The sequence below is a fragment of the Magnolia sinica genome, chromosome 14 (genome assembly GCF_029962835.1).
Source record: "Magnolia sinica isolate HGM2019 chromosome 14, MsV1, whole genome shotgun sequence".
Taxonomy (NCBI): Eukaryota; Viridiplantae; Streptophyta; class Magnoliopsida; order Magnoliales; family Magnoliaceae; genus Magnolia; species Magnolia sinica.
The window spans coordinates 20,071,930-20,144,018 of NC_080586.1; positions in this window are offsets into that span (position 1 = coordinate 20,071,930).

The window sequence follows — 72,089 nt, forward strand, 5'->3', positions numbered from 1 at the left end:
GTCTGTTCTTCGACTAGTCGTAGGCCTTCTTCGACTAGTCCTAGAGTTGCTTCGACTAGTTTAAGAAATTCCTCGATCAGTCGTGAGTTTGTTACAAATTTCGGATGAAATCTGTTAGGCTTCGACTAATCCAGGAATCTGTTCGACCAGTCGTAGGAATAGTGTCGGCTGCATCTACGACCAGTCGAAAATCTTCGACTCAAAATACAACGATGTTTTATAGGTTCTTCGACCAGTCGAAGGAAACCTACGACCAGTCGTAGGTGACCTACGACCAGTCGAAGGTGACCTTCGATCAGTCGTAGAACGGTCAGAGCTTATCCCGCCGGATCTTTCAAATATCTGTTATTGCTTCGACTAGTCGAAGAGCTCCCTAGACCAGTCGAAGACACGATCTGCTCACCTATAAATAGTGCACGAATCTCAGAAGAAATCATCGAATTAATTAATCTATTTAAGCCAATCTTCGTCAAACTTCTGAGAGATAATTCTGTGCTCCATCTAAGCTAAGTGTGCTTATTTAATATTCTCTTTTCTTAGCTTTATTTTAATTGATTTTGTTTCTACTATTCCAATCTGATTTGATAAGAGGAATTATTATTCCCTTTCTTTGGAATCAAAATCAATTAAGGCCAGCCCTATTCGGTTTAATTTAAAATCTATTAGAATTAGAACCATTGTAATTGAGTACTGGACATTGAACTTGGACATTCAATCATCTACTCTGATTTGGTTCTATCGGGCTGCTACAACGAAGGAGATAATCAGGTATTTTACATTTAATTGTAAATTTCTTTTTGTTTTGGTTTCTTTTAAGATTTGCCAGAAAAATCTTGTTATATTGGTTATCTGAGGAGAGCCAGGAAAACTCAGAAGTGGGGTTTTTTTTAATTGTGTAAGCCCACAGACAAAGACACAATTGTAAAGGTTTTGGGTGAACCTGAGAAAACCTATTTTGTTAGTGAACGCTAATATCCCCTGTGTGAGGATATTAGGAGTGGAGTAGCATTTTGTGTGGCTGTTGTTTAACAGTTGGTGAACACATAGGCGAACCACTATAATCCCTTGTGTTGTGGTTGAATGATTTATTCTTCTGATCTTTAATTATTCTTTTGTGGGATGTATGTATGGTGGTGAATGTTGTAATCATTTAATTCAAGCTTTGTGAGAATGTTGTAATAGTTTAAAATTTATTTTCTGCTATTCCTTTATCAGCTTGATATTTAATTTCTTTTAAAAGTTGTTCCAGCAAGGTTGCCCTGCCATTTTTATGGTGTATGGCTGTCCCTAGAACAATACATTTGTGATTCAATTTATTTTAATTTAGTTTGTATTTATTTTTGTATTCCTCTTCGATTTGAGATTTGATACAAAGATCTTTCTAGAAATAAGGTTGTCCTACCATAAACTCTGGTTTTTGGTGTAAGGTTGTCCTTAGAATAACATTTGTATCAACCTCTCAAGATCTGAATTTTGAGGTTATTTTACTTTCCTGCATTGTGATTTACTTTGGCTATCATATTCTTTTTAATTCCGCTGTTATAAGTTTTATTTGGCATTGTCCTATTCACCCCCCCTCTAGGACATATAGCTTGGCCTTTTCACCTTACTCCCATCTCTACCATCCAATCACCATCATCCTCCATCAAAGAGGTAGCCGAGGAGCTTAGCTTGTCATTGATCCAAGAAGAAGCAAGAAAGGTGGGTGTTTCTCTCTCTCTCTCTCTCTCTCTCTCTCTCTCTCTCTCCTTCCTTTATTCATTTTGTGGCCCACATGATGAATGTATGTGGTGTCCAAACCGTCCATCAAGTGGACCCCATGGCCATCCAAGCGCCCTACCTTTGATGTTGGGAAAACACAAATATCATATTGATACAAATCAGGTGAGCCACGTCCCCGTGAGACCCACCCGGATGAATCATCTTCACACCGTCCAGCATCCTGGACGCTGGACGTGTGAACTGATAGGGTGTACAAAAAAAAATAAAAATAAATTTTAAGCTATTTGAGTGGGCCACTCATATAGGCCCCACCTTGAAGTATGGGTTCAATCCAAGCCGTCCATCCTATTCCCCAACTCACTTTAGGCGTTTAGTCGAAAAATGAAGCTGATCTGACTTTCTGGCGGGCCACAACATAGAAAACTGTGATTTTTACCATTGAAAAACCACCTGATGTTTCTACACACCGAAATATGTCAAATATTGGCCTTATTTAGCCTGTCATGAGCCGTAGGATCCAATGGCTGGAGCGGATCCTCTTGATGTGGGCCCCACCTGTGAAAAACCACAGGAAAATATTTTTCCAAAATAAATAAATAAACAAACAAAGCAGCAGCTGACACTGTTGCTGCCAGAGCATGCGCAGGGGTTGCTGCACTGACGGACTGACGGACGGTCAGGCAGGGACACGGTCTCAGCAGTGGGCCCCACCATGATGTGGTTTGGAAATCCACACTGTACATTTGGTAGGCCCTTTTAGAGCAGTGGGCCACCCCAAAAATCAGCCTCATCCGGAACTCAAGTGGCCCACACGGTAGGAAACAGTGGGATTGAGCAGCTGCCATTGAAACCCTTTTTGGGTTCTCACAGAAGCCTTGGATTAAGTTGAAATTTTTTTTTTCTTTTCATCTAGGTTCGTGTACCGTTGTCAATAGATTGGGCGGCAGATAAACGTTATGGTGAGCCCCACGTGGGACCCACCTATTGAATGAAAACAGATTGGCTGGCGTATGCTGGCCAGCAGCCTGCTTTGTTGCTGCTATAGGTGGAAGAATCCACACTGCCCATCCATATACACGGATGTGGGGCCCACCTTGATGGATGCCTTACACCCACACGTGTGGGGCCCCACCTTGAGTTACATGTCTAGCCGTCCATCTGGACGATTCATGTGGTGGACCCACCTTTAATGTGTTTTGATCCAGGCCGTCCACCTATTTTGCTAGCATGGGATCCCACTTATATGGCTGCTAGTGGACGTCAGTAGTTCTGTGGGTATGGTCATGAGGTTTGTGTTAGAGTCCAACCGGCCATCCTTTTTACTGGTGGGCCACACATGTGGACCCCACCATGAGGTATGAGTTTTATCTAATCGTCCATCCGTGGACTGATTATAAGGTATGTGTTACATCTCGTCGTCTATTTATCTGGACCCCACATTAATGGATGTGTTGTATCCTCACCATCTAATCCATGGATGGTGGGAGCAGATTAACTGGAGTGCCTCACACTAACAATATTGCTGATGTATTGACGTCAACAAGTTTGGTGGGACCCACTCCTGTGATGTTGTAGCAAGTTCTGTGGGTCTCACTAATGCATGTGTTGCATCCAAACCGTCCATCCATTTTGAAGCTCATTTTATGGCATGAGCTAAAGAATGAGGCAGATTTATCAGGTGGACCACATCATAGGAATCAGTGGAGAGATGAACGCCTACCATTGAAGTCCTTTGTGACCTTTCTAACAGAGTAGATGGAAAATGAACTTGATGGTGGGCCCTGGGATTTTTATGACAGTGAAAATCATTATTTCCACTGCTATCTGTGATATGCTCCAGTTGATCTTTTGATATAATTCATTTCTTATATATATATATATATATTTTTTTTTTTTTGATTTTCTAAAATAGATGAGTTGGGCTTGGCCCATTCGTCTTGGCCCATTCGACTTGGCCCATTTGATTCGCCCCATGTGATTAGGCCCACCTTGATGTATTTGTGGCCCCTTGTTGAGGCCCATTTTGATATATATAAGGCCCATTTAAGGAGGCCCATCTTGATGTAGTTATGGCCATCCGTTGAGGCCCATCTTGATATATATGAGGCCCATGTGTTACAACTCATTTGATGTAGTTGAAGCCCATGGGCCAAGGCCTAGTGGGATGTACATAAGGCCCATTGCAATGTGTGATTCCACCATGGTTTGTGTGATGATATTAATGGCGGGCCGTGCCTTGGGAGCAATGATGGTTTGACGTCCACATTGTAAGATTAATGTTGGTTAAATGTCTGCATTGTCACTCTCCCTAGGGCCCATTGATAGGCTTAAATCGTTGTGTATGAGGCCCATGTGTAGGGCCCACCTGTGATGTATATTAGGTCCATGTGTAGGGCCAACCCATTGAGTATTAGGGCCCATGGGTTGTGGTCCATTGTGATATATTTCCAGCCCAGATGGCAAGGCCCGATATTATGTATGAGAGGCCCATGGGATGCGGCCTATTACGATGTGTTCGGGGCCCATGGGATATGGTCCATTACAATGTACATGCGGACCATATTTGGGGACCATTATGATGTTACATATAGCCTTGTGTGAGGACTAATGTGATGCATGTGAGGCTTATGTGATGAGGCCCACTTTGATATACTTGTGGCCCATTAGTGCGGCCCATTGATAAGACGCACTTGATGTGTATGAGGCCCATTAGTGCGACCCATTGATGCAGCCCACCTGTTGTTTATGAAGCCCATGAGCGAGGCCCATCGTGATGTATTCGAGGCCCATGTGATGCAGACCATAGTGATGTGTATGTAACCCTTATATGAGACCCATGATATTGTATATTAGATCCTTGTGTGAGGCCATGGGCCCACTATATGTTTGGCTCTATGCAGGCCACTCCTTGGGAACAATGTTAGTTAGATGTCCACATTGATGGGTAATGATGGTGGGATGTCCACATTGTGACCTTCCCTTAGGCCTTGTTAGGCCCATTTTTATAATCCTCTTGTAGGTTAACCCAGATAAGTGGGCCTCATTCGCCATAAATGGATGGTTTCACACTATCGGATGTGATATAATCACGGCCGAGGGCCGATCTTTATATTATGCGTGATCGGCTATTCATCTATAGATCCCGCCTTGTTTATAGGCTGATTATTGGTGACGATTGTCGATGCTAATCATTGGTGCCGATTGTTGAGGCTGATTCCGATTGTCGAGGCCGAGTATCGAGGCCAATTCCGACTTGTCGAATCCGATTGTATAGGCCGATTTCAATTGTCGAGTCCGATTCCGAGTGTCGAATCGGATTGTTGAGGCCGATTTCAATTGTTGAGGCCAATTTCGATTGCCGAAGCCAATTTCGATTACGAAGGCCGATTGTCGAGACCTATATGATGTATATGCGACCCCTAGTTGAGGCCCATGGGTAAGGCCCATTGTGATGTATTCGTGGCCTATGGGCAAGGCCCATTGTGATACGTATTACGCCCATGATGCATGACCCATTTGATGTATCTGAGACCCACGTGTAGGGCCCACATGTCATGTATTTGAGGCCCATGAGCAGGGCCTACCTTCTGTGTACATTTGGCCCTTGAGTAAGGCCCATGGTGTTGTATATTAGGTCTTTGTGTGAGGCCATGGGTCTACTATATGTTAGGCTCTATGTGGGCCATTCCTTGGGGGTAAGGTTGGTAAAATGTCCACATTGTGAGGCCGATTGTTGATGCCGGTTATTGATACTAATTATGAGTATGTGACAGCATAACATCATGATACATGCCCATACGCATCATTTGCATGTTTGTTATGAGATGTGATTGATCATTGCATATGTCATTGGGAAGATTGTTATGAGACTCTCTGATAGGCGGAGGTTATCTCACATGAGTGCACGGTATGCGCAGGATTGATGCATGACTGGATTGTATGACTCATGCATCCTACATTGTGTGTTGTGATTACTATACGCCCTAGTGACATAGGGACGTAGCCTCCACAGACATATCGTGGATGGCTAGATGGGACACCGAAAATTTGTTCTAGCATCGGGCTGCCATAGATGGCCCTGGGTGAAAATTCTTAAACCCTCTTGGTATCAGAGGACGCCCCAAAGTCGAGACCAAGTGGATACATGAGCGCCTGAGTGCTGAATACCAGGAGGCCGCGTCTCCTATTGTGTCGTGGTCGGTTGGGAGGGGGTGTGGCCTTACCCGCCAGAGAGCAGGGGGCATTGCTAGGCTGAGTTTGACCAGCTCGTGAATGGGTCCGCTATCGATGTGCCGAATAGGTATTAACAGACTATTGGCCAGGCGGATAGTGAAGTTTCTTATGCTCACTTGGACTGTGTAGCTGGGAGTGCGGCAGTGCCATTTGGAGTGTACTAAACTTTGGTGATGATCCCAAAGATGAACTGTACTGATACGTGGACTTATTGAGCAGGAGTTGTATACTCATTCATTCATTCATTCACTATCCACTCGGGCTGGTGGTGCGTAACTATTTGTTACGTGTACATTCGCAATGGCCAGGATTTCGATTGGGGCGCGCGACTAACCTGAGATCAGGAGTTTACCACATTGAGACTGACTATCCAAATTAAGTATAAGACTAGTTTGGATAAAAGTTCCTTATGATGGGCCCCATAGCCTGCGAAACTACGTACTATCATCCCAACTTCACACTCTAGCATGGTCACTCCATTCATACCGCATATTGCATTATATCTGCGGCATATGTCAATTTAGGTTATTGTGTTTCTACATTTATATGATCTAGGTACAGCTGACGCTATTTGTGTTACTCATCAGGAATGTATATTGCATTGCATCCTCTGCATCTGATATTTGACGCTTTATGACTCCTCATTTGCATAGTTGATTCATATAGCGTATTCTAATATTGTATGACTTATGGACTTATCAGTATTTTCGCTTACTCTGTTATCTTATGATTTGTGATCTTGTCAATATTTCTGCTTACTCTGATAATTCATAATCTTGTCAGTATTTCTGCTTATTCCGACATTGTATGATTTATGAATTACCAGTATTTTTGGTATCATATGACTATGGCATTGTATTGAATACTTGACACTTACCTTGTACACATACTTACACCACCCTCAAAGCTTTCTATAAGCTTATGCACAATAGATGCGTGCAGGTGATGTTAGGTTGCAGCAGTGTTGAGCTTGGAGCGTATAGTGGTCTTCTGGAGCTTGATTTTTGATTTATTTATTTCCTTTTTAGCATTGTACTGAAATGATTATATTAGTGGATATATGATGATGATGTTGCCTTTATGAATTGGGTAATCTTACGGTTATGCTTATTATGAGTTAAATGTATAAAAGAAAATCCTCCTTGTAGGATCCCAGAATCGGAATCTAGCATGTGGACACTAGGAACCAATAATGGGGTACTACGGAGGTTGTTGGCACCGGATTCGGCGATCGGGATTCCTGTGAATCCGATTTTCGGGTTTGGGGCGTGACATATCAACATCATCATTGATGGTTATTCATGCATATCAACTTCATTCATTGATGGTTCATGGCACGTGGGAGATCTTATTCTGCAAGTAAATCATTTTAAAGAATGAAGAAAATATGGATATAATAATTTAACAAACAAAATTAAAGAATCAATCAAATATAAATGAATAGAATGAAGTAAATAATTACAGTTTTTTCCATATTGGATAATTACGTTTGTCATTGTCACGCCCCGAACTTGGAAACCGGGCTCACAAAATTCCCGATTGCCGAATCCGGCGCCGACGGCCTCCGTAGTACCTTATTCTCAGCTCCCGGCATCTATGCACCAAGTTTCGATCCTGGGATCTTACAAGGAGGATTTCAAATATGATTTTGATTCAGTATAAGCATAACCCACGAACAATAACCACAAGAACACCATCACAAAATCCACTATGATAAAAAAACTTTTAAGTACAATGCGTCTGAAGGAAAATACAAGATAATGTAAATAATGGAAACTCTAAAAGCTCGACTGCACACTCCTGCTGCTCCTATGCTACGGCTGTGTCCTGGCGTCACCTGCACGCATCGATCGTGCATAAGCTTATAGAAAGTTTAGAGGGTGGTGTAAGTATATGCGCAATATGAGCGTGCTCAGAATGCAAGGTCAGAGTAATATGGAATCATGCTAATGAGTACATGAATGCAATCAACCGTACCAAGGCTATGCGGTGCAAGATATGAATGTTATCGGCCATATCAAGACCATGTAATGCGAGATGCAACTCAAGCATGCCAATCCTCATCCACAATATCAAATATCAATATAGTTCTCATTCTGGATAATCACCGGGGTCTAGTACACTCTAGGCCAGCTTGCCGTCCCCATCCGAACGCATAAATGGGAGAGTGGAAGAGACCTCACTATCCGCTTGCCAATATTGGGCTCAACTCGTCGATAGGGGACCCATTCCTCAAGCCGGTCAAAATCAACTTAGCAATTGCCCCCTCACTCAGGTGGGTAGATGCTAGAAACAGTATTTTCGGTATCCAATCCAACCACCCACGATGTGTCTGTGGAGGCTATGGCCTTAATGTCGTTAGGACATACAATAATCACAATCACACAAAAGTCAGTGCATGAATCACCTTACCAGACATGCAATAATCATGCGCGTACCATGCGCTCATGTAGGGCAACTCTGCCTATTAGGGAGCCCATAAACAATTCGCCCGTAGGCATATGCTATGATCAGTCACTCCTCATATCAGGCATATATATGATGCATATGATCATGAATCATGGATCTATACTAAACATGTTATATAGTGATGGGTTCTATTTGTCACGCCCCAAACTCGGAAACCGGGCTCACAAAATTTTCAATCGCCGAATCTGGCGCCGACAGCCTCCGTAGAACCCCATTCTCGGCTCCCAGCGCCCATTCGCCAGGTTCCGATCCTGGGATGCTACAAGGAGGATTTTCAACATCAGTTTGATTCGTAATAAGCATAACCAAAGGCATAACCCACAAACAACAACCAAAAACTCCATCACATTTCCACTATAATAAAAAACTTTACAAGTACAATGAGCATAAGGGAAATACAATGATGATGAACAAAAACTCCAAAATGATCAGCAACGCGTCCAAGCCTCAGCGCTGCTGCGATCCAACGTCACCTGCACGCAACAGTCGTGCATAAGCTTATAGAAAGCTTAGAGGGTGGTGAAAGTGTATGCTTAAGGTGATAATACAGTTATGCAGTATCAGAGTAATGCGGAACATGCTGATGAATGCCAAGAATACCATTAGCCGTACCAAGGCCATGCGGTGCAAAGAATGATGTCGGCCATACCAAGGCCATGCAATGCGAAATGCAACTCAAGCATACAAATCCTCATCTAAGTCCACATGTCAATACAGCTCAAAATCTGGAATATCACCGGGGTCTAGTACACTCCAAGCCAGATTGCCGCCCCATCGCGCGCAATAAGGTGAGTGGAAAAGACCTCACTATCCGCCTGCCAATATCGGGCTCGGCTCGTCAATAGCGGACCCATTCCTCGAGCTGGTCAGACTCAGCCTAACATTGCCTCTTACTCTCGGGCGGGTAAGGCCGCACCCCCTTCCAACCGACCACGACACAGTGGAAAGCGCAACCGTCTGGTAATCGGCACTCAGCGCTCATGCACCCACTCGATCTAGATGTTGGAGCAACCTCCTGGTACCATAAGGGTTTACGGACTTTCACCCAGGGATATCTATCGCACCCCATGTAGAACAGTATTTCCAGTATCTAATCCTGCAAACCACGATACGTCTGTGGAGGCTACGACCCTGATGTCGCTAGGGCGTATAGTAACCATATCACACAATGCGAATGCATGAATCACACTATCCAGTCATGCAGCAATCCTGCGCGTATCGTGCGCTCATGTAGGGCAACACCCCCTGTACGGGAGCCCCTAAACCATCTGCCCGAAGGCATATGCTATGATCAGTCATTTCTCATATCAAGCATACGTATGATGCATATGATGATGAATCATGGAATTAAACATGTTATATGGGATAGATGATATTCATAATGAAGATGGACCTAGACGGCCTACACATTACACGCATGGGCCCAAGGGAAAGTCATAATGCGGACATTTAACCAACACTATACTTGTAATGGGGACGTCAAACCACCATTGCTCCCAAGGTGTGGCCCGACGTAAACATCATTACATAACCCATGTGGGATCACACATTGCAATGGACCTTAGGTACATCCCATTGGGCCGTAAATACATCAAATGGGCCAAATCACATGGGCCCCTTATATTCATTAAGTGGGCCACATCAATGGGCCGCACCAATGGGCCTTATGTACATTGCAATGGGCTATAACCCGTGGGCCTTAGAGTGCGTCAAATGGGCCTACTCACATGGGCCTTATGTGTATCAAATGGGCCTCGCCAATTGGGCCCCATATGCACATCAAATGGGCCTTAACTCGTAGGTCCTAATACATCTTAACGGGCCTTAATCCATGGGCCCCTAACACATTAAATGGGCCTCGACCCATGGGCCCATAACACATCAAAGTGGGCCTCAATCATGGGCCAACAATAACTGAGATGGGCCTCCCACCAATATTATATATGATATAATATATAATATATATATAATACATATGATATTATATATAATATAATATTATATATATATATATATAAATATACACACACGCACACACCACACACGCACGCACGCACACACAGACGCACGCACCCACCCACACACGCACGCACACACATCACAGTGGACTCCACCGTCCAGGCGGACGGTGGAATAAAATACTTACATCACTGTGGGCTCCATGTGGGGCCCACCACAATGTTTCTATGCCATCCAACCCGTTGATAAGGCCACATGGGCCTAGATGAAGGGTGAAAATAAATTTCACCCTGATCCAAAACTTCTGTGGACCCCAAAAGGATTTCAAAGGTAGAAATCCAATCCCACTGTTTCCTACGGTGTGGGCCACCTGAGTCTTGGATCAAGCTGATTTTTGGGGTGGGCCCACGTCAGGGAGTGGCCCACCCAATGGACGGGTTAGATGTCAGATAAGCATCAAGGTGGGGCCCACGGCTACAGCCGTGCTTGGCTGTACGTGCGTCCGTCCGGGCACTGGCGTGCGCAGGCAGCGCTGCTGCGTCTGACACAGCAGCAGCAGCTGTTGTGTTATATATATATATATATTTGATTTCTGGAATTTCCATGGATTTTACAGGTGGGGTCCATATCTAGTGAATCCACTCCGTCCAGTAGCCCTCTATGGCTCAAGACAAGCAAACCAAGCCCAATATTGGGCATATTTCAACGTATAAAAGATTTAGGGAAGGTTTCAATGGTGCAAACCACCATTTGCTACGGTATGGCCCACCAGGACCTCGAGTTGGCACCATATCTTGGTTCAACGCCTGAAATGGGGTCAAGAAAGGAATGGACGGCGTGGATTGAATACATGCATCAAGATGGAGCCTACACAAGTGGACCACCTCATTGGCTTGAAACCAAGCTAATTTTTTTGCATTTTCCAACAGAAACGTCCAGCATTCGTGGACGCTGGACTTTGTAAATACATTAGAGGTGGGCCACCTCATTGAGGATGGTGTGGATACTAAGCACAAAGTGGGCCCCACTTGTAGATGGCTTGAGTAGGATGTATGCTTCAGGGTGGGATCCATCCAAGTGGGCCATACAAGCATGATATAATCACACAAAAAAAATGAAATAGAGAGGGAGAGAGAGATAGAGAGAGAGAGTGGTGGGACCCCGGCACTATGGGCCCTCCCTTGCACTAAATCATACATCAAGTGGGTCCCATTACATGTGGATCCATGAAATCGAAATCCAACGGTGGAGATCCCTTCTCCACTAAAATAGACGGTCTAGATGACCCTAAGCATGCAAGGAAATAAATATCATGATGGGGTCCATGGAGAATGGCCCCATCATGGAATGATCATAATGATCCAAGTGGGCCATCGGCCACATCTTAAGGTCCAAAGTGAGATCCAAACCATTGATCGGTTGGTCTCACTTGGCCCATCATAAAAATATCAAAATCTACCCTATCAAAACACCCACCCACTTGATCCTCTTGCTCCCTTGGCTTCCTTAGCTCCTTATGCTTCTCTTTGATGGAGGAAGATGAGAAATGGATAGTTGAGATGAGAGATGAAGGGGTAGGAAAGGTGGGCCTCACAAATGAAATTTTCTCACCATGGGAGGACTCATACGTATGGGATTTCTTGCTTATGGGAGAGTTGAAAATGAGAGAGACTTGTAAGGGAGAGAGTGTAAGCCCCGTATCCTACACCGTACTGCTCCATAGGCTTCCGCGGTCTTCTGGTCGGATTTCGGTAACCTTCGACCCTTATCCGGTATTTCCGCGCGACCCTGATTCTCGTGACGTCAACCCGAGTCGACTCAACCGGGCTTGTACCTTAGCGACCGCGTCGTGCCGCGGATTCCGATGTCGCGACTCGCTACCGATGCGATACTGGTCAAGAGTTGTGGGCCGTGTTCGGTGCGAGGAAACGCCCCGCGAATTTCGATGGAATCTCTACAAGGTGTCACATCAATCAATCAATCCCATCAATCCCATCATGTCAAGTACACATCAACTTTCACCCTTTCCCAAGCAACCCCCAAAGTTAAAAAGCTCTTACACAACCCATGCTTTTCTTACACCATTAGCTAAAAAAGTTAAAAAGTTCTTACACCCCCATCCCTCTCTCCCATCCATCACTCCATCACCCATCATTCTCTCTCTCTCTCTCCCTTACAAGTCTCTCTCTCATTCAAACTCTCCCATAGCAAGAATTCATACGTATGGTCCTCCCATGGTGAGAAAATTGTATTTGTGAGGCCCACCTTTCCCACCCCTTCATCTCTCATCTCAACCATCCATTTCTCATCTTTCTCCATCAAAGAGAAGCACAAGGAGCTAAGGAAGCCAAGGGAGCAAGAAGATCAAGTGGTGGGTGTCTTGATAGGGTAGATTTTGCTATTTTTGTGATGGGCCAAGTGAGGCCAACCGATCAATGGTTTGGATCTCGCTTTGGACCCTAAGATGTGGCCGATGGCCCACTTGGATCATCATGATCATTCCATGACGAGGCCATTCTCCATGGACCCCATCATAATGTTTACTTTCTTGCATATTTAGGGTCATCTAGACCGTCTAATTTAGTGGAGAAGGGATCTCTACCGTTGAATTTTAATTTAATGGGCCCACATGTAATGGGACCCACTTGATGTATGATTTAGTGCAAGGGAGGGCCCATAGTGCCGGGGTCCCTCCATCACACGGTCTCACTCTCTATCTCTCGCTCCTTTGTTTTATTTTATTTTATTTTTGTGATGTTAATGAGATTGTGTGGCCCACTTGAATGGACCCCACCATGAAGTTAGTAGGTTATACAAACCATTTACCTGTGGGGCCCACTTTGCGTGTATTGTACCCACGCCATCCATCAGTGGTGACCCTCATGAGTAGGCCCACCTTGCTCGGCCAGAGAGTCCAGCGTCCAGGGACGCTGGACGTTTGGTGAAAACACAAATAAAAGCTTGGTTCAAGCTAATGGAGGAGGCCCATTCATGTAGGCCCCACCTTGATGCATGTCTCCAATCCACACCATCTATTCCTTTTCCAAGCCCCTTTTAGGCGTTGACCCGAAAGATGGGATCAATCAGACCTTCGGGCGGGCCATACCATAGCAAATGGTGGTTTTCACCATTGAAACCCTCCTTGATTATTTATATGCCAAAATATGTCCAATATTGGACTTATTTTGCTCGTGTTGAGCCATGGGACGCCACTGGACGGAGTGGATCCACTGAATGTGGACCCCACCTGTAAAATCCTTATAAAATAAAAAATCAAAAAAAAAAAAAAAACAAGCATACACAGCCGCTGCCAGCAGCAGGCGCTGCCTGCGCCCAGCGTCCAGCGGACGGGCTGGCGAACAGTCACCCACGGCTGTAGCCGTGGGCCCCACCTTGATGTTTATGTGTCATCCAATCCATTCATGTGGTGGACCCTGAGGTCAGTGGACCACCCTCCAAATTTGAGGTTCATCCAAGATTCGGGTGGCCCACATCAAAGGAAACAGTGTGAATTGGACTTTACCATTGAAACCCTTTTTGGGCCCACAGAAGTTTGGGATCAAGGTGAAATTTGTTTTCACCCTTCATCTGGTCCCACGTGGCCTTATCAACGGGTTGGATGACATAGAAACATTATGGTGGGCCCCACATGGAGCCCACAGTGATGTATGTATTTTTGGCCACCGTCCAGGCGGACGGTGGGGCCAGCCGTGATGTTTGTGTTTTCCCCACCGTCCAGGGATGGTGGGCGTGTGGTGTGCGTGCGTATGTGTGTGCGTGCGTGCGTGTGTGGTGTGTGCGTGTGTATATATATTTATATATATAGATATATATATATATATACATATATATATATAAATATAATATTATATTATATATAATATTATATGTATTGTGTATACATATATTATATACTATTATATATATATATATATATTATTTTATATATATTTTGCTGGTAATGGGAGGCCCACCTCAATTTTCTTGTGGCCTGTGTTGAGGCCCACCTTGGTATATATGTAAGGCCCATGGGTTGAGGCCCATTTAATGTATTAGAAGCCCATGGGTCGAGGCCCATTTAATGTATTAGAAGCCCATGGGTCGAGGCCCATTTGATGTGTGAGGGGCCCATGGGTTAAGGCCTTTAAGACGTATTGGGGCCTATGGGTTGAGGCCCACTTGATGTGCATTTGGGGCCCCATTGGTCTGGCCCATTTGATACACATAAGGCCCATTTGATGCATTCTAAGGCCCACGGGTTATGGCCCACTGCAATGCACATAAGGCCCATTGGTACGGCCCATTGATGTGGCCCACTTGATGAATATGAGGCCCATATGATACGGCCCATTTGATATATTGAAGGCCCAATGGGATATACCTAAGGTCCATTGCAATGTGTAATCCCAATATGATTTATGTAATGATATTTGTGGCAGTCGTGCCTTGGGAGCAATGTTGGTTTGACGTCCACATTGCAAGTGTAGTGTGGTTAAATGTCCGCATTATGATTATCCCTAGGGCCCATACGTGTAATGTGTAGGCCGTCTAGGCCCATCTTCATCAGGAACATTATCCATCCCATATAACATGTTTAATTCCATGATTTATGATCATATGCATCATACGTATGCTTGATATGAGAAATGACTGATCATAGCATATGCCTTTGGGCAGATTGTTTAGGGGCTCCCGTACAGGGGGTGTTGCCCTACATGAGCGCACGATACGCGCAGGATTGTTGTATGACTGGATAGTGTGATTCATACATTTGCATTGTGTGATGTGGTTACTATACGCCCTAGCGACATCAGGGTCGTAGCCTCCACAGACGCATCGTGGTTGGCAGGATTGGATACCGGAAATACTGTTCTACATGGGGTGCGATAGATATCCCTGGGTGAAAGTCCCTAAACCCTTATGGTACCAGGAGGTTGCTCCAACGTCTAGACCAAGTGGATGCATGAGCGCTGAGTGCCAATTATCAGACGGTTGCGCTTTCCACTGTGTCGTGGTCGGTTGGAAGGGGGTGCGGCCTTACCCGCCCGAGAGTAGGGGGCAATGCTAGGTTAGTTCGACCGGCTCGAGGAATGGGTCCGCTATTGACGAGCCGAGCCCGATATTGGCGGCGGATAGTGAGATCTTTTCCACTCACCTTATTGCGCACGATGGGGCGGCAATCGCTTGGAGTGTACTAGACCCGGTGATATTCAGATTTGAGCCGTATTGACATGTGGACTTAGATGAGGATTTGTATGCTTGACTTGTATTTCGCATTGCATGGCCTTGGTATGGCCGATATCATTCTTTGCACCGCATGGCCTTGTTACGGCTAATGGTATCCTTGGCATTCATCAGCATGTTCCGCATTACTCTGATACTGCATAACTACATCACCACCTTGAGCATACACTTTCACCACCCTCTAAGCTTTTTATAAGCTTATGCACGACCGGTGACGTAGGATCGCAGCAGCGCTGAGGCTTGGGCGCGTAGCTGATCTTTTGGAGCTTTTGGTCTATCATCATTGTATTTTGCTTAGTCTTATTGTACTTGTAAAGTTTTTATTATAGTGAAAATGTGATGGAGTTTTTGGTTGTTGTTTGTGAGTTATGCCTTTGGTTATGCTTATTACGAATCAAACGATGTTGAAAATCCTCCTCGTTGCATCCCAGGATCGGAACCTGGCGAATGGGCGCTGGGAGCCGAGAATGGGGTTCTAGACTTATACGTATGGGACTTGCTATGGGAGAGTTTGAAATGAGAGAGAGACTTGTAAGGGAGAGAGAGAGAGAGTGATGGGTGATGGAGTGATGGATGAGAGAGAGAGGGATGGGTGTGTAAGAACTTTTTGACTTTTTTGGCAAAAGTTGTAAGAGGAGTTATGGGTTGTAAGAAACTTTTTGACTTTTGGGGCTTGCTTGGGAAAGGGTGAAAGGTGATGAGTACTTGACATGATGGGATTGATTAATTGATGTGACACCTCGTAGAGATTCTCTCGAAATTCGCACGCGCGGCGTTTTCTCGCACCGAACGCTGGCCCACATCTCCCAACCAGAGCATCGCATCAGTGCGCGAGTCGCGGCATCGGAACTGCGGCGACGACGTGGTCGCTAGGGTACAAGCCCTGGGTTAAGTCGACTCTGGTTGACGGCACGAGAATCCAGGTCGTGCGCAAATATCGGTTAAGGGTCGAAGGTCGCCGAAATTCGACTGGAAAGACCGCGGAAGCCTATGGAACGGTACGGTCCAGGATACGGGGCTTACACTATTCATAATGAAGATGGGCCTAGACGACCTACATACTATTAGTATGGGCCTATCAATGGGCCTTAGGAAGAGTGACAATGCAGACATTTAACCAACATTATCCTTACAATGTGGACGTCAAACCATCATTGCTCCCAAGGCATAGCCCGCTATAAAGGTCAACACATAAACCATGGTAGAATCACGTTATAACGGGCCTCATGTACATCCCATTGGGCCTCGACCCATGGGCCTACAATACATTAAATGGGCCTCATGTACATGGGTCTTGTATATATCAAGATGGCCCCCAACGAATGGGCCACAAATACATCAAGATGGGCCTAATCATAGGGGCCTTATATTCGTTAAGTGGGCCGCACCAGTGGGCCTTGAATACGTCACAATGGACCCTCATATGGCAAGTGGGCCACACCACCTGGGCCACATGTATATCAAATGGGCCACACTTAAATATAAGTGGTGATAATAATTTTCACTATTAAAATTTCCAAGGTCCGCCATAACATTTATTTCTCATCCAATTTGATCATAAGGTCCCAAAGGATGTCAATGGTAGCCGTTCAATACTCACCGTACAGTGTGGTCCACTTGATTAATAAATTTGTCTTATTTTTGTCTCAAGCCTTAAAATTATTATTATTATTATTATTATTATATTTTATTTTTTTAAAAAAATAGTTGGACGGTTTGGATGAAACTCATGCATCATGGTGGGTCCCATATGGATGGATAGCATAGGTAAAGCACATACCTCATGATGGGGGCCACACTAATGGAAGGTGTGGCACCCATACAAGAGTGGGTCCCATGTGGGGCCCACCATAATGTTTATTTTCCACCCAATCTGTTGACAGGGTCACACAGACATGGGGCCCACTGTAATGTTTATTTGCACCCAACCAGTTGATGATGTCACCTAGACCCTGACCCACCATAACATTTATTTGCACCCAACCTGTTGTTAAGGTCACTCAGACCTGGGGCCCACCATAATGTCTATTTTCCACCCAAACTGTTGATAAGGTCATGTGGACCTGGGGCCCACCGTAATGTTTATTTTGCCATCCAAACTGTTGATAAGGTCACGTGGACTAGAATGAATCGGAAAAACAAATTTCATATTTGATCCGAAACTGCTGTAACCCAAAAAGGGTTCAATGGTAGGCGTCCAATCCAACTGTTCTCTGTGATGTGGGCCACCTGAGCACCACATATGGCTGATTTTTGGGAGGGGGGCCACTGCCCTAGGGGCCCACCCAATGCACGGAATGGTTGTTCCACAAACACCATGGTGGGGCCCACGACTGGGACAGTGGGTCCCTGCCAGTTCGTCCGCAAGCACACAGCAGCTGCCTGTGCTGCACGGTCAGTAGAAGCAGGCACTGCTGCTTTTTTTTTGTTAAAAACATTTTTTTGTATTGGACTCCACGGCTCAAGACCGTCCAAATAATTCTAATATGTGGCATGTTTTGGCAAGTAAGAAGATCAAGGTGGGTTTCAACAGTAAACACCACTATTTCCTATGGTATGGCCCGCCAGAAAATGGGATCAGCTTCGTTTTTTGGCTCAACGCCTAAAATGAGATGGAAAATGGAATGGACGGCGTGGATTAACTTCATACACCACGGTGAGGCCTATATGAATAGCCCACCCCAAAAAGCTCTTTTTTTTCTTTTTGGTTAGCTTGTAAGTACACACCCCTGTCAGTACACGCACTCCATGTTAGCCACGCCCGTCTAGTGTCCAGAGACGCTGGACTGCATGGATATAAAACAAGCATCATGGTGGGCTCCACACACTGCTATGGTGGGGTCCACGTGGCGGCCCACCAAGGTTTGGATCAGCTGATGTTTGTATTTTCCTTCATCCATGCTTGGACAGCAAGGTGGGCTCCACCAGTGGGTTGTAGTGTGGTCCACTAAATGGACAACATGGATACAATATATATATCATCGGGTGGACCATCAACAATGAAAGAGTGAGGGAGAGAGAGAGAGAGTAATAGAGAGAGACAGTGATGGAGGGGCCCCGCCACTATGAGCCCCACATGATACAACTCATACATCAAAATGGGTCCCACCAATAAGTGGGCCCTAAAAATAAGAGTTTAATGGTGGATCACCCACCTATCGGCCTTCTCCTTGGTCCCTTAGCCTCCTTAGCTCCTTGCCTTCACTTTTGATGGAGGTTGATGGGGTTTTGATGGTGAGGATGAGGGATGAGAGGGTGGGCCACACTTGGCTTGGGAGAGAATGTTTGGACGTATGAAGTTTTGGGGTTGCTTGGGAGATTTAAGAAATGAGAGAGAGAGAGAGAGAAGGAAGTAATGGATTAAAGGGATGGGATGATGTAAGGAAGGGTATGGGTTTATTTGAAAATTTGTAAAAGGGGTATGGTTATGGTTGAAATTTTGTAAAGGGGAGTGGTGAGGGGAGAGAGAGAGTTGACTTATGAGAAAGGAGGGATGGGTTGTTGTACTTAGGGGTATGGAGTGACTTGACTTGTCCTTGACATGAGTGATTGATTGATTGATGAGACATGTTGTAGAGATTCCTTCGAAATTCGCAACGTGCTGCGTTTTCTTCGAATTGAACGTGGGCCCACATCTTCTGACCCGGGTATCGGTTCGGTGCGCAAGTCATAGCGTTAGAACCGAGGTGACGGCGTGGTCGTTAAGGTACAAGTTTTGAATCGAGCCGACGTTGGTATGTGAGACTCGGCTTAGGATCGTGCGCAAACGTCGGATATGGATCGAGGATTGCCAGAATTCGACTAGAAGCACCGTGAAAGCCTACAAAATGGTACGGACTAGGACACAGGTCTTACAACTCTCCTCTCTAAATAAAAATTTCATCCTCAAAATTTATACAATTATCGCAACTAGACATAACTCATAATAGAAGAGAAAATAAGGCATCGTCATATAAAATCGAAGACAGCATACAAGATTCAATATATAATTAATCATCAAAGAGATGGGAATAGCGCTCTTGAATCTCGGCCTTACGCTCACAAGACACCTCATCAAAGGAATGGTGACCCCACTGAACCTTCACCAAGGGAATGACCTTGGTTCGGAGGACCTGCTCCTTCCGATCAAGGATACAAACTGGCTGCTCAATGTAAGAAGTGTCATCACGAACCTCCAACGACTGCCAATCAATAACAGGAACTATGTCTAACCCACATTTCCTCAATATAAAGACATGAAAGACGTTGTGGACGCCAGACAACTGAGATGGTAAGACAAGTCGATAGGCCACAGTGCCAATGCGCTCAGTGATCTCGAAAGGTATAAGACCCGTATCCTAGTCCGTACTGTTCCATCGAATCCTGCGATCCTTCCCGTCGAATTTCGGCAACCTGTGATCGGTAATCGACATTTGCGATCGACCCTAAATTGTATGTTGTAAATTTGAGTCAACTTAATTCGAGACTTGTACCATTGCGACCGCACCGTCGCCGCGACTCGTGCACCGATTCGATACCCTGTCAGGAAGATGTGAGCCGACATTTATTTGGAGAAAACACCGCGCATTTGCAATCCTAAGAGAATCTCTACAATATGTCAAATCAATCCCATCAATCAATCCCATCCATCACCTCATGTCAAGTACAAAGCAACCCATGCTTTCTCTCTCCAAAGTCAACCCTTTCTCACCCTCTCTCTTACACACCCATGCTAGTCAAGTACACCATCACCTCACCCATCACTCACATCCATCACTCCTCTCCTTACATCCCATCTTTCCCTCTCTTTCTCAACTAAATCCCAAGCCAATAAGAGAGCTCACGTCCAAGCTTTTCCATGTGAGAGAAATGTGATTTGGGTGGCCCACTTTTCCATCCCAAACCCTCCATCCTAGCCATTCATTTCTCATCTTCCACCATCAAAGTGAAGCTCAAGGAGACCAATATTCCAACGGACCGAGAAGATCGACCGGTGGGTGCTTTTATAGGCTAGATTTTCATGTTCTTATGATGGGCCAAATGAGGCCTACCGATCAATGGTATGGATCTCACTTTGGACCCTTGATGTGGCTAATGGCCCACCTTGATGCTTAAGATCATTCCATGATGGGGCCATTCTCCATGGACCCCATTATGATGTTTATTTTCTTGCATGAATATGGTCATCTAAACCTTCTATTTTGGTGGAGAAAGGATCTCCACTGTTGATTTTTAATTTGGTGGGCCTATATGCAATGGGACCCACTTGATGTATGATTGGATGCTTGAAACGGAGGGCCCATAGTGCCGGGGTCCCTCCATCACACGTGTATCTCTCTCTCTCCCTCTCTCTCTCTCTCTCTCTTCCTCTCTTTCTTCTTATTCTTCTTTTCATGTGATGTTGGTGTGATTGTGTGGCCCACCCGAATAGACCCCACCATAAGGCGTGTATTTTATCCCAAACCATCTATAGGTGGGACCCACCTTATATGTATTGTATCCACACCATCCACCATTTGGTGGCCCACCTAAATAGGGCCCACCTTGTGCGTGTGATAGGCCCAGACCGTCCAGTGTCAGGGACGCTGGACGTGCATGGAAAACACAAATATAAGCTTAGTTCACAAGCTTTTTTGGTGGTTAACTCATATAGGCCCCACCTTAATGTATGCTTCAAATCCTAGCCATCCATCTCATTCTCCAGATTATTTTAGCCGTTGAGCCAAAAAATGGGGCTGATCCAACTTTCTGACGGGCCACACCTTTGAAAATAGTAATTTTCACCATTGAAACTCACCTTAGTTTTTTTTACACACCGAAAAATGCCCAATATTGGGCTTGATGGATTTGTTATGCATGGTAGAATCCATTGCCGGACCCAGATTCAGCAGATGTGGGCCCTACCTCTGAAAAACCACAAAATTTTAAGTTTTTCAACAAAAAATACCAACAGCAGCATTGCTGCTGCTGCGGTGTCAGGCGTTGACAGTGCGCCAGGGGGGCTGGCGGACAACAGTGACCTATGGCTCCAGCCATGGGCCCCACCTTGATGTTTATTTGTCATCCAATCCATTCATATGGTGGGCCCTCAGGGCAGTGGACCACCCTCCAAAATCCAAGTCTATCCAAGACTCAGGTAGCCCACATTATAGGAAACAGTGTGAATTGAACTCTACCATTGAAATCTTTTTTTGGGTCCACAGAAGTTTTGGATCAAGCTGAAATTTGTTTTTCTTTTTCATTCAGGTCACTCTGACCTTATCAACAGATTGGATGGCTTATAAGCATTATGGTGAGCTCCATGTGGGACCCACAATGATGTATGTATTTTATTTGCACCATCCACAGCTGTGGACGGTGGACACCACATTTATGTGTTTTTTCAATGCCGTCCAGGCACTCGCTGGACGACCAATAGGCCCCACCATGTCTGTGTTATATCCAACCATCCTTCTATCTGATGGGCCACACATGTGGACCCTACCATGAGGTATGTGACCCACCATGATGCCTATGTTGCATCCAATCCGTCCAACCATTTTAAAGGTTCATTTTATGGTTTGAGATTAAGAATGAGACAGATCTATGGTTCAAGTGGGCCCACCTTGGTATGTGTGTGAGACCCATTTTGATTTATTTGGGGCCATTGTTGAGGCCCACCTTGACATGAATCTAAGGCCCATTAGTGCGGCCCAATTGGTGTGGCCCATTTGATACATGTAAGGTCCATGCTATAAGGCTCATTTTGATGTATTCAAAGGCCCATGGGTTATGGCCCATTGCAATGTACATGAGGCCCGTTGGTGAGGCCCATTAATGTGGCCCATCTGATGAATGTAAGGCCCATGTGATACGGCCCGTTTGATGTATCTAAGGCCCATGGGTTAAGGCCCAATGGGTTGTCCTTAGGGTCCATTGCAATGCGTGATTTCTCCATGGTTTGTGGCAGGCTATGCCTTGGGAGCAATGTTGGTTTGACGTCTACATTGCAAGTATAATGTTGGTTAAATGTCTGCATTATGACTCTCCTTAGGGCCCATTGATAGGCCATACTTGTAGTGTGTAAGCCTTCTAGGCCCATCTGCATTGTAGGGATAATTCATCACTTTATATCATGCTTAGTATAGCTCCACGATTCATGCCCATACGCATCATATGTATGCTTGATATGAGGAATGTTTGATCATTGCATAAGCTGTTGGGCTGAGACATTTATGGGACTCCTTATGCGATGGAGTGCCCCACATGAGAGCGTGGTACGCGCGAGATTGTTGTATGACTGACGGTGTGACTCATGCATTTCGCATTGTGTGTCATGATTCACTGCACGCCCTAGCGACATCAGGGCTGTGGCTCCACAGACACATCGTGAATGGCCGTATTGGATACCGAAAATACTTGGTTCTAGCACTGTGGGCACTTAGGATGTCCTTGAGTGAAAGTCCCAGAACCTTTTTGGTACCAGGAGATGCTCCAACATCTAGACCGAGTGGATACACGAGCGCCCAAGTGCCGAATACCAGTAGGCTGCGTCTCCCACTGTGTCGTGGTCGGTTGGAAGGGGGTGTGGCCTTATCCGCCCGAGTGAGGGGGCTATAAGCTAGGCTGAGTTTGACCAGCTCGTAAATGAGTCCGAGCTGGGTAGGTATTGGCAGACTACTGGTCAGGCGGATAGTGTGGTCTCTTCCACTTGCTTGACTGTGCAGCTAGGGAGGAGGCAGTTAGTGTGAGGTGTATTAGACCCCGGTGATATCCAGAGAGGAACTGTATTGATATGGGTACTTGGTGAGTACTAACACGCTTATTTTGCATCTTACATATGACATTTGGCTACATAGGCCTCGCATCGCATGGCATTGGTATGGTTGATAGCATTCATGCCTTGCATCACATAGTTTTGGTATAGTTGATAGCATTCATGGACTTTCCGCATATTTTCGCATTACTCTGTTATTGTACACTTGGCACTCACCTTACACACACTTTCACCACCCTCTAAGCTTTCTATAAGCTTATGCACGACAGATGCATGCAGGTGGCGTTAGGTTGCAGCAGCGTTAAGCTTGGAGCGTGCGGTCGAGCTTCTGGAGTTTCTTTTACTTTCATTATATTGTATTTCCCTTTCATACGCATCGTACTTAAAGTTTTTATTATAGTGGATATGTGGTATTGTTGTTTTGTGACTTGGTTATGCTTGTGATTATGCTCCATTACAAAAAAAAATTATACTGAAAATCCTCCTTGTAGGCTCCAGGATCGGAATCTGGCGTATGGGCGCTGGGAGCCGAGAATGGGATACTACGGAGGCTATTGGCGCCGGATTCGGCGATTGGGAATTTTGTGAGCCCGGTTTCTAAGTTTGGGGCGTGACAAAAGGTCCTATGAATCTCGGAGTAAGTTTGCCCTTTGCTCCAAATCGAACTACGCCCTTCATGGGCTAGACCTTGAGATACACGTGGTCCCCTACATCAAACTCTAATGGACGATGCCAACGATCAATAAAACTCTTCTGTCGGCTCTGAGCTGGTGCATCCTCTGCCTGATAATATCGATAACCTCTAACGTCTGCTACATAAGCTCGGGACTTAGGAGACGCCGCTCTCCAACCATGATTCAACAACTCGGAGATCTGCACGGTCTGCCATACAATGCCTCAAAAGGAGTCATGCCAATGGTTGCCTGATAGATGTTGTTGTATGTAAATTTAGCCAATCGCAGATGCTCATCCTAGCTACCCCCGAAGTCAATCAGGCAAGCCCAAAGCATATCCTCAAGGATCTGGTTGACCCTCTCGGTCTGGCCATCGATCTGCGGATGATACGCGGTGCTGAGCTGCAAATCAGTACTCATCGCTCTCTGAAAGCTCCTCCAAAATTGAGACGTGAACCTCGGATCTTGGTCAGAAACGATCGAGACTGGAACGCCATGTAGTCTCATAATCTCCTCGATGAATAACCTTGCAAGCCGGTCCAGAGGCCAAGTCGCACGAATCGCAGAAAAATGTGCTGACTTCGTTAGACGATTAACGACAACTCAGATGATGTCATGACCGCGCTGAGTCCTCGGTAAGCCCATAATAAAATCTGTCGATACGTGCTCCCACTTCCACGTCAAGACGCTCAACGGCTGCAATAGACTACGGGGTCTCTGATGATCGGACTTAACACGCTTGCATGTGTCACACTCGGCTACAAAACTAGCAACCTGGCACTTCATCTCCGCCCAAAAATACTGTCGCCTCATATCACGATACATCTTCGTCGAGCTAGGGTGGATAGAAAACCGTGATTGATGTGCCTGAGTCATAAGATCTCTGCACAACTCAGGAATATCCGAGACACACAATCGGCCTTTGAAGCGAAGTCTATCATCAGAACCAATCTGCCAATCTGTTTGACTCTCAGATGCTGTCTCTGCTTGGTAATCCTGTAATAACTCATCTGTCTACTGAGCCTCGATCACCCTTGCGACAAGAGAGGGTTGAATCGACAGGCTCGGTAGCTAAATGATAGAAGACTGCGGACCAAAATCGAAGTCAAACTCTGCTATATCCTCGAGCATCTCCACTCCTGAATCATCATATGTGCCACCAGGCCTCGTGGCTGACGGCTGAGGGCATCCGCCATCACATTCGCCTTGCCTTGGTGGTGCTGGAGGTCAAAATCATAGTCCTTTAGAAGCTCCATCTAGTGTCTTTGTCTCATGTTTAGCTCGGACTGAGAAAATAGATACTTCAAGCTCTTATGGTCAGAGAAGAGCTCGAATCTGACCCCATAGAGATAGTGTCTCCACACCTTCAGTGCGAAGACGACTATTGCCAGCTCTAAATCATGAGTAGGGTAGTTCAGCTCATGGACCTTGAGCTGACAAGACGCGAAGGATACAAGCCTGCCGTGCTGCATCAAGACAACACCTAAACCAATACGTGAGGCATCGGTAAATACAACAAATCCATCCCTCCCAAAGAGAAGAGTGAGGACAGGAGCGGATGTCAGATGGTCCTTCCATGAATGCCCGCTCACATGTGTCAGTCCAAACAAAATCTATGCCCTTTCGAGTCAACCTGGACAACGGGGCTGCAATACGGGAAAATTCCTCAATGAAACGCCAATAGTATCCCGCTAAACTAAGAAAACTACGGATCTCGGATGTAGTCGTGGGCTGATCCCATTGACGTACTGCCTCAACCTTCGAGGAGTTTACTGCGACACCCTCCCTCGTCACCACGGAACTAAGGAATCTCACCTTCTCCTGCCAGAACTCGCACTTCTCCAGCTTCACATACAGCTGGTGGGCACAAAGGGTCTGTAAAGCAATATCCAGATGCTGCATATGGTCCTCACAGGTCCTCGAATATATCAGAATGTCGTCAATAAAGACCACAACAAACTGATCGAGATATGGATGAAAGACCTCATTCATCAACTGCATGAAGACCTCGGGTGCATTGGTCAGTCCAAAGGACATGACTTGAAACTCAAAATGACCGTAACGCATCCTAAAAGCCGTCTTCGGGATGTCCTCCTCTTGGACACGAATCTGATGATAACCGGAACACAGGTCAATCTTCGAAAAGAACTGTGCACCCTGCAGCTGATCAAATAAATTGTCTATCCTCGGGAGCGGGTACTTATTCTTGATCGTGACCTGGTTGAGCTCGCGGTAATCGACGTAGAGCCTCAACAAGTCATCCTTCTTCCTGACGAAGAGTACCGACGCTCCCCATGGAGAACTGCTCGGACGAATGAATCTCAACTTACGCAACTTGTCCAACTGCCGTTGCAGCTCAAGCAACTCCATTGGTGCAATACTATATGGGGCCTTCGAGATAGGCGGGTTACTAGGCACAAGGTCAATCTGAAACTCAATATGACGGCATGGCGGCAACCCCGGAATCTCCTGGAATACGTCGGGGAAATCGCGGACCACCGGCAACTAATCGATACATAAGGTAACGGGCTCCTTAATAGCGCGGGACATTAAACAAGACAATGGCTCTCCTCAGGGCTCTGCAACGAACTGAAACTATGGCAAGCCGGGTATGCAGAATGTGACTGTCCTCGCAGAATAGTCCAAGATGGCGTGGTACTCGGCAAGCCAATCCATACCCAAGATAACGTCAAAATCTGACATCGGCAATATGAATAAGTCAGCGGGCAAAAAGATCTCCCCCACTAACACGGGGTAAGACGAACAAAAACAGCCCAATACTGCGGTCTTCCTCAAGGGCATTGATATGGTCAATCCCTCACTAGTAGACTCTGTCGGTAATCCAGTCTATCAGTAAAAACCTCAGATATAAATAAGTGCGAAGCATCGGAATCAAATAGTATTCGGGTGATGCATGAAGAGATTGAAAGTATACCCTCAACGACTCCTCCGAATGACTGTGGGTCATGCTGAGCCTCATAGAATCTAGCCTGAGCTGGCTGGGGCGGTGCCTATCCCCTCAGAGGATGCTGCTGCTACTGATGTCGTTGAGGCGCTCGAAACTGTTACCTCTGCTGCTGCAGTCTCGGAGGCTGGTGCTGATGCTGCTGCTGAGGGGGTCTCGGTGGTGGAATCTGTTGTCGCTGCTGCTGTGGAGGCTGCTGTAGTGCTCTCGGCTACTACTGTAGAGGTCAAGGACACTCCCACCTATAGTGTCCTATCCCACCACATTCATAACAGGTATTAGAAAGCTGTCTTTGAGGTGGTGCGACTGGAGGTGACAATGGTGTTGCTGGTGCTCGGGCGGATGGGTGGCTCCTGTACCTCTGCGGTCATCGATGCTGCTGGGAGCTACTGGAAGGGGCCTACCTCTTCTGATCTCCTCTGATCTCGATCACTCTGTATGCTGGCCCACTCTGTCTTATAAATCTGAGCCCTCCACACTACTACCTGAAAAGTCGGGAGCTCGTGCCTAATCACACGGCCTCGAAGACCGTAACGCAAGCCGTTCTCGAAACGGTGGGCCTTCCACCCCTCATCATCAACCAAATATGGCGCAAACCTCGATAGCGCCATAAAATAAGCCGCGTACTGTGCCACGGACATGTCCCCTTGCACAAGAGTCTCGAACTTCAGTGCTCTCTGACGACGAATGTGGTCAGGAAAGTACTGCTCCTCGAATCGGTCGATAAAGTCCTCCTATGTCTAGAAATAATCAGGTCCTGCAACGCAGGTGACAGAGGTCCACCAATGCTCTTCCTCACCCTGGAGAAGGAATATAACCAAGCGGACTCGCTGTTGGGTCGTACATGACATGGTATCACAAACCTTCTCCACATCGGAGCCCCATCTCTCAGCTGCTGTCGGATCTGGCTCGCCCTGAAAACGCGGAGGATCGAGCTGTCGAAACTCACGAAGAAGGGCACTCGCGCGCTCCTGCTCTGCCTTTGCGGGTGAAACAACTGGGTGCTTACCCTGTCCTTGAAGCGCAACCGTCACAGCCTACAACATCTGCTGTAACTGAGAGGCACTCACAGGTATGGTCAGATCCGCACTGGCTTTGGGCGGAGGAAGACATCCTCAGGCTGCGGAGCAGGGATCTTTGGGGGTGGAACGGGAGCCATAGGTGGCAAAGAGGGAGTTGATCGGGTCACTCTCCTACGCGGTATGCCCTATAGGAAGAATAAGGACACCGATCAACCTTGAGAATCGCACGTTAGGGAATTCAATCAGAAGGTTATGCACTTTGAACCTAAACTCATAGCAAACATGTGATATTATTCTCGGTTATTCTCAAGTTATGCTCTGATACCAACTTCTTTCACACCTCGAACTCGAAAACCAGGCTCACAAAATTTCTGATTGTAGAATCCGGCGCTGACAGCCTCCATAGTACCCCATTCTCGGCTCCTGGCATCTATGCACCAGGTTCCGATTCTGGGATCCTATAAGGAGGATTTCAAATATGATTTTGATTTAGTATAAGCATAACCATAAGCATAACCCACAAATAATAACCATAAGAACACCATCACAAAATCCACTATGATAAAAAACTTTTAAGTACAATCCGTCTGAAGGGAAATACAAGATAATGCAAATAACGAAAACTCCAAAAGCTCGACTGCACACTCCTACTGCTCCTATGTTACGGCTACGTCTTGGCGTCACCTGCATGCATCAATCGTGCATAATCTTATAGAAAGCTTAGAGGGTGGTGTAAGTGTTTGCACAATATAAGCATGCTCAGAATGTAAGGTCCGAGTAATATGGAATCATGCTGATGAGTAAATGAATGCAATCAGTCGTACCAAGGCTATGCGGTGCAAGATATGAATGTTATCGGCCATATCAAGACCATGTAATGCGAGATGTAACTCAAGCATGTCAATCCTCATCCACAATATCAAATATCAGTATAGTTCTCATTCTGGATAATCACCAAGGTCTAGTACACTCTACGCCAGCTTACCGTCCCTATCCGAATACACAACTGGGAGATTGGAAGAGACCTCACTATGCGCTTGCCAATATCGGGCTCGGCTCGTCGATAGTGGGCCCATTCCTCAAGCTGGTCAAACTCAACATAGAAATTGCCCCCTCACTCAGGAGGGTAAGGTCACACCCCTTTCCAACCGACCATGACATAGTGGGAGACACGGCCTACTGGTATATGGCCCTTGCATACTCATGTATCCACTCGATCTCGACGTTGGAGTCATTCTCTGGTACCATCGGGTTTAGAGATTTTCACCTAAGGACATCTATGGCGGCCCGATGCTAGAAATAGTATTTTCGATAATGTGTTTGTGGAGGCTATGGCCCTGATATCGCTAGGGCATACAATAATCACAATCACATAAAAGCTAGTGTATGAATCACCCTACCAGACATGCAACATTCATGCGCATACCACGCGCTCATGTAGGGCAACTCTGCCTATCAGGGAGCCCATAAACAATCTGCCCATAGGCATATGCTATGATCAGTCACTCCTCATATCATACGTATGATGCGTATGATCATGAATCATGGATCTATACTAAACATGTTATATGGTGATGAGTTCTGTTCATAACGAAGATGAGCTTAGACGACCTACACACTAAAAGTATGGGCCTATCAATGGGCCTTAGGAAGAGTGACAATGCGGACATTTAACCAACATTATCCTTACAATGTGGACGTCAGACCATCATTGCTCCCAAGGCATAACCCCTATAAAGGTCAGCACATAAACCATGGTGGAATCACATTATAATAGGCATCATGTACATCCCATTGGGCGTCGACCCATGGGCCTCCAATACATCAAATGGGCCTCATGTACATGGATCTTGTATATATCAAGATGGGCCCTAACGGATGGGCCACAACTACATCAAGATGGGCCTAATCACAGGGGCCTTACATTCATTAAGTGGGCCGCACCAGTGGGCCTTGAATACGTCACAATGGACCCTCATATGGCAAGTGGGCCACACGTATATCAAATGGGCCACACTCAAATATAAGTGGTGATAATAATTTCCACTATTAAAATTCCCAAGGCCCGCCATAACATTTATTTCTCATCCAATCTAATCATAAGGTCCCAAAGGATGTCAATGGTAGCCGTTTAATACTCACCGTACAGTGTGGTCCACTTGATAAATAAATCTGTCTTATTTTTGTCTCAAGCCTTAAAATTATTATTATTATTATTATCATATTTTAATTTATTTTTTTTTAAAAAAATAGTTGGACGGTTTGGATGAAACTCATGCATCATGGTGGGTCCCATATGGATGGACAACATAGGTAAAGCACATACCTCATGATGTGGGCCACACTGATGGAAGGTGTGGCACACATACATCGGTGGGTCCCACGTCGGGCCCACCATAATGTTTATTTTCCACCCAATCTGTTGATAGGGTCACACAGACATGGGGCCCACTGTAATGTTTATTTTCACCCAACCAGTTGATGAGGTCACTTAGACCCCAACCTACCATAACGTTTATTTGCACCTAACCTGTTGTTAAGGTCACTCAGACCTGGGGCCCACCGTAATGTTTATTTTGCCATCCAAACTGTTGATAAGGTCACGTGGATCAGAATGGATAGGAAAAATAAATTTCATATTTGATCTGAAACTACTGCAACCCAAAAAGGGTTTAATGGTAGGCGTCCAATCCAATTGTTCCCTGTGATGTGGGCCACCTGAGCACCACATATGGCCAATTTTTGGGAGGAGGGCCACTGCCCTAGGGGCCCACCCAATGCACGGAATGGATGTTCCACACACACCATGGTGGAGCCCACGGCTGGGACCGTGGGTCCCTGCCAGTTCGTCCACATGCACGCAGCTGCCGCCTGCGCTGCACGATCAGCAGCAGCAAGCGCTGCTGCTTTTTTTTAAATATTTTTCTGTGGTTTTTGGTAGGTGGGACCCGCATCAGAATAATCCGCTCCAGCCATTGGACTCCATAGCTCGAGACCATCCAAATAAGTCCAATATGTGGCATGTTTTGGCAAGTAAGAAGATCAAGGTGGGTTTCAACGGTAAACACCACTATTTCCTATGGTATGACGCGCCAGAAAATGGGATCAGCTTCATTTTTCACCTTAACGCCTAAAATGAGATGGAGAATGGAATGGACGGCATGGATTAACTTCATACACCAAGGTGGGGCCTGCATGAACAGCCCACCCCAAAAAGCTCTTTTTTTTCCTCTTTGGTTAGCTTGTAAGTACACACCCCTATCAGTACACGCACCCCATGTTTGCCATGCCCGTCCAGCATCCAGAGATGCTGGATTGCATGGATATAAAACAAGCATCATGGTGGGCTCCACACACTGCCATGGTGGGGTCCACGTGGCGGCCCACCAAGGTTTGGATCAGCTGATGTTTGTATTTTCCTTCATCCATGCTTGGACAGCAAGGTGGGCTCCAACAGTGGGTTGTAGTGTGGTCCACTAAATGGACAGCATGGATACAATATATATATATATCATCGGGTGGACTGTCAACAATGAAAGAGTGAGAGAGAGAGAGAGTAGTAGAGAGAGACGGTGATGGAGGGGCTCCACCACTATGGGCCCCACATGATACAACTTATACATCAAAATGGGTCCCACCAACAAGTGGGCCCTAAAAATAAGAGTTTAACGGTGGATCACCCACCTATCGGCCTTCTCCTTGGTCACTTAGCATCCTTAACTCCTTGCCTTCACTTTTGATGGAGGTTGATGGGGTTTTGATGGTGGGGATGAGGGATGAGAGGGTGGGCCACACTTAGCTTGAGAGATTTGAGAAATGAGAGAGAGAAGGAAGTAATGGATTAAAGGGATGGGATGATGTAAGGAAGGGTGTGAGTTTATTTGAAAATTTGTAAAAGAGGTATTGTTATGGTTGAAATTTTTAAAAGGAAGTGGTGAGGGGAGAGAGAGAGTTGACTTATGGGAAAGGAGGGATGGGTTGTTGTACTTAGGGGTATGGAGTGACTTGATTTATACTTAACATGAGTGATTGATTGATTGATGGGACATGTTATAAAAAATTTTTTGAAATTTATAACACGCGGCGTTTTCTTTGAATTGAACTTGGGCCCACATCTTCTGACCTGGGTATCGGTTCGGTGCGTAAGTTGCGACGTTAGAACCGCGGCGACGGCGCGGTCGCTAAGGTACAAGTTTCGAATTGAGCCGACGTTGGTATGTGAGACCCGGCTTAGGATGGCGTGCAAATGTCGGATATGGGTCGAGGATTGCTGGAATTCAACCGGAAGGACCGTGAAAGCCTATGGAACCGTACGGACTAGGACACGGGTCTTACAGTCATGGCCAGGACCCCACTTCCCACATCTGTTGCATCTTCTTGTATCTTTCTTACTAGCAACCTTTTCCCTTTCAAAAATTAATCTTTTCCTACTTTCTTTAGTTTTAACACGCACCGGGTTTTTAATGATTACTTTAGTAATTTTCTTTATTTGTTTCTTATTTTTAGGCACTAATGTCTCACCAGCATCCAACTTCTGATCTTGAATTCGTTTGAGAATATCATGCAGCCCTTCTTTACACATATGATATGTCTCTTTAAAATTAGTGCTTTCTTTGGCAAGATTTCTAGAAATATCTAACAAATCGCTATATCGAAGAGCATACATTTCATGTTTTTCTCTATTTAACTCCACACCACTCGCATCGTAAACAAAATCCAGTTTAACATCGCTTGTCAATCTTTTCAAAATATAGTGGTCTGGCAAATTGGGTATCCAAGATTGTCATAGTATACATAATATGTGCCTGCATGGTATACTCTTAAATTCAAATTTCAAGCAACTACATTTTGCTTGTTTAAATTCCATCTCGAATTGAACTAGCCATTCGGGAGTTGTTCCTTCACATACTCCAACATTGTAAATGAAAAGGCCTTTTATCTTTTATAAAAGAATTGCAGTATAAATGGTGCTTTCATACAACTCTTTTTGAAATTTATAAAAAATAGACCAAGTATAGGTCTCTCCAAGCTCTCTCTCCATTGCGAATAAAGTTTTCAAATTCGGCTTGCTACTAATCGTTTCATGATCGGCGATTAACTCATTGTGTCTCTGTCGTGTTACTCCACGATCAAAACGAATAATAAAAATTTGTTAACGAGTTATTCTTTGACACATATTTATGAAAAAACACATTCATGCTTTCACTTCATTGGCTAATAGACATCCGCAAAAAAAAAAAAATGTCTTAGATATGCTGGTACCCATTTGTGACGAATGTTGAATAAAGAGGCAAGTCAATCATTATGATCCAACTCATTTTCTTCAATAACTTTGCTCCATTTTACTTCGAAATCTTTGGGCTTCTCAGAATTTGATTTGTTATCATAAAAAAAGTTCTTTAAATTCATCTTTGAAAGCTATGTGACCTAAATTTTTGGGTACCTTTTGCAAAATATGCCAAATACAATAACGATGGAAAGCATTCGGAAATACAATAGCAATGGCTTTTGTCATTGCTGGATTTTGATCTGTTATGATCGCTTTTGGTGGGTCCCTTGGCATTGCTTTACACCATTTGTCAAACAATCAGATAAAAGATTCAGTGGTCTCATTATGGATAAAACCATAACCCATTATAATTGATTGCTCATGGTGATTAACGTCTATAAAGGGTGCTAATATTAACTCATAGTGATTTGTATTGTACGTGGTGTCAAATACTATAACATCACCAAGTGATGATAAGCCTTACGTGAAATCGGGTTAGCCCAAAAATAATGTGTTAATCTACCCCCACATCAACCTTCACATTATATGTGAATGATAGATCAAATTCCTTCATTTCAGAAAAATGTTCATACAATAGTTGAGCATCATGGTCTTTAGTTTCTTTTCTTTTATCTCTTTCATAATTTCTCATGTCTTGTTCAATGCATCCAACATTTTCATAACCACCTAATTCAATTACTAAAACATCCCTATGCCTGATTGAGTGAAAGTAATTTTCAAATTCTTCTGCGCTTCTGCGCATTACAAACCTCACGATATGATCGAAGAAGATGTTTCTTTCGAGGAGTTGCTAACTCATGACTGTGCTCCTTAACAAACTTTTACACTATATAGTTTGGTCTACTAGCCTCTTTTTTAATTATCATGCGAGCTTTACAACTTTCTTGAGTAATACTCCATCACCTCTTTACTACACCATGCTTCATTTCTACCTTGTTATTTGTCATCCCCTCCTTCGAATATACAAACATCTTCCAGATCTCTTCTTGATTCTTATTGTATTTATTTGATCCTCTACGAACACTGAAGCCTGTCTTCTTTACATAATGGTTGTAGAAGTTAAATGCTGCATCAACTGAAGAGAAAGTAGTCTTCTCAATTATTAGTTTAAACCCTTCTTCTACTTTTGGAATCCAGCGACGATTAGAAGTTATGCCAACTTGCGCCATTAAATTCTCGTGCATTTCTATAAGTATTTAGGTCTCTTTGGCTATAACGTATTTTTTATTCTACCAAAAAAAAAAAGAAGTTTTGATATAGTTTATTGTAAAATTGTATAAAAGTTAGTAAATGAACACAACTCATAACAAAAATTAATATTTCTATTTCAGATTTAAGAAAAAATTAAACAGTCCAAAGTCAACATAACAAGACAATTATAGATTAGCAATTTTTTAATTAATATGCCCAGTTAGGAACTCGGGATGCCTAGTTAACAATTGGACTAATTAGGGATTAATAATGCCATTCCAATACATTGGTGGCTATTCAATTTTGAAGACCAAATTCAATGTACGCATGGTTGTTGTTAACCACCAATCGCTTGATTAGATTTTATGCATGCTTTACACAACTTTAACTCTTTCGAATTAAAAAAAAAAAAGGTGCCCACATTAGCTTTTTTGTTTTTGGTAACTACACCAGAGGAAGGGCCCTGGATTAGGAGATGTGGTTGTTTAGATTGTTTTTAATTGCTTCCTTGTGAAGTAAAGATGGAGTCACCTTGCACAATCTGAAACAGTACTTTAGTTTTGAGCTTTAATCACCAAACACAATTGAGGATTTGGATACCTTAATTGGTGATTTGCAATCCATTGCATTCAAAATACATGCTTCTCTAAGGGTTGTTTGTGTAACTGTGACTTTTGGGTATTATTAATCACATTGGGTCCACTGATCATCATATTTAGGGAGGCAAATAAAACCATGGTATTAATACTTCCAACGTTTGTGATCAATTATGTGAAAATCCATGACGGAGTGAGGAGCTCATGAATGCTTTCATAATATATAAGAATGATTAGTGTGACTAGGTTTGGAATTCTAAGGGGAATTTGAATTAATATTTACTTTAATGTTTGTGTTATTTAAAAATGAACATAATCAACTACTCACATGAAAATCAACCACACAAATTAGGATTGAAATTTTAGAAATCCTAATTAGGGATTGAAATTGACAATCCCTAATTGAGGATTCTCAATTTCAAAAATTTTAAATTTTCTAAAATTTTAAATTTTCAAAAAGTCCCAATTGGAGTTTGTCAATTTCAAATCCCTTATTAAAAAGGGAAGAAGAAGAAAAAGAAGATAGGGAAATGAATGTGAGAATACCTTCGAATCGAAGGTAATTCACCACTCCCTCTATCACTGTGGTTGGTGGATGGGCCCCTGTAACGCCTTGGATTTCGTGGGTCGAGCAAAGCTCTACTCCTGAGATCCAGCACATCACTTATGCAACATGGATGTTCAGATTTCGTCCATATTAATGAGTTAAACATGAGTGGGATTATACTAAAATAACATATCATACTTTGGATATAATTAAATTAAGCAAGCGGAAGACTGAAACATATATGTATTTGAACAGGTAAGTGATTCACAACCTCCAGAGTATGATTATGTAACCGGGCTCAATATGTATATGTATTGTTTCAAAATGTACAAAATATGAAAATTAAAGATGTCCAAGTAAGCCAATTATCCCCGTGTTCCCTGCATATCAGCACGAGGTTTATATAAACCCACCTAAGAGCTGAAAGTAGGAGAACTCCTCCTCCTCATCCATAAAGTCCTGCTCCGTTGCATAGACTTCATCATCAACCGGAGTCTGGTTGGTGTTTTAAAACACCGTCCCAGAGTTGGAGTGAGTGATCAACTCAGTGGTACTATAAGGCAAAGGTTAACATGTTCTCAAGTCAATCAAGCAGTAATGATAAAGCAACATAACAATCACTTTCTAGCTACTCTTATTAATGCGAGAATGGAGTGTAAGTAATGATGCATGCCCTCACATCAAAGCTCCCTTAACAAGCGATGCCGACACCAATATCGTATATGACAATACTGCCTCCTGTGTGACTTCCACGCCTTTAAAGCACGTCCTAACTAATGCAGTGCAATGCATGGTCATGTTAGCCTAGTAGTTAATTAAGCTTATTCATACAACAAATTTGGAAAGCTAGGGTGCCTCCCTTTTTATCATTGACCCGAACCGAAGGATCCATCTAGGTTCGTCACTCCTAGTGAAGCACATATGATAGGCAAGTTGTGGGATCATCACTCTCAATGAAAAGTAGTCGATAGGCAAATTCAAAGTTTATACTTGCGGTCACTACGGGGTGACTAATTACCTCGGTGTAGGCCGACAGCTCGAACACAGTGTCCCATACCACCATGCCCGGCTCACGAGTCTGAGTTTGCTCACTAGTCACTACGGGATGGCTTATCACCTCTGCGTAAGCCGACATCTCGAATACAGTATCTCATACCACCATGCCCAGCTCATAAGTCTTAGCGGATCATGGTATCATGGTTAAAGTGGGCCTTTACATCGGAGAGGGATACCTTAGATTCAAGTAATAATGTCCATACATGATAAATACACAATAGACCGATCGGTTTGTTAGGCAAGCTTGATTGGTACGGGCACACGCTGACTTAATCGTCGTGGAGCGCATAAGCACCCCTCATGGCCTAACCACTGGCGACAATCATCATGTGACCCGGATTCATCAAGTATACCCAATGTGGCGAGACTAATTCGGCCACCTAAACGGGAACTGTTACCGATTGCCTGGGCTAGATTGTAGCTCCAATCTTACTCAGATATAATAGGTAGGCACATGTAATAATCATATCAACATTCAACAAACAATCCAAGTGAAATCCTCATTTAAGCATTTCATCAAACACATTGATCATATTACCTAAGACTTGATTTTATCCATAAATCGCGTAGAGACAAATAAGATTTCGTGAAGGAAACTATACATATGAATAAGGTAATTGAGAATCTTATCTCAATACCCTTAATAAATACAAATCATCAACAATTTCTCATTCAGACTATTTATCAAACACTTAAGCTACAGTTCACCAAATATATAGACTAGGTTAGTTATAACATATATTTTAGCAAATCCTTACATAGAGAGGTTAACATGCATATAACAGTGATGAATTCTAAATTAGTAGGCATGGCAAGCATAAATCATGTTTATATGTTCATTCAGACATTTCAACAAACACATGGAATGCATATTTTGTTCAACATATCTCATACATGTAAAATATATTGAAATCGGTGTGTGTAAGACAGTATGGTAACAATCAAGTCAGACATAAACCATTAGCTAACATTGAAAGTATTGAAAACCATAACCTAAACGTTTATAGTCCACACCTTTCGTCGAAATACTCGATTTGGACTCGGTTCGAATTCTACGTTCCCAAAAACAGAACGTTGGGTACCTAAATGATGAAATCGGTTAGCTAGGTTGATAAATAACCATTCTGGATCTCAACTACAGTATTAGGGTTAGGATTTCTTACCCAAATTGTAGTCGAAACCAATCGTGTAGTGAAATGGGGAGGCAAATCAGTATGTGGAGTAGTGGGAGAGAATCACTACAGCAATCACCAAAGATCTTTCTTCTCTCCTTCTTCTTTTCTCTCCTTTTCTATCTTCTCTCTCCTAGGGTTTAGAGAAATTCGTATGAGAGAGAGGTGGGGAGGTATAAGGGCTATATATAAGCCCAAAAGTGATGCAAATGGCCCCAGGGCCCTGGTATACTTAGGTTATATAAAAAGGGCGACTGTTTTTTACAAACAGGGCACATAGGGAGGTCCACAACTCACATATGTCATAGGGTAAGTCCCATGACGATGGATCTATGCTAGGATATGATTTCGGTGCGATCGGACAAGCTGATCGACCGTGAAGGACTCGTGTCAGATCAACGGTCGAACTTGCTCGATCAGGGCCACCAATATACGGATGTGCAGGGAAATTTTCTTTTCCCGTGGGTGAAGTTTGGTTAGAAATTGACAGTCCAAAATTCCTAATTTTGTGCGTGAGCGAATGACCCAATTCACTTAAGTTCCATTACATTTTCTAAAGATATTCACGTTTCTCACACACATCACTCAGGGCTCAAGTTGTGCATTTCTTAGCACTATCTGGGCTCGATTCCTGTGATGGTTGTCAAGCCCAGTAGGATAGACTTAATCCTATAGTTTCGCGGTCATCGGACTCTCGATGTGTGGTCTAGGTCCAATATGGAGTTTCAATGTACTCCCGAGAGCGATAGGCTCTTGGGATTTTTCCTAAGTCTTTGAGTGATGTTAAGTCAGTGGTATTAATGGCTTTAGGCCTTCTCATTTGTAGAAATGGTGGCCCAAGTTTAATCCACCGATTATTCAGTTTAGTACTTAACTAAATTTTGCTTAAATTATACTATAGGATGTGGTCCTCAGGTAGTTCTATGTTTTTTTGGCACTTTTAGTTAGTACATTATTTTAATTATTTTTTTAGTAGTCCATCATCAAGTCTACTTTATCTCCACCAAATTTCATTAAATTTCGTATTTTAGAAAAATTCTAAAAATTCTGGAAATAGCAGTTGTCTGAATTAATAATTTTTAGACAATTGTCATATCATCCTAGATTTAACTATATTAAAATTTTTATTTTATTATTTATTTATTTTTATATAAAATTAGACTTATCAAGCTTCAATTTGGCTTTTGAATCGCCTAAATCAGATTATATTGAGGGAGATATGACTTTTTGAAGTCGGCGTGAAAATGCAGAAAATTTCAGTGAGGCTCCACCGAAATTCGGTGCATCGGCAGTGCTGTCGTGGCTGTCTGGTGGTCCTAGTGGTGGTTCTGCCACTCAATTTTTGAAACGAGTGTATCTTGCAAACCGAAATGAGTTATTCGATGTGCAATATATGATTTTAGGGTAGGAGAAGGTAAGATATCCAAATAACCTAGCTATTTTGTGAGATTCCAAAAGTTTAATAGTCAAAAACTCATTTTATTTATATTTTATAATTTATAATAAATTTTAGTTTAATTATAGTTCTTTATCCTTTGAGCTTTATGATTTGTGTCTAATATGAAAGTACTTAGAAAAATTTGAAGAATAAGGTGGTGAAAGGTGAGATTTTTGAAGGAGATGGGTTGAAAGGGGGATTTGAACTTTGGGATTGAGTTTTGAAAGCTTGGAAAGAGAATGGAGTGATGACTTAAGAGTGAAAAGGGTATAACGGACTAGAAATGGGGTATAAGTGAAGTAGAAATGGCCCTAGGTGAAGCCCTTGGGGCTTCTATGTGATTCATGAGAGCAAAGAGGGGTCGCTTCTATAGCTAAACCCTAGGCTAAGACTTCAATGTTTAGATTAGCCGGATGGCTTGATCCTAGGGTCCTTTAACGTCACTAAGTTCGATCGCTGCCTCCCAAGTTGATAAGGTGTTATGATAGACCCATTGCCCAAGGACGTCTAACTCCAAGTTAGTAAAAATCTGGGACGTTACAGTCCCCGATGCCGCTACCGAATCTCTTCCTCTATCAATGTCATTCCCACAAGACTGGGAGAGATGCTATTGAAAGATAGAGAGAGAGAGAGTGAGAGAGAGAGAGAGAAATTGCTAAAGACATGGCAAGAGAATGAGAGAGATTTTAAAGAGTGCAAAGAAGAGAGAGGTTTTAGACCGTAAGAGGAGTGCATGTGTGAACGGTAATCCATCCAGGCAGGGATTTGTGGGGCCCATCGTGTTGTAAGTGTTACACCGTTCATCACTTTTATCAGATTATTTTAAGGTATTATCCTAAAAATGAGGCATGTCCACAGCTCTAGTGGACCACATGAAAGGAAGCTAAAGTGATAATTACACACAATTGAAACCTTTCTAAGAGCCAACGTGATTTTTTTTTTTAGTCATCCAACCTATTCATAAGGTCATGTAGAAGTGGATGAAGTGAAAACACAAATATCAGCTTGATCTAAAACTTTCCTGCTCCTAAGAAGTTTTTAAAGGTGGATGTTCAATCCCCACTTTGTGGTCCACTGCAGCTGTGGACCTACTTTGTTTTAAGGATCATACCTTAAAATGATATGACAAAAGCGATGAACGGTGTGAATAAAACACTTACATCACGGTGGGCCCCACAGAGCCCTACCTGGACGGATTACTGTCCGGGCCGGGTAGGATGCAATCCGCATCCAGGAAGGTATTGTGTGCGAGGACGCGGATTGGATACTAACAGGTTGGCTACTAAAGTGACGTCACCAACTTCTGTGGGCCCCACCATGATGTATGTGTTGTATCAACATCATCCATATATAGAGATCATTTTAGAGTATGGTCCAAAGAACGAGGCAGATCCAAGGTTGGGGTGGACCCCACCACAGAAAACAGTGATGAGAGTGACGCTCGCCGTTGAAACCTTCTGAAGGTCCACCATGATGTTTATTTGAGATCCTACCTGTTCATGTGTTAAAGCAGACATGAAAGAAGGGAAAACAGAAATATTAGCTTGATCGAAAACTTTCGTGGCCCTTAGAACTTTTTAATGGTGGGCGTCACTCTCCCCACTGTTTTTTGTGGTGGGGTCCTCTTGAGCTTTGGATCTGATTCATTTTTTGGATCATGCCCTAATATGATCTCTCCAAATGGATGGATGGTGTAGATACAAAACATACATCATGGTGTGGTCCACAGAACTTGGTGACGTCACTTCAGTAGGAGTCTCGCTACTCAATTTGTCGCTGGCTAATCTGCGTCCTTGTGGGAGATTGCGAAAATCTTGGCGCGCGAGTCATTATTTTGTGGACTCTCTCATTCTCACGGTTGCTGAATCCCAGCTGATGAGTGTAATCTAACAACTCATATATAAGCCGCATTAAAGCTCCGTGTGGCCTTGTACATAGGAGACCATTTCTGTATACATACATATATACATATATATATGGGCCCCCAAAAAGTCACACATACTGTAAGACCCGTATCTTAATCCTTACCATTTTGTAGGTTCCCGCGGTCCTCTTAATCGAATTTTGGTAACCTTTAACCTTTATACAACGTTTGCACGTAATCCTAAGCCAAGTCCTGCAAACCTGAGTCAACTCAACCTAAGACTTGTACCCTAGCGACCACGACATCGCCGCGGTTCTGATGCCGCGTCTCGCGTGGCGAGGCGATACCCTGGCAAGGAGATGTGGGCCCACGTTTAGTTTGAGGAAAACACCGTGCGTTACAAAACCAAAGAGAATCTTTACTTAATGTCACCTCAATCAATTAATCAATCCCATCAAAGGTCAAGTACACATCACCTCACACCCATCCCCAAGCAACCCCATAAGTCAACAATTTCTTACACACCCCATACCCCTCTTACACAAATTACCCCAAAAGTCAACAAATCTCTCACCTCACCCATCACTCCTCTCTCTCTCTCTTATTTCTCTATTCTTTTCCAAGCAACCCAAACCACAAGAAAAATCCCACGTCCAAGCATTTTCTAGCCTCCAAGAGAGCCTTGTGTGTCACCCACTTCCTACCCTCTCATCTCTCATCTCAACCATCAAAACTCCATCATCTTTCATTAGAATCGAAGCTAAGGAGTAAAGGAAGCCAAGGGAGCAAGAAGAAGACGGTGGGTGATCATGGATTTTCATCTTTTATTTTGTTGATTTAAGGGTCCATATATGTGGGACCCACCTTGATATACGCTTTGTAACAATAAGGGGCCCATAGTGGCGGGGCTCCTCCATCACTGCCGATACCTCTCCTTTCCTCTCTCTCCCTCTCTTTCTTTCTTTATGATTAATGGCCCACCTATGATGTGTGTATTTTATCCACGACGTCTGATAAGTGGGCCACCTTAATCCCGATTGGGGCCTACATGACCGGACGGTCACATAGGCCCGGATGATAGGGAAAGAGAAATATTAGTTTGATCCAAATCTCATGGCCCATTACGTGTGACCGCCTTGATGAATGTGCTTCATCCAGCACCGTCCAGCTTGACGGTGGATGGACACTGGATGGGCATTTTATATAACATATATATATATATATATATATATATATATATATATATATGTATTTGTATATAGTATCTATATATATTATAATATTATAATATGATATAATATTATATTATAATGTATATTATATACTTATATATCTGTACAGGTGGGCCACATCCTTGTGGGACCCACCATGATGGCTGTGTTGAATCCACACTGTCCAGCATCCAGAGACGCTGGACGTGGCCAGCAGTGGATGGGTGGACTGTCAGTGGGGTGTACTCCTAGCAAATATATATATATATATATATATATATATATATATATATATAATATTATATTGTCCATATTGTGGTGGCCCCACGTGGGACCCACCTATCCAGCAGTTTGGTTGGGTACCGCACACCATCATATAGCTGGTGTATTTGATGCCACCAAGATGTGGGTCCCACTGCTGATGACGTTAGTAGTGGTTTGGACCCCACTGTCATATATGTTTTGTATCCCACCATCCAGATGGCTGGACGGTGGGCTCTTCATGATGAACATATGCCATCCAAACTGTTTACCCCTTTTGGCGAGCATGGACCCCACCTACTGTATATGGTTCATCCAACCGTCCATCCATTTGGTGAGCCGATTCTAAGGCTTAAGACTAAAAATAAGACAGATCTAATATTAAATGGACCACACTGCAGAAAATAGTGTTGAGTGAACGTCCACCATTGAAACCCTTCTTAGGGTCACAACAGTTCTGGATCAATTTGAAATTTGTTTTTCATCTTAATTCAGGTCTGTGACCTTATGAATAGATTGGATGGAAAATAAATGTTATGGTGGGCCTTGAGAATTCTAATGGTGGGAATCATTATCACCACTTTTATTTGGAGTGCAGTCCATGCAATTAAATTTTTTTTTTAAATACTCTAAAATGATCCCTAAGAATAGATGAATGGTGTAGATGGTGTGACCCACTTGATGAAGGTTAGGCCCATGCCATGCAGCCCTTATGATGTGTATTGGGCCCATTAGTGCGGCCCGTCTAATACGGCCCATGTAATGCTGCCCACTTGATATATGAGGCCCATGGGCGAGGCCCGTGGAAATGTATTCAAGGCCCATGGGCGAGGCCCATTATGATGTATTCAAGGTCCATGGGCGTGGCCCATTGTGGTACAGTCGAGGCCCTTGTATGAGGCCCGATGCGATTTATGTGAGGCCCATGTGCGGGGCCCAATGTGATGTATGTGTGACCATTATATTGTGTATGAATTCCTTATGTAGGCCACTCCTTGGGAGCAATGCTGGTTTGACGTCTACATTGATGGGCAATGATGGTTAGATGTCTTCATTGTGACCTTCCTTTAGGTCTTATTAGGCCCATTCTCTTCGTAGGTTAACCCAATTAAGTGAGCCCCATTCGCCGTAGACGGATGGTTTCATGCTATCGGATTTGATATAACTACGGTTGAGGACCGATCTTTATATTATGGTTTGATCAGCTGTTCATATATGGAACCCGCCTTGCTTATAGGCCGATTATCGATTCTAATTTTTGATTCCATTATCAATTCCAATTATCGATTCTGATTATGAGTATGTGACAAATGACATCATGATACATGCCCATACGCATCATCTGCATGCTTGTGATGAGATGAGTGATTGATCATAGCACATGTCATTGGACAGATTATTATGGGGCTCCCTGGTAAGGGGAGTTGCCCACATGAGCGCGCAGTACGCGCATGTTTATTGTATGACTGGATTGAGTGATTTATGCATCTTGCATTGTGTGACATGTATATTGTACGCCTTAGTGACATCAAGGTCGTAGCCTTCACAGGCATATCGTGGTTGATATGATTGAACACTGAAAATCTTATTTTACATGGGGTGCTATAGATATCCCTGGGTGAAATTTTCTAAACCCTCATGGTACCAGAAGGTTGCTCCAATGTCTAGACCGAGTGGATGCATGAGCGCCAAGTATCGAATATCAGGAGGCCGCTCTTTCTACTGTATTGTGGTCGGTTGTAAGGGGGTGCGACCTTACCCGCCCGAGAGGAGAGGGCAAAGCTAGGCTGAGTTTGACCAGCTCGAGAAATGGGTTCGCTATCGACAAGCCAGGCCCAATATTGGTAAGCTGATTATGAGGTCTCTTCCACTCACCTTATTGCGCGCGATGGGGCGGCAATCTAGTTTGGAGTATATTAGACCCTGGTGATATTTCAGAGTTGAGCTATATTGATATGTGGACTTAGATAAGGATTGGTGTGCTTGGCTTACATCTCACATTGCATGGCCTTGGTATGGCCGACATTATTCATGCGTTACATCATATGACCTTGTTACGGCCAATAGTATTCATAGATTCACCATCATATGCCGCATTATTCTGATATTGCATAATTGTATCACTACATTACGCACACACATTCACCACCCTTTAAGCTTTCCATTAGCTTATGCAAGACCGTTACGTGCAGGTGACGTTGGATCGCAACAGCGCTGAGGCTTAAGCACGTGGCAGATCATCATGGAGCTTTTGTCTATCATTATTGTATTTCCTTTTATGCGTACTGTACTCATAAGTTTTTTATTATAGTGGAAAAGTGATGAAGTTTTTTATTGTTATTTGTGGGTTATGCCTTTGGTTATGCTTATTACGAATCAAACTGATGTTGAAAATCCTCCTCGTAGCATCCCAAGATCGGAACCTGGCGGATGGGCGTTGGGAGCCGAGAATGGGGTTTTACAGAGGTTGTCAGCGCCGGATTCGGCGATCGAAAATTTTGTGAGCTTGATTTCTGAGTTTGGGGCATGACACATGCCATGTATACCCGTCACAATTCTAATCAAGGACTCACTTATAGATCTATCATTCAGTGGTTTGGTCGAATAAGATCCAAGTTACTATGGGATGACTCAGATTTCATAAATTTAGGAACCACCTTGATGGGTGGTGGATCGCGAATGTGAGGCCCACCATGATGAAAGTATTTTAAAGTTGAATTATTAGGAATAGAAGATTTTTTTCTCTTTTGTTTTTGAATAGGATGTATTGTAAATTTTATAATTAACGTGAGAAGATTTTGCTACATTCTTGATTACTAGATTTAACGTTTATGTTTTATTTTTGTATATATTATTATCGATTAGCTAGTTTTGTTGGATAATTAAGACTCCTTAAGTAGTTAGGTTGGTCAATAAATGATGGAATATAAGAGTGGCCCGAGATAAATCGGTCACTCCAAACTTGTTTGATTGATTCGAGTTGCCAATCGACAGTAACTAGACTATGTGAGATACTTACACCCAAAGCCGGTTGCATCGGAATTCACCCAAGTCAATCGAATTCGTCTAACAGCTGACTAATCGTGTACATTCATCATGTATGATCACAATTGCTTGAATCTAGGATACCATATGTCCTTGAAGAGTCTACTGACAACCATTAGCAATATGATCCATAAGTCTCATGAGTTGAGCATGGTGGTATAAGACACTTTGTTCGTGTTATCGGCCCACGCTGGGGTGACGAGCCTCCCCGTAGTGACCACGAGCGATGTTGTTTACTTGCCTATCATATATGTTCAACTAGGAGTAACATACTCAAGCGGATCAACTGATACAGGTAAGGGACCTCTACCATCGTTCCGAACCAAGTGATCTAGATGAGACCAATGATAAAAATGGGGGTACTTTAGCTTCTCAAATATGTTGGACGGATATGACTAATTAACTACTCAGCTAAGCATAAACATCAACCGCATTGCATTAGATTAGGTTGTGGTGATTTGGCGTTATAGTCGCGTGATGAGGGAGTGATGACATTATGAAATAGGCGTCGAAATCACTTGTGAGGGAGTATTGGATTATAAGAACATGCATAATTTGGTAATCACATTCACGTGCATTAACAAGATTATTTAAGAAATTGGATGTTTAAATGTTTTATCATAGAATGTCCTAATAGAGTGGATAACATGTGTAACTTGGAATTAATGGAACCACTGAGTTGATCACTCACTCTTACCATTATATCCTTGTGGACCATCTGAAATCCCCTTGGACAGTGGACCATACCGTGGGCCACATAATGATTTGTGAGTTTGATCCACACCATCCATCTTTCGTGAATTATTATTTTAGGGCATGAGCCAAAAAATAAGAAAAATCCAAATCTCAAATGAACCAATGTCAGGAAAATAGTTACATGAACCAATGAAACTCGACAACATTGGAATTTTTGGTTTCATAGTACATGTTTGTCGATTTGTGCCGTAGTTTTTTTTCCGAAAGGATTTTTCCATGTTAAATTTAGAGTGTTTGTGATTGGGCTTGATTGTTGCAATTAGAATATTTTGCTTGATTAATCTCTGGGTGCTTCCTAGGGTTGAAAGTTGGGCAGGTTCAACCCGACAGACCTGTAGCTGACCCGATATTAGGTTGGGCTTGGGTAGGATGTATCAGGTTTGGTCTCGGGCTTGGGTCATACAAACACCAACCCGATAAAACTTAGATTGGGCTCGGGTTGCCCGACCTGAACCCGATTAATAATAAGTTCCTTATAAATTAATTATAATTGAGTATGGATTGTCCATGTTGAAGGCACGTGAAATTCCAATGTCATTGGGTTTTGTTGGTTCACATAATTTCCGATGACTCAAGCTATAATAAGATACGCTGGATTTCTCTCTATCAAATAGATTGCTTGATACACAATATGACTTTTAAATGAGTAGTCCTATATTTTAGCTTGTTTGTTTAGAAAAAATAAACTTCTTTACGATAAATAACTACATATATAATTAATAAATTTATAGGTACAAAAAATAAGACTTGTATTGAAAATATAATAAATTACTGTAATAATGAAAATATTAGCATATATCTTCCCGACCAACCCCGCTGAGCCCGCACGGGTTGAGTGTTCACTCCCTAAGTATAGGGTTGTGATGTAGTAATAAACTCGGTAAGACCGAGGTCGAATCCACAGGGACTGATACCTGTACGTTATCTGAAACCAAGTAGAGCTAGAACTAGACTAAGATGTGATCTAAACCAAATAGAATTTAAGGAATAATTGTGGAATAATTATCTAAACCTTTAAGGAATTCAGAGGAAGGAAACTAGGGATTCAGAGGATCCACTTGTAGAGATCAGGGAGATCTTATGCCTGCATCAAGGATTATGGAATTCAAACTGAACTTACTTGATCTGGTTTTCAAGAGATGAAAGGTATATGAATTAGAATGGATTCCATCACTACACCATGCCCAGGAGAAAGCAAACAACAGGATTAAACTAATTACCAACCAATCAATAGTGCATGAAAGTTAGGAAGGGTACCATCATCCAACCATGCCCAGGAGACGATGGTGAACAACAGGGCCTCCTGACGTCATAAACATCAAAAGGGGAAAAGAAATATTCAAAGCCATTGCAAACCCATTGTAATTTCAGTCACAACAGACCATTAAAGACGAAGAAAATATTCCTTTAATAATCGACTTAAAAACAAATTCAGTCCATGAATTAAAAACATAGAATAGAATCTCCCATCTCGCTACAAGATTCACCTCTTAGCCCTAGCTAAGAGGTTAGCCGACCATGATTAGGCTAAACTCTGATTAGAAAGAAGAAAAAGAAAGGAAAAGAAAATAAGGCAAAACTTCCCTTTCCTCTTCCAGTCTTCTCGTTTACCCAAGCCAAGCTCCTCACGTTTCCTGCTAAACTCCACACGCTGCCAGCTCTCTTTCTCCAGCCACGTCTAGCAGAAAGCCAAGCTCTGTCTTCCCGTTCCAACCACCACCCGCTGACAGCAGCCAAAACCGAGCCCTCCTGCTCCAGCGCTCTCCCTTCACTGTTTTCCTCTTTCCTTTGCAAACGTTTCTCGGATTTCCTCCACGGCAACTCTCAATCCACCCATCCTCCTTTCACTACACACGCTGATCTCCCTTATAGGCTGGTGCGTAGGGGCGTGGAGAAGTTGAGTCCGAGAAGGACTAGGCTGCGGAAGTTTTACCTACGCAAGGCTGGTGCGTAGGTCTTTTTGCACCGAAGAAAACGGAAGAAAAAAACTTTCATTTCCATCACATTTTTTTTCAAATAGATAACATCCCTTGGGAAATCTCTGGACGAGATACACGATGGATGGTTTGGATCATACCTCTGATCAACCATAGTAGGCCAGAACCGTACGGAAATCCCGGCTTTTCCGGACGCGAAACAGAGTAGCGTCATTGACGCTGTGACGATGGTGGGGCCCACTTCACTGTTTTTTTGGAAAATCCAAGCCGTCCAGTGGATTCAGGACGAAAAACCATTCGGGAATGACTAGTTTGGATTGATTTCGGTGTGGTCCCACAAGATGGTTCAGTCCACCGTCCATCTTCCGTTCGAACGGCTGGATTGTGACCCTCAATATCTTCTGCGTTTATGCCACCTAGGCAAAGGTAATACCCCCTCCCTGAGCACCTTGGACGGTCCAGATTCAAGATATGCATGATGTGTGGGGCCCACAAGCAGAACCGACAGTCGAACAGCGTTAACGCTGTTTGCGCTTTTGGAGAATTTTGAATTCTGTCGGTCAGTAGGCGCTGACCGACTTTGAGTGCACGGGTGCACGGTTGGTGCACTTACAGACTGTACACATGCAATGCACATGGGGTCCATCATGGTGTATGTACAAAATTTCCTCCGTCCATCTGGTTCTTCACATGATTTAAGGCGTCGAGACCGAAGATGAGGCATATCCAGAGATCAGGTGGGCCCCAGATCAGTAAATTGTGGGCTGAAATGTCCATTGGGCCACTTCCACAGCGATCCAATGGATGAAATTTTACGTGTACGGTTCATTTATGGTCCTCAGGCCACGTATGAAGTTTCGAGCCGAGTGGATGGTGGAAACCTTGTGATCTTGCAATCTGGCTGACTTTCAAGCCACTTGAGCTTCAGTTTCTCAATTTTCTCGGACCCCTGGAGTGTAATTTCTTCGATCTTTGTCCCCTGGAGTCCGTCCCTTGCCCTTGGTAATGCCTGAGCTTTAAATCCATGCTTTTAACATCCTTTCCAGCCCATGCTCGTAAATATACTCTGCATCACAAATACGATTAAATCAGGTCATTAACCGGCATCATGCTTGTAAATCCAGGAAATAATTGGAGCCTAATATGCAATATTCAACCCTCAACATTGAGCTTGGGTTGAGAATTCCCAACCCGAGATTGGATTGGATTGGGTTAGGGTTGAGGTATAGGAACAGTCCCCAACAATGCGTGTTCGCACACGTATTTTTGCCAAATTTGATTTAAATGGCTACACACATGAGGTTGTACCTAAGTTTGCAGCACGTTTTAGCAGTGGTTGAGGCAGTAGTAGGTATTCACGACCATATGCAGCAATCAAGCTGGTTTACTCATCATGTGGGCTACATTTCTCTCTCTCTCTCTCTCTCTCTCTCTCTCTCTCTCTCTCTCTCTCTCTCTCTCTCTCTCTCTCTCTATATATATATATATATATATATATATATATATATATATATATATATATATATATATATATATATATCCCATTTGGCTCACGATGAGTTACCCTGCTTGTTCTTCTCACGGTTGGCCATTCCATTTATATAGTGTTGGCCAACCCTATGGGTGGTTCCCTTGCTTGGGGAGTACTCTTGTCTGGTTTGGTATGGTTCAAGGTTAAGATCAGGGATCTGGAATGCTAAGAAGGAGATTAGAGAAAGGGGTTAGTACCGTTAGGTAATAGAATGCTGGTAGAATGATTTCTCAACCAAATATATATCTTTTCCTCATTTTCTTTGTGCTATTAGTATTTTTTTAAATCTACTATGGTTACTCTTTATACAGTTAGGGATTATTTCTGTTTTAAGATTATCCATTACTACCGTATAAGCCATTTGAGCATTTTTCCCTATATCTCTTCATCTGTTACGAGACTGTCGGTCAGTTTCCATGCATTCCCGGAGGAGGTGTTATGTTTGCGTTTCAACAAACTCCCAATTCATATAAGATTTTTCTCACTAATCAGTGGTTCAACTCGTCAGCTAATTTATCTAAATGGTAACAATATAAGGCACTTGTGATGTACCTAAAATGAGGGTACTCATCCTAATTCAATAGTCATTTTTTAATTTTTATCTTATGGTATGAGGATATTTTTTTATCATTCATAGTTGTAATTGCTATCTTATTTGAATTTAGCTCATTATTATTTAATTATTAGATATATAATGAATGCATTTTTTTTAAAGTCTTCATTAATTATTGTTTTTGTTAATGGATCTGTCATTATTTATTTAAATAATAAAAATTATTATTATCCTATTCTTTTGCAAAATATCATATATGTGGAAGAGGAAAAGAAGTACAACTGCCTATTTTGTGGATCAATTTAAAAAAACACAGCCTGCTTTTAAACTATTTCAAAAACAGGTTCAATTTTTCAAAATATGGTTAAAAAATGTTCTGTTTGACCTCAACTGACAGTTTGTTAACGAATATAGCAGTTGTAAAATGATGATTCTACCCGTATTTTAAAATTAATTCAACCATTATATCCCTGTGGACCATGTGAAATCCCCTTGGACAGTGGACCATGCCGTGCGCCACATAATGATTTGTGTGTTTGATCTACACCATCCATCTTTCATGGATTATTATTTTAGGGCATGAGTGAAAAAATAAGAAAATTCCAAATCTCAAATGAACCCTTATCAGGAAAATAGTTACACTAGAAGGCCTACCCTTGATTTTTACATACCCACCATGATGATCATATAAAATCTAATCTAACCATGAGGTGGCCATCTAAAATTAATTTATGCATAATGTTAAAAACTCAGCCCAACCGTAATTCAAGTAGACCACGCGAATGGAAACTATTTCAAGGGTAAGCGTTGTCCTATACTCTTTTCTACCATGTGATCCACTGGAATTATGGTTGGGCTAGAAATTTAGGCCCTAGCCTAACAAGGGTTAAAACACATGGTGGTTCGGGTGAATTTTACTAACGCGGACTACATAGGTGTGCTGGGCTGTGAAAAAAATGAGGTGGGCTACCTTAATGCACATATGAAATTTACTTGGACCATCATGTGTGCCACCTCATGTTAGGCTAGGACATACATTTCTGACTTAACTGTGATTCTAGTGGACCACATGATTGGAAAGAGTACAGGGCAATGCTCACCCTCAAAATGATTTACATTCGTGTGGCCCACTTGAATCAAGATGGGCCTAATTTTTTTTTTTGTCATTATGCATATATTTTAATGAGATATGTCATGGTTAGATTAGATTTTATATAACCATCACCGTATGCCATATAAAATTCAAGGGTGGCCATCTAAATCCCAACTGTTTTCAGTTTGTATGTTCTGGACCATTGTGATTTTTATACCACATGGTTATTTTGGGATGACACATTTAGTGGTTGAGGTGGATTTCACATGGACATCAAGGTGTGGCCATTTTATATCAGTCTAATTCTTTTCACTTCGATTAAATTTTTTTTAATGTCAATTGACCACAACGTAAATACGCGTGCAGATTAGGTGTGGCCCGGCCTCACCAAATACAGTGTGGACCTGACGACGGGGCCCACCTTGATGTATATATTCCATATCAATAATGTCCATCCATTTTTCCATATTATTTTAGGGCATGGAAATCTCTGGTGGACCACACCACTAGAAAAAATGGTGATCGATAATTAAAAACTTCTTGTGGGATCCAGGTCTGTGTGACCTTATCAACAGGTTGTATGGAAAATAAACATTGCGGTGGGTCCAAGGATGTTATTAATGGTGTTCGTTCAATCATTATTGTTTCCTATGGTGTGGTTCACCTGAGATTTGTATCTACTTCATATTTGGGCCCAGACTCTAAAAGGAGTTGCGAACACAGTAGACATCGTGGATATACAATGCATACATCAAGGTGGGCCTCATAATTCATCATGGTAATTTGCCGATGTCATGGATATAGAGGACTTTGGAGAGAGAGAAAGGTTCGGGAGAGATGCAAGTGTTCGAGACGAGGTGTGAAGGTTTCACGAGGAGAGAGGCACAAGGGCTTTGCGCTTGAAGAAATGAAAAGAAAGGGTTCTAGGTTTCACGAGGAGAGAGGCAAAAGGGTTTTACGCTTGAAGAAAGGAAAAGAAAGGGTTCTGTGTTGGAGATTGAAGCTAAATGACTATGGAAAAGATGAACTTATTTTTTAAAAGAGAGTTGTTTTTAGAATTAGACCAGAGCATAAGCCGTTCTACATCTTTTCGTCTACTTGAAAATATTAGATTTCAATATGTTTTCCTTTTGAATTTTTTGGGTTAGCTTGTCAGTACACACACTCCATGTTAGCCACCCGCTTAGGGATCGATGCCAAGACCTCAAGTGTTGAAATGAGGTATCTCTACTCAGTCTGCCAGTTGAGCTATATATGGATCTGGGTGTTAGTTATTGCAGCCTAATACATATGCAACATTTGCCTATTGCACTAACTTTCATGCATGAAGATCTGCCAAGGCAATCTGCTCGTCTGTTATACATGATAATTTAGAGTAATGACACCATGCTCTTAGAGCACTAAAGTTATAGTGTTCCTAGTTGCATTGGGACACTTAGGGGCATTTAAATGGAGTTAAATGGTATTTGAGGTGTGTTTGGATGGAAGTAAATGTACGGAAATGAAATGGAAGTAATTGCGAATGTAAATGAAATCCAATCTTATGCAGAGGATTTGGAAGTAAATGGGATGAAATGCATTTTGAGCTCTCCAAGAGAGTCGCACAGGTAAACAAAGGTGGTGCCATGCACATATCCGCCATACACATGGCATGCTAGTGATACTCCGAAATAATTCAATTATCTTCTACATCACCAAAATCACACCAATGGTATAATCCAAATCATCCAAAGATTAGCTATTTAAATCAACAGTTAAAAAGCATTGGTAAGTTGTTTGTTTGTGATCCTTACGTTTGTAGCCCACCCGATGTTCAAAATTTTCTAATTTTTACTAAATTATATATTGTAGTGGGTTTATTACAATTAATTTATTAAATATTACATATGTACACTAATTTGGTATACTAAAGTTAAGTTGAAATATCACTTATGTTCTTGTGGATATTGAAAAATTTCAATACATTCCAATTCCTCCTACCTACACAAAATATTTGAATTTTGAATGTATTTCATTTACTCTGATCTAAATACAACTATGCGAGCCATTTACTCCCAGTTCATTTACTTCCAATTGTATTTCCCATTTACCTCCATTAACCAGCTCCCAATTGATTGACAATCCAATACATTGGTCTAGACTGCTAAATAGGACCATAATACACTACACTAATCTGATAAATATTAACCACTTGATCAATGGCCTGATATATGGACGATCAAGATCAGTTTAAACAAAAATAAGTCTAAGCAACAGTTTGATCCATCTATTTGTTAGGGAGCATCATGGATTGTTTATGATTCTAAAGAATCACTTTCATTAGGCAATGGTAACCATCCCATCCATGGCTTAGGAAAAAGGGTGGCTAAAGAAAATAAGGCCAAATCAAAGATGGATTGGATCATCTGATCAGTGTGATTTGTTTTTTTGCGTGGTACCCTATAAAATGTATAGAACTAAATGAATGGTTCAGATCGACTAATTGTATAGTTCACGTGATCTGATCCAAGCAGGAGTACTATAACCTAGAGTCCTTTGAGAGCACTAGAACGTTTAACAATGTATGCTATATCATATGCAACATAGGGTCAGGTTTGGGTTGGGTGAAGTGCCCAAGGTCTCAACCCAAGCCCACCTATTAAAAGCCCAACTGATGATGAACAAATAACCTTTTCTGGGTGGCCCTATGGGCCCAGATTGTCCAACTAATGGCTGTCTAATGATAACCAATTGGATGGTCAGGATTCTCCAACTGGTGCATTTTTCCTGGTCCGCGGCATCACAATGATCAGGTCTACAAATGGATGGTTTGGATGGTGGATGGATGAAATTTCTAGGGCTGTCCATTGTCAGGATGGCTCGTTGGGTTGCACCAACAAGAACCTTTTTAGGTGGTTTTGGGTTCCTTTTAAGGCCCATCTGCAGGCTAAACATGATGGGTCAAGGCTTTCATTTATGATAATTTCCTTTTTGTGGTCCACTTGTATCCTAAATCAGGAGCCTTTTCTATTTTTCATGGGCCGTGCATGGGGTCCAATTTTCAGGTCTGGGGTCTTTTGGCCAATTTTCACAGCCCTTCAGATGTCAGATGATCTGTACCGTCCATTCAGTGGGTGAGAAGTATCATTATAAAGATGTAGGCTCATAAACAGCCCCATGAAAATAAATGGGCTGAGGCTAAAGCTCAACTGCACAGCTCTTCTTTTGATCTCTGGTCCAAATGAAGGTCCGTAGCCAAAATATCTCTTTATGGGCTGGGCCCATTCAGGCCCGTTCTAAAAGTCACATCGATCAAATGATCCTGACCATTCAATCAAAGGATTTCGTACTATTTGTCCTTAATCTTCCATTTGCAAGTGTTAAAATCATTCGATCAATTTGATCTATTGATGGCTGTGCATTTAAGGTGGGCCCATAGGATGGACGCCTTGGATTATGGTACCCGTTTACAATACGTTTGTCTACAAAACTTATTTAATTAGGGCTAAAAGTCGGGCAGGTTGGGTTGGGTTGATGCTCAACCCTAGCTCAACCTAGAGTTCCCATACCTCAACCTTAATCCATCCCAATCCAACCCCGGGTTGGGAATTCTCAGCCCAGGCCTAACCTAAGTGGGCTTGATCGGGTTGGTCGGACAGATTCAATACATGTCTTATTTTTTGCACCTGTAATTTTACTGTTTAAAAGCCATGTTGTGTAGAACCCAATCTATTTAGAAGAGAGAAATCCGTGATATCTTGTTAACTTGAGTCATCGGAAATGGCCTGGACCATTGAGACCGTCCAGTGCCTTCAACACAAACGATCCGCACTCAATTATAATTTATAAGAAACTTATATATTCGGGTTTGGGTTTGGTCAGACAATCCGAGACCTCAACCTGAGCCCAACTCAAGTTTTATAAGGTTCATGTTTATATAGCCCAAGCTCAAAACCAAACCCGATACATCCTGCCCGAACCCAACCTAATGTCCGGTCGGTTGGGTTGAACCCGCCCGGCTTTCAGCCCTACATTTAATCCATATTACGGTCAGAGGTGGGTTTTTGAACGGGAAAAAGGAATCGTAAGGGACCATTTCTTGTGTATCACCGTACTCTATGTGGACCGTTCTTTAAGTGGGTCCAACATCACCGTACTCTATGTGGACCGTTCTTTAAGTGGGCCCAACATGGGCGAACTTCCTTAAGTTGGACTGACACAAGTAACACTTTTCTTTGATACAAGGATGAAAAGGATACATAATTAATGCATGTATATTCGCAGCACATACCAACGGAAGATCTCGGACGCTCATCAAGTTGGACAGGAAAAAAAAGGTACATCTGACCCACCGGATGAATGGGCCAGCTTGATGTTTAGGTGAATGCATCTTCACAGGTTTTTCCACCTGATGAATGGCATGGATCTGACACGTTTCTGCCAGGGTGGCACGTGTGCTACGAATATACAGGCCCTGAATCGAGTCCGAACACGCCTAGTCAAGCTGGGTCGACTCGGATGATCCATGTTAGACTCGTTAAGTCTTAAAACCATGTTTTTATACCCGACCCATCCTTTTCTAACCATGGGACCCATTACAAGTGGGCCATGATGAAAAAACTACTGACCGGCCAACCCAAACCTCTGATCAGTGGCCATTAAATGGACGGCTGAAAACAGTCAATGGCACGAATTCAAAGGGAACAACCACTGGGATTATGATCAAGGGTCCCACTAGTGACGATGATCACGGCATCTATGTCCGTCGATCAAGTCCGTTCAAATTGTGGATGAGACCATTACATTGATGGGAAATCTTAAAGCATATGGTTTTGCACATTCATACAACAGCTACCAATTTGGATGGCTAGGATCAACGGATTAGTGTAGTTTTTGGGCCATGCTCCATCTACAACTGTGGCAAAATTTTCAACGGTCTAGATTTATGTAAATTTATGTAGGCTGTTAGTGGATACGTCAGCACTGATTAACCAACGGTGCGGGACCAACATGAAGTTGCCAACCTTGGACGACTGTTGGACGTCCGATCCATGTATTAGGTGGGACCCACAAGTGGGGCCCATGGTTAAGATCGAAACTGTTGAAATGAAAATGGTGGGGCCCTCTCTGGATGGGCCATGCATCAGAAAATTAAACGGTCTGAAACGTCCTCACCCTTCTATTGAAGGTCAGAAAACAGACGGTTAAGATTGAAAAGACAGGCGAACTTTGGTGCATGGAATGTTTGCAGTGCAATGAGATCCATCACATCAACGGTTTAGATCAACGTACCATAGGCCCCACATGGACTAACTCAACGGTCAAAATGTAACCATCGATTGTGTATGCGGCGGTGATGATGTGTTTGGGCAATCCAGTCCGTTCACGTGACACATCTCACTAGGACCAAAAGGACACGCAAAAAATCAGGCCATTTCAAAACGTATATGGGCCCAGCGCAATCAACGGTGGGAATCCTCTCCCAACTATTTTCCTATGGGATCATTTCAATCAATGGCTGTCATTGGCTGGGCCCATTCCAAAATGCACTGATGGAGTGATGACAAGGCCTGTTCCAAATGTCGCATCGATCAAATGATCCTGACCGTCCAATAGAAGGACTTTGGACTATTCGTTCTTAACCATCAATTTCTGGTCCGAGTATGCAGTTAGGATCTTTTGATCAATTTGATCTATTGATGGGTGTCCATCTAAGGTGGGCCTCATTGGTTGGACGGCTTGGATCATTACATTCCTCTGCAACATTTGTCTACAAAATGCATTTTAGCCATATTCCTTTGGGAACTTTTCTTTGCACTGGGTAACATGGTAGATAGGGACCTCTCTCGTCGTGCGTCATCGTCACGTGCCAATCACCATGCTCTGACGATCTGGACCATTCTTTCAGTGGGCTTAACATGGACAAACTTCCACCCGGAGAATTAGGGTCATGGTCTTTTGGTCCCTCCCTTCTTATATATTGACAAAAATAAAGTAAGGTAATTTGAGGACTACACACAACCATACACGCTCATGGGCTAACACTAATGCTATCCCTCAAGCTAAAGCATAAATATTAATCTGGGTTAGGTTCCATATAAATTAAAAAAGATGAAAACCTAATACATTTTTAATAAATGCATCGGCTAATTGATCCTTACATGATTGGTGAGGACATAAATAACTTATTTACCAACTTCTCGCAAGTGACAATCCATGATGTTTTGTGCTATTACAAAAGATGCCGCTTGCAGTAATATGAATGACAACTTAATTATCACAAGAGAGTAGAATAGTAAAGTAGCAGAGAGCCGAAGATTTGACAGGAGCAAGCAGTGTAAAAGAACCTCAAATGGGTTATGTACTATGAATTGATGTTCAACGCTTACATATGAATGAAGAAGAACGGACTGTTTCTTACTTTTCTATAGTATCATATCATAATTGAGAAATGTGCAAAAACTAGTAGTGGAGCGGTAATTGTCGAATGAGCATAGCTAATAGGAAAAAGTATGTGTAGCGTTGACAGTGGTATATATAATTCCTGGCATACCTACTTCTTTGAAGTATATAGATCTAAATACTAGGGGTGTACACCATCGGACCTAGATTGGTTAGCTCGCTCGACTTGACTGGAAAAAGCTTGATTTGACTTAGTTTCAAGCTGAGTTTGAGCTGAGTTTAAGCTGAATTTTGAGCTCGAATAAATTTCGAACTGAGTTCGACCTTGCTTGAGCTCGACTCGACTCGGATCGAACCCAACTAGAATCGAACTGGGATCGAACCAGTTCGGTGACCCATTTACTTTTTTTTTTCTTTTTCTTTTTCTTTTGTTAGCTTGTTAGTACACCCACTATCAATTCAAACTCCACTGTTAGCCACCCCCACTAGGGAATCGATGCCAAGACCTCAGTGTTGAAACGAGGTATCTTTCACTCAGTCTACCACTTAGATTGAACCAGTTTGGTGACTCGGTTACTTTGATGTTGGTGTTGCTCACCAAGTGTTTGATGAAATGACTCAACGAAATGTGACTGGTGGCAAGGAAGGTTTGTATGTGAAACAAATACCATTTTTTTCTTGATTTTTATGTTGCTTAGAAGGTGTTTGATGAAATACCTGTAAAATCACTGCTATTGTTTTACATACAGTGAGATTTTGAAAGTACAGTCCATAGGTTTGTAAAAATGTTACACAGGCGAACTCAGCTCGAATCGGCCCGATCTGCTGACCGCACCGAACCGAGCTGGCCAATCAGGCTCGAGGACTGAGCCGAGCTGAGTTTGAGTTGGGGTCAGCTAGTGGTCGAGCCGGGTCGAGTTGGCCTCAGCTCCACTCGGTTCGACTTAGTATACATCCCTACTAAATATTTTGATGGTGTTATCAAACTATGTTTTAACATAATTAATGAAATATTTTTTAATACAAGGCACATTTGCTTGACTTTTTATATAAAACGAACCAGTAAACTCTAAATAATAATTTCTAACTGAAAGAAGGTAAAGCTAATCAAACAATAATATAATGGGAACTGCTACTTAAACATTTAAATCTATCAAAACAAATTATCCACAGGCATAATTCACTAGGTAAATATAAATTAGGAGTATCTTTATAAAATTGATAGGTCTTACACTTAATGTGGATATAAACTATAAAGTGTACTAACCAACACATGACTAAGAAGATAATATCATAAATAAAAACCCTCATCTTTATTCACACCAAATGTTGCAACATAGAAATGAACTATCACAAATGGCAAGAAGTTTTAACCTGGTGGGGTTATGCCCAAAAATCCAATGCTATATTTCCTTTGGACCTTGATTATATATGATTCATTCATTTATTAGCCTAGTTAATGTGTGTAGAACATGTCTATTTATATGGTTTTGAGAGAGATTCTTATGATTGTTCTTGGATACTTAAGATTGGACACGACAGTTGTTAGCCAATTGAGAGTTGTGATCTATGAATCTCCTTGCCCTGGCCATGATCATGTAGATCTTAGGAAAAACATGCAACAATTAAGGAAATCGGTCATCTTGTGCTCTAACATCGTGTTCGACTTGGTACAAAGATGCATTAGCCCCACCTCACACACGTGTGTGAGTGTATGTACCATGGATGGCACATTGGTGGAACTTTTTGTCACTAACATTGGTAGGATCGTAGGCAAGTATCTAACTAAGTATATGTGATATAGGTCCTCAGTGGTCCACCTTACACAGGAGTGAGTGTGCCTTAGATGTAGGATCCTAGTTTGGATATTTGGATAATTATATTGGTCCATCAAAATTCAAGTTAATAGTCTAGTGGCTCATTAGCCTAGACTATTTTATTTTATTTTATTTTTTTTAACACACGCACACACACCACCACACACTCACGCCATAGTGGGATTTCACCACCCATGGGTACTCGAACCCTTGACCAGGTGTTGAAACTCCTAAGAGTCTACCACTGGGGCAAGAGCAAGGACCCCATTAGCCTATACTATGATTATGTGATTAAGGACATGATGGTGTGTGATAGTTTTGGTTCTTGATTGGACAACTTTAGCTTACTTTATGAGATTTTTTAAAAATCACTAAAAGTGGGTGATACTGAGTACGTCTACTAGAGTTTATACGGGACTAATTTAGGGCTAAATCTGATTAAATCAGAGACTTATCAAGTAATTTTAATGTTAGGCCTAATACTTGGAAGGTTTTAATCGATTTTAAAAAGTTTTCAACTGTTAAAGTTTTATTTTAACTATTAAAACTATTTTGATTGTACCTAATGATGAGCTGATAGTCAATATCTAATGGTCCACTACTTGATCAATATGTGATATAAGTCTATAGTATTAGGATGAGATCATTGGTATATGTGCATGTGTGAAGCAGATTAACCAGCATAGCACATTTGGTTACGGTAGCTTCTCCTACCCAAAATCATATATGGTACGTAGAATAACTCATTCCAATTAGTGAGATATGCTTGTTTTAAGGTTCTGACAGTCTGGAACACTTCCACCTCCAATCGGGCCTTCTCTAGTCCATCTTAGCTATGGAATTGTCCCCGACCTGCTCGACATCAACCTACCTGATGAATGGCCTGGATTTAGCGCATGCAGCCTTGGTTGTCATGTGGGTTGAGGATCACCTCTTCAATCTACATCCCCACACAAGTTGCCATTATATAAGATTTTGTTAGGAAAAATAGTCACTTAGGCTAGGATGGTCCATCACCATCTTTCCAAACATCGCTATCCACACAACCATACAAAAAGGCATGCATCCAAAGCTCAGTCACAAGGAATCTCTTGAAACCTAACCACAGATGGTCCCCCGAGTTGTACAACGTACAAGGTTTTCTTCAAGGTTTACAATTATGTATGGCCCACTAGCCAGACGATCGCATCTATCATAGATATGTGTACACGCTATAAACCACAGAAAGTCGACATACAAAGCAGTAGAGACAAATGGACGGTTGTGAAAAGGCCTAGCTTTGATATGATAGGTGACATACAGATATCTTGTAGGCACATGCCATCCAAATGAAATCTTGTTTTTCCTCCTCTTACACTGCATTTAGGAATGATGAGTAGACAAGTGGGCCACAAGCTTTGCTTGCTTGCCTTGTATTCACTTTGCTCATCTTTGAAAAAGGTCTCCTTTCATCATGGGTCGCATTTCTGTCATTTACTTGGCCATCTTAACATGTCATCATGCCTTTTTTCATGATGGAATAGAGAGTGTCCCTCTTTAAATGGGTAACGGATTAGGTGTTACCTGGTAACAATTTAGTGTTACCCTTACCATGGGGCCCACCTTGATGATGTGTTGTATATCCACACCGTTCATTCATTTTTTAAGCACATTTTAGGACGTGGTCTGAAAAATTAAGTAGATCCAAATCTGGAATGGGGATGGGCGTGATGAGGTCGATCACCATCTTCCTCATGGATAACTACCCCAAATCCATAGAGCTTTTCTGGAATCCTCACAAGAATCCTTTAAATAGTGATAGCAAACCTAGGAAGAAGTTTCATAATCAAACTCCAACTCAAACTCCCTAAAAAACATGACTTATTATAAGTAGTAAACTTACTTTTTATAGTCGGTCATGATTTCTATTTGACTTCATGATTTTTGGCCAAAATTAGTAAGTGTCCAATTTGGCCTAACTACGTTGTTGTCTTAATTTTCTAAGCCCTTTTTTAGGTTGGGCATGACTCCTAAAGCTTGCTATAAATAGTAAAAACAAAATTAAAATAGACTTCCGATACTCAATTTGATGGATTCTCACAACTAGTGTAGGCAACTCAGCATAGCAATGGTGAAATCCCACGGCGTGCGTGTGTGAGGTGTGTGTGCGTGTGTAAGCGTGTGTGTGGGGTGCCTGTGCGTGTGTAAAATAAAAATAAAAATAAAATAAAAAAACCCAGCATAGCAGGTTGGGTGGCTAAATTAGCTTCTCTTATCCCAAAATTATATATGGCACGTCAAATAACTTATTCTGGTTTGCAAGATATGCATATTTTAGGGTTCTGACCATCCTAATCACTTCCACCTCTGATCGGGCCTATTCTGGTCCATTTTGGATATGAAAGTGGTCACGCTGCATCAAAATCTCTAGTAGACAACACCACAAAAATAGTAGTGATTGAATGCCCACCGTTAAAAAATTCTCAAGGACCACTAGAAGTAGATAAGTAATGTTTATTTGTCATCCAACCTGTTGATAAGGTTAACCAGACACGGGTGAAACGAAAATACAAAGATCAGCTTAATCTAAAACTTTTGTAGCCTACAAAAAGCTTTTAATTATCATTTATCACTTTTCTAGTTGTATGGTCCACTGGAGATTTGAATCTTCTTAATTTTTGAAATAACCTTCTAAAATGAGCCGAAAAAAATAGGATGGGTGGTGTGGATACACAACACATTCATCAAGGTAGGCCCCGCATGGAAGGGTAACGTTAGTAAGGTGTTACCCAGGTAACACCTAATCTTAGAGGGTATTCGGGTCCACCCAATTTATATGGGCTTAGGTCCAATATTCCATAATAGTTTTGAAATTGGGTTGAGTGGGAGATAAATGTCCAACATCTTGGACCTGTTGAAATTGGGTCGGGTTGAGTGATCCAATTTTAGACATAGGTTGAAAAAATCATTTCCATCCGTGGTGATTCAGGTGGACCTCTTGATTGAAAATAGCAAAGTGCCGCACTCGCCCTTCAAACTATTTTCCTTGATGTAGCTCACCTAAATTACTAATAGGCCTAATTTTTGGGGACCATAACTAAATTTTTGTATCTCATCTAATGGTGTGAGTGAATTTCATATAATTATTATGGTAGGCCTTGTAAACTATCAATGGTGTACGTCTCGCTCCCAACTATTTCCTTTTGTGTGGTACTCCCAAATCACAAGTTCTCATGAGTTTTGGGCCCTAGGCCTAACTTGAGCATGGAGTGGAGTTCACTTACAGGCGATCGTGGGCCCACCTGAACGGGTTACGTGGTCTGCTGCTTGGGAGACCACTATATGTGTGTATAAATCTATGAGAGAGTGAGGTAGAGCAGAGTGAAGCTTGGTAAGCCACAGGCTTGTAAGAGAGCCTATTTATGCACCACACAAGTGTCAAAGAGGCATGTGTGTGCAATCTAAACCATCCATTGAGTGGTGCCCACTATATAAATGTGCCACAAAGATCTAACTGGAAACCATGTTCCAAAGACCCGATGGATATCCAAACTCAAACAGATATGGGTCTTCGGTCCTACAAAACAGCAATCATACATATGACCAAGCCAGAGATGGGAGAAAAGGAGGTACACATGCAATTGGAATAATCACATTTTATTGATCCTAATATCTAGGATTGATAAGATTGGACCATATCAAAAGGCAATTGGGATTTCTATGGACCTAATCCAACGGCTTTAATATGCAGCCCAAGCATGGCTCATGTTGAGTTAGATGGCCCTATGTGATAACATGTAGCTTATCTATTTTTTGTTTCCCGATTGTGGGGCTTGTTCGGAATACACACACACACGACTTATGGAAGTAAAACATTTAATTTCTTAAATTAGTTTTGTAAGCACCATTTCAAAATAACTTAACAAGTTAAAGTCGCAATAATGAGTTAAAAAACCTAGCTTTTTAACTTTTTAACTTTTCTATTTCCTTTTTCTCTTTCATCTCTTGATGGATGACCCATATCAAGATGGGCCCCTATATTTTTTTAGCACACACACCTACACCTCACACATTGATGCAGGGATGAACATGATGAGGGTGATCACCGTCTTCCTCATGGATAACTACTCTGAATCCACGGAGCTTCTCTAGACTCTTCACAGGGACTTCTCAAATCCACGAGGAAAAGAAATAGAAATAATTCTAAAATATTTGATTAAAATAAATTTGTTGATGATTGATAAATGAGTCTACAACTTTAAATAGGGATACCGAGACTTGGAAGAAGTTTAGGAATTAAACTATAACTAAAATTCGTAACTTACTATAAATAGCAAATTTTTTATTTATAATAAGTGCCATATGTGGCTTAACCACGATGTTCTCTCAATTTTTCTAAACACTTTTCACATTAGACACAACTCATAAATCCCAACAAATAAAGAGTTACAAACAAACCAAAACTTACTAAAAACAATAAAAATGGAAATAAACACAATGGATGATTCACATTGAAGATAAGGTCAAGGTGGGCCCAATATAATGAGACAATCCACATCAAAGGTTGGCCATACATGATGGAAAATTGATATTAAGAATATACTTAAGAACAATAAGATATAAGTTCTTATGTGATGTCGGAATCCAAATATACTTTCTTACTTTTTAGTTGAGATCAAGTATGATGGCAGAAATTAAAATAAACTACTTGATCTGAGTAGCTTATGTAAAGTAGCTTATCATCAAAACAAGCCCTTAATTTCTTTATCAACATATGAATCCATCATGTAAGGAAGCTTATCATCAAACAATCCCTTAATTTCTGTAGGAGATGCTCATGTCCAGTTGGTTGTGTGTCTAATTTACCATTTAAGCAGTAGATAAATTTCAACCTATCGCGCATGCATGTGTGGCATGCATCATATCGTAAAGGTTGGCCCCACTGTGAGAATTGTTTGATGCAAAAATCAGCCGCATTTGCTTATAAGGTGGTCCACACCTTTATACACACACACACACACACACACACACACACACACACACACACACACACACACACACACCCCATATCAATAGCAATGCATTATTTTATGTGGTGTGACCCAACTGATGAGTGAATGGGACTGAATTTTACACTAAGAAATGATCATCATGGTTCAACCAACCTACTGGATTAGGCAGACTGCATGTTGGATGGTAACCTATGGTTCAACTATTGTATCCAAACAGTCCCTGAGTCTGGTAATGTTGTTTTTTGAGTCTCAAATCATTCAGAAACAGGGTATGCTGATTACATCGACAGACCATTCGATGCCATTAAGCACCATTCGATGTCATTGAACAGTGCTCGATTCCATCGATAATTTTCATATTTTCTTTAGTTGGTCGCTGGACTAACTGGGTACTTTTTCAATGCCATCGAGGATGGTTCGATGACATCAAAGATCAGTTCGATGCTATCAAAGATTGCTTGATGCAATCGAAGGAGATCCAATTTTCATGTCTTGTCTCTGGACTGATTAGGTATTAGTTTGATGTCATCAACATGGCTTCGATGTCATGGATGGGTAAGTTTCGATGACATCAAAGTGTGTTCGATGACATCGATCGGATCTGCACAGATTTTTGTAGAGTTGCAATTTTGCAGGATTTGTTTCCTATTTCGATTGTGATTCTTCCAAAGGATTGTGATGTATTCAAAGCTTTCTAATTCGTTTTAGGGTTTCAAGGGTTTAGCTTAGGTTGATTCAAGGTTGTTCAGATCGGTTAATCTCTCTACTCTTGTAATTTTCTGCTTTCATAGTTATATTTGTCGCTTTGTGCCGTGATTTTTTCTCACATGGGTTTTTCCACATTAAGATTCGAAGTGTTTGTGTTGTGCTTGCTTAGTGTGATTGGATTATTTCACTCAATTCATTTATGTGTGCTTCCGCGGTCCCCCGACGGGTAACACATTCTTATATGTACCCCGATTCATAGGTATTTGGTGCACTCCATGACCGTTAGGCGATCATGGCCACTATGGTTTATAAAACCTTAGAGGCTATTTGATTTTTCATTTCCTCTATAAATAATACGTGTAAATAGCTCATTATTAGTTTGAAAGTAAATGTGTATTTCCGTGGTGAAAAATGGTGTGGAAAGAGTTGACTTAATGTGTGGCCCATCTATTTTACCGAAATACCTTAGGACATTGACCCAAAAATGAGGCAGATCCAAAGATCAAGTGGCCTACACCATAGGAAGCAGTGGTCAAAGCATACCTAAAGCTCAAGTGACATACCACTTTGTTTCCTTCCTAGGGCCTACACTTATGTTTATTTGTCACCTAATATGTTCACGAGGTCACACAAACATATATAAGGGAGAAAACACAAACATCAACTTGGTATAAAACTATTGTGCCCCCGGGAAGTTTTTAATGGTAGGCATTCAATTCCTACTCTTGTGGCATGGTCCAATTGAGCTTTGGATTTGCCTCATTTTTGGGCTCTTGCCCTAAAGTCAGCTAGCATAAGGAATGGACACATGCACAATGGGCCCCACTTTTTTCACACCCTTCCTTGATTTAAGGGTTCAAAAAGCAGATTGTCAACCTTAGCAATGAGAATGGTGTCGTAAATAATTATTACCTAGTTCCGAGTATTTTTAGAGGTGAATTTAAAAAAATTAAAAAATAATAATAATTATTGGGGAGAATTTAATGATTTAGTGGACTTAATCCCCTTTACCTAGTGGGTTGGCTCTAATTTTTTTTTCTTTATGACTTGGGTATGAGCTTTCTCTAAATTAGGATGTGGGTGCTTTCTCTCCTCCCCGAGAGTGTTGGTTCGTTCCTTGGCTCAGGTTGTGGGCTTCTTTTTTTTTTCTCATTATTTTAGAGTGTATGCTCTTTTTTATATAAAAAATAATTATTATTATTATAATAAATAAATGCAATGTAGCACTACAATGTACATGGTAAGATGGCCATTGAATTAAGTTGATGCTAATCTCAAGTGGCCCATTGAATATTGGAAGTCCATTGTAAATAGGACTTTCCAATTCAAGTCCTTTAAAAGCACAAGCAAGGCACATGTATATGTTATGAGTTATGCCTACTGCTTATAGCATATATGGGTTTGTTGCTATTTATAGTCACGTGGTAGTCTATTAGTGCCACGGTCTTTTGTTTGTGATGTTTTCTATACCTGAAGTATCATACTTTCTGTTCCGTTAGCTTCCGCGGTCCTTCAGGTCAAATTCCGGCAACCTTCGCACCGTATTCGGTATTTGCGCACGATCCTAAGCCAGGTCCCGCGCACCGACGTCGGCTTGGTCCGAAAGTTATATCATAGCGACCGCGTCGTCGCCGCGGTTCCAACGCCGTGACTTGCGCACCGAACCGATACCCAGGTAAGAAGATGCCGATCAGCGTTTATTCCGAAGAAACACCGCGCGTTGCGGATTTCGAGGGAATCTCTACTATTAGTCCCATCAATCAACCATTAAAGCATCCCATACCTCAAGTACAACAACCCATCACCACCTTTTACAAAAGTCCACCATTCTTTCCACCTCACCACTCCTCTTTTCCAAATTTCAACAACAACCATACCTCTTTTTACCATTTTCAACCCAAACCATCCCCCATCACTCCATCACCCATCTCCTTCTCTCTCTCTCTCTCTCTCTCTCTCTCTCTCTCTCTCTCTCCCTTTACAACTATCTCTCTTATTCATTTTTTTAAAAATCCAATCCAAGAGAGAGCACCATACGTATGAGACCCTCTCCCATTCTCTCCCAAGTTTCAAGTGTGGCCCATCTCCTACCCCTTGATCTCTCATCTCAACCATCCATTTCCCATCTTCCTCCATCAAAGGGTAGCACAAGGAGCTAAGGAAGCCAAGGGAGCAAGAAGATCAAGTGGTGGGTGTCTTGATAGGGTAGATTTTCATATTTTTAAGATGGACCAAGTGAGGCCAACCGATCAATGGTTTGGATCTCACTTTGGACCCTAAGATGTGGCCGATGGCCCACTTGGATCATCATGATCATTCCATGATGGGGCCATTCTCCATGGACCCCATCATGATGTTTATTTCCTTATATGTTTAGGGTCATTTAGACAGTTTAATTTGGTGGAGAAGGGATCTCCACCGTTGGATTTAATTTTTAATGGGCCACATAAAATGGGACCCACTTGATGTATGATTTAGTGCAAGGGAGGGCCCATAGTGCGGGGTCCCTCCATCACACGGTCTCACTCTCTATCTCTCTCCCTTTTTATTTTTAATTGTTTTATTTTTATTTTTATTTTTATTTTTATGAGGTTATGTGTGGCCCACTTGAATGGACCCCACCATAGGGTATGTATTCCATCCAACTCACCTACGAGTGGGGCCCACCTTGTGTGTAGTATACACACCATCCTCCATGAGGTGGCCCACATAAGCAAGGCCCACCTCTAGTATATTTGGAGAGAGTCCAGCGTCCAGGGACGCTGGACGTTTCATGGAAAAGGTAAAAGAAAAAAATATAATTGCTTGGTTTGGGGATGGCCCACTGGTGTAGGCTCCACCTTGATGTATGTATTAAATCCATGCCGTCCATTCCTTTCCCAAATCTGTTTTAGGCGTTGAGCCAAAAGATGGGGTTAATCAGACCTTCGGGCGGGCCATACCATACCAAATGGCGGTTTTCACCATTGAAACCTTCCCTAATTTCCTGTACGCCAAAACATGTCCGATATTGGACTTGAACTGCTCGTGGTGAGCCATGGGAGAGCACTGGACGGAGTGGATTCGCTGGATATGGACCCCACCTGCAAAATCCATCAAAAAACAGAAATAAAAAAAAATAAATAACAGCAGCAGCTGTTGCTGCTGCTGCTGCCTGCGCATTGCAGCGGGCGGACGGCCTGGCCGCCGTACAGCCACCCACGGCTGCAGCCGTGGGCCCCACGTTGATGTTTATATGTCATCTAGTCCGCTCATCAGGTGGCCCACTCTCTGAAGTGGGCCCATCTCAAAAATCAGCCTGCTCCAAGACTCAGGTGGCCCACATCGTGTGAAACAGTGAAATTGAACATTTACCTTTGAAACCCTTTTTGGGCCCACAGAAGTTTTGGATCAGGGTGAAAATTATTTTCACCCTTCATCTAGGTCTGCTGGACCTTATCAACGGTCCGGATGGGATATAAACACTATGGTGGGCCCCACATGGAGCCCACATTGATGTATGTGCTTCATTCCCACCGTCCGCCTGGACGGTGGACGTGGACCACTGTGACGTGTGTGGGCCCACTGTGATGAGTGTGTGGGCCCACTGTGATGTGTGTGCGTGTGTGTATATATATATATATATATATATAAATATATATATATATATATATATATATATAATATTATATTTCATATAATATTATATACATGTATTATGTATATATATTATATACTATATACATATTATATACTATATTATATGTATATTTTTTTTTTACTAATGTTGAGGCCCGTGATTGAGGCCCACCTCAGTACTTGTGACCCATGGTTGAGGCCCACTTTGATGTATATAAAAGGCCCATGGGTCGAGGCCCATTCAATGTATTAGAGGCCCATGGGTCGAGGCCATTTAATGTATTAGGGGCCCATGGGTCGAGGCCCATTTGATGTAATGGGGCCAATAAGTTAAGGCCCATTTGATGTGCACATGGGGCCCAATTGGTGAGGCCCATTTGATACATATAAGGCCCAGGTGAGTAGACCCATTTGATGTATATATGGAGCCCAACTGTCGAGGCCCATTTGACACGTGTAAGGCCCAATAAGCTTAGGCCTATTTGATATGTTCTGAAGCCCCCGGGTTATAACCCATTGCAATGTACATAAGGCCCGTTGGTGTGGCCCACTTAATGAACATAAGGCCCATATGACTTGGCTAATTTGATGTATTTAAGGGCCCAATGGATGTACCTAAGGTCCATTGCAATGTGTGATCCCAAAATAACTTATGAAATGATATTTGTAGCAGTCGTGCCTTGGGAGCAATGTTGGTTTGACGTCCACATTGTAAGAGTAGTGTGGTTAAATGTCCGCATTACGACTTTCCCTTGGGCCCACTGATAGGCCCATATGTGTAACATGTAGGCCGTCTAGGCCCGTCTTCATTATGAGCATCATCCACCCCATATAACATATTTAATTCCATGATTCATGATCATATGCATCATACGTATGCTTGATATGAGAAATGACTGATCATAGCATAGCCTTCGGGCAGAGTGTTTAGGGACTCCCGCATAGGGGGTGTTGCCCTACATGAGCGCACGATACGCGCAGGATTGCTGCATGACTGAATAGTGTGATTCATGCATTCGCATTGTGTGGTATAGTTCGTACGCCCTAGCGACATCGGGCCGTGGCCTCCACAGACGTATCGTGGTTGGCGGGATTGGATACCGAAATACTGTTCTACATGGGGTGCGATAGATATCCCTGGGTGAAAGTCCCTAAACCCTTATGGTACCAGGAGGTTGCTCCAACGTCTAGACCGAGTGGATGCATGAGCGCTGATTGCCGATTACCAGACGGTTGCGTTTTCCACTGTGTCGTGGTCGGTTGGAAGGGGGTGCGGCCTTACCCGCCCGAGAGTAGGGGGCAATGCTAGGCTGAGTCTGACCAGCTCGAGGAATGGGTCCGCTATTGACGAGCCGAGCCCGATATTGGCAGGCGGATAGTGAGGTCTTTTCCACTCACCTTATTGCGCGCGATGGGGCGGCAATCTGGCTTGGAGTGTACTAGACCCCGGTGATATTCCAGATTTGAGCCGTATTGAATGTGGACTTAGATGAGGATTTGTATGCTTGACTTGCATTTTGCATAGCCTTGGTATGGCCGACATCATTCTTTGCACCGCATGGCCTTGGTACGGCTAATGGGATTCCTAGCATTCATCAGCATGTTCCGCATTACTCTGATACTGCATGACTACATTATCACCTTGAGCATACACTTTCACCACCCTCTAAGCTTTCTATAAGCTTATGCACGACCGTTGCGTGCAGGTGACATTGGATCGCAGCGCTGAGGCTTGGACGCGTGGCTGATCTTCTTTTGGAGTTTTGGTCTATATTCATTGTATTTCCCTTATGCTCATTGTACTTGTAAAGTTTTTGATTATAGTGGAAATGTGATGGAGTTTTTGGTCGTTGTTTGTGGGTTATGCCTTTGGTTATGCTTATTACGAATCAAACGAGTTAAAAAAATCCTCCTTGTAGCATCCCGGGATCGGAACTTGCGAATGGGCGCCGGGAGCCGAGAATGGGGTTCTACGGAGGTACGCGCCGATTCGGCGATCGGGAATTTTGTGAGCCCGGTTTCCGAGTTTGGGGCGTGATGGTTTTTATCGAGCATAACTCGGGAATAACCAAAAACAACATTACATGTCTGCTATGAATGATTTAAGTCCTAAGTTCGAGTAGCCTAGCGATCCTTTATTACCGACCTTTAACGAGCGTGCCTTCGAGAGTTTTCAAAGTTGATAGGCACCTTTGCTCTTTCCTGTAGGACATGGCGCGCAGGAGAGTGACCCGATCGACTCCCGCTCTACCACCTGCGGCTCCCGCATTACCACCTACGATCCACTGCTCCTCCACCCGAGATCCCTCTGCGCCGCCGAGGATGTCACCCAACCAGGGATTCATGCTGCCCAGGCTATGGGTGCAGCTCCTCCACCGGAGACCAGTGTGGAGCCGACCGTATCTCGTGAGTGCTTCCCGCATTCAGAGATCTGCAGCCTACGGCCGCACTTGAGCGGCGAGCCCCTCGTTTCTCCAAGACAGCAGAGCGAGAGCGCTCGAGTGCCCTCCTTCGAGAGTTTCGACGCCTTGATCCTCCGCATTTCCAGGGTGAGCCAGACCCGACCGTAGCTGAGAGGTGGCGCGCCGATGTAGAGAAGATATTTGAGACGATGGGATGTGCGACTGAGCGGCGAGTCCGATTAGCCGCATTTCTTCTCCATGGTGAGGCTGAGCACTGGTGGATGTCAGTCTCTCGAGCAGCGGGCACTGATTTTGTTTGGACTTGGGAGGATTTTGTGGATCGGTTTGACCGACAGTATTTTCCCGATCACACGTCAGTGAGCGTTGGAGTTTGAGGCCTTGGTGCAGGGCGATATGACAGTGGCTCAGTATGCTGCTCGTTTTGTAGCACTGTCCAGATTTGCACCTTATTTAGTGGATGATGAGGAGCGGAGAGCCCGCCGATTCGAGGCCGGCTTACGTTACGGTCTTCGAGGCCGTGTTATTGGGCACGAGCTCCCTACCTTCGAGGAAGTGGTGCGGAAGGCCCAGATTTTTAAGGCCGAGTG